Below are 60,948 nucleotides of genomic sequence, written 5' to 3'. Positions count from 1 at the left end.
TGATTTCCATACTCAGACATGGAAGCAAAGGCAGTGTTGACTGCTCCTGTTTGAAGGTTGCTGGGGTTTCACTCTACTTCTAAGCAGCCATGGGGCTATCCTTGGCAGTGGGCAAGTGCCCAGTTATGGCAGAACAAAGAGCTTCCAGGACACCAGCATCACCCATTGAGCACCTGAAAGCAAGTCACCGCATAACCATGGGTCCATTCTCATCATCGTCGCTGTGCTCCCAGGAAGGGACGCACAGTATCCTGCAGCTGCAGTGTCTTGCTTTCTGAAGCAGATCATGGCCAAGAGCATCCTTCGGGCTGCCCTGCTTTCAAATGCAGACCCCAGCATCTGCATTGTTGCTGCCGTGGAACAGCACCCACAAGGCAGCCCAACAAAGAGGCCAAGGGAGCGGGAGGTGGCTGGAAGAGGTGCGTGGTGAGTACATCAAGTCAAAGCCATCACCACAGACACATCCAGTGACCTGGCAGACTGGCTGTCCATCCAACCCACCTGGACGTGAACCTCCCCAGCACATTCTCAGTTCCCCACACTCCCAGAAACTCCAGGAAGGAACAGTTTTTCCACTGGATATGTTAACAAGGCAGTGGTGCCATTTCAGTCTCACGTCCAACGCAGACTTCAGGCTGGCAAGGAAGCTGCAGCAGCCCTTGCTCAGACCACTGAGGCCAGAGCATGCAAGGATGTCACTATAGCTGTCAGCAAGGATGTGGATTCTGGGACTGTGCTGTAATGGTACCAGGTCAGAGTGGTCCTGAACCAGTCCTCACAGTGTGTGGTCCTCATGTGCTCATCTTCCTTTTGCCAGGGGAGCCATACCCAGATGCTTGCTTCCTTTCCCAATGCCAGCTGCACAGTTGGTACCACCATCATGCCAGCTATCCTGCTCCTGGGGCAGAGCAGAACTGACAGCACCAATGGCTCCAACACAAAGCCCAAGAAGACCGCCTGATAGCCTGGTAGCCATCAGCCAAGACAACAGATGTTTCACCACAGAGCATCTTCTTCTCTCTCTGCTCTCTCCAGAGGAGATCACACTGTGAAAGCTGAATCAGGGCCGAGCACAAGACTGTCTCCAGCTCCAAAGGACAACTGTGCTAGAACTGAGTGTCAGGGAGAGTACCTGCAGAGCCAACCCTAGAAAAATCCGCTTCTGACAGCAGCTTTCCCTCAAGGGAGTAGATCTGGACTCATTCTTTCCCGCCAGCACTTGAGCCTCTCTGCCCCTGCACAACCTGAACCAGCTCCATGAAATAGCATCTGGGACTTGGAGGTAAATACCAGCTTCTGAGAGCCAGCCCAGCTGCCAGCCCTGGGCAGCTTCAGGGGCTGCTAGAAGGGCAGAGGTTGGCTGCTGCTCTGGGAGGTGCGTTCCTCCCTAGACCAGGGTCACACGCTGCTGTGGAGACCATAGAAACAAACTCCCTTTCCACTTCAGAGTTCGCAAGGAGAGGAATTTTCTCAGGCGGCATGGACAGACCTGAGCCTGGGAATACTGCTGCGTTCCCATTCCTCACCCACACCACACCAGATGTTGCATCAAAGGCACTAAAGTCTTTTGCACAGCATCAGCAGAGAGACGTGGAGACTGTTACTGAACCCTTTCTCTTCTGGGACGGGGCTTCCCCTATGTTCAACCCCAGCAAAATGCCAGTGTGTCCCAGCAGCATTGCTTCCGTTGCTTCTGAGCACATCGAGCAGTCAGCGAGTTCCCTGCGCCGTGCAGCTGTGACTGTCCTGTGTACTGGCCCTGTGCAGACAGCATCCTGTGTGCCTAGGTTGGAGGAGCCAAGAAGAGCCGGGCAGCCACGGAGATCAGACAAGGTCCCAGCAGAAGAGTGCCAGAGGAGTCAGGCCCGTTGCCCAGAGGGCACAGGGTTCCCTGCCCATGCCTCCCTCCAGGTGCAGGGTCACCACGGCCGATGAGGTTCGTTAGCTCCTCTTCAAGGCTCCACAGGCAGCTCTCGCTGCTCTGCTTCGGGTCCTGCAACGTCACCGACATTTTCTCACAAAAGAGCATCAGAGAAAGGTGTCAGTATTTCGTACCATGAAATGCACTCTTCTCCCCATTAGAGCCCCGGAGACAGATAACGATCTCTAAATCCCTAAAAGCTCTCAAATTTATTGACCCCAAACCTAACCCAGCCTTTCCTTTTCCTGCCAGGGTCATCCCCTCCTACAAGTCAGGTATCGCAGCCCATAGCCTCACACCGGGCGCTCCGCGGCGGGGCCGGGCGCAGGCAGGGTCAGGCTGCCGCCGGCCTCCCGGAGGGTGCGCAGGAGCCGATCCACCATGCAGGTCAGAGCCGCCGTCTCTCACCCTCGCGTCTCCGCTCCAGCGCCGCAGGCTAATGCTGCCAGTGCGTTTCCTGGAGAAATAACCAGGTCAAAACCCGGGCGCACCCCTCCCGGGACCGCGACCCCCTCCCTGCCCCGGGGACTCCCGCGGAGGGGCCGCCCCGGCCGCGCTCGGTCCCCGCCACCGCAGCCCGGGCGCGGCGGAGCAGGCGTGACCGTGTCCGTGCCGGTGCCCGTGCCGGTCCCTGCTGCCCGGTCGCTGTCCGGCGCGGCGAGACGGGGGGCGGCCGGCGGCACGTCTGCGCGGCGGCCGGGCGGCTGCGGCTCATCCGTGCGTGCGGCGGGGCGGGGAGGCGCCCGGTTCCTCCAGCCCGCCCCGGCGCGGCGCGGGGGAGGCGGCGGCTGCCTCCATGCTGCAGCGAGCGGCGCGGCTGCCCGAGGCCGGGCAGCGGGCAGCGGCGCGGAGGATGGGCGCAGCAGTCGCGGCGGAGGGGCGAGCCGCGGGCGCCGAGCACCCCGCCCTGCCCCGCAGCAGCGCCCGGCTCCGCGGCTGCTCCGCCTGAGCGCGCCCGGCGCGGAGCGGCGCGGAGCCCGCATGGCCCTGCCGCCGGCCGCTCCTGCGCGCTGCGCGGCCGCTCCGCTGTAGCTACCCCTCGGGAGAGGCGCCGGCCCGGCGGCGGGGCTGGCCGCGGCCGCGCTCCTCGCCACCCCGGCCCCGTCCGTCTGTCCGCCCGCCCGTCCCTCCCTCCGTCCAGCGGCAGCGCCCAGGATTACGCAGCGGGGCGCGGAGCGGGAGCGCTTGGCGAGGATCAACCTGGCGCAGGTACACGGCAAGGTCACCGGCCGGCGGGCGCGGAGCGGGGCTGCCCGCGGCGGGGCGATGCAAGCGGGCTCGGCGGGCTGCGCCGCTGCGTGCCCCGCGCCGTCCCTCCGCCTCCCGCCCGCCGCCCGTGCGTGTGTGCATGTGCGCTGCCCGCCGCCGCCCGCCGCCGGAGCCGCGCCGCCGCGCCGCATGGGGCCGTCCGCGCGGGCTGCCCTGCCCGCCCCGGCCGCGGGCCGCCGCGAAGCCGCTCTAGGATGCGGCTGGTGAGCGCCGGCACAGGGCGGAGAGGCGGCCGGCCTGCCTGCCGCCAGACCCCGGAGCCCGCCGGAGCCCGGCCGCACCTGCAGGGGAAGCGCTCCGGACGCCGTCCTTCCCCGGGAGGCGCCAGGTAATCGCGGCGGGCGGCCGTGCCGGCTCCATCTGCATTGCAGCCCGCGGTGCTTATTCACGGGGGACGGGGAGAGGGGAGGTGGGGGGGGGGGGGTGGCGGCCGCGGCGGGGTCCCGGGCCGGGCAGGGCGAGCCCCGCAGCGCGGCGGGCGGCACCGGCACCGGGACGGGGCCGGGCAGGGTGGTGGCGGCGGGACGCTCCTCCCGGGAGGGCGGTGGCCGCCGGGCGCGGAGCGGCGCGGAGGCTGCGCCGAGGCTGCGCGGCGGGGCTGGCGCCCCGCGGACGGGCCGCGCTGCCGCCGCTGCCCGCGGGACGGCGCCGGCGGCCAAGGGTGCTGCGGGGCCGCCTATGCCGCGCGGCCGCCGCCCGCTCCGCGCCGCTGCGCGCTGCTGCCGCCGCCCGGGGAGCGCCGGTGCAGCCGGGCCGGGGAGGGAGCGCCTGTAGCCGCGGGCGCGCAGCCTCCGCCCGCGCGGTGCCGCGGGAGCGCTGCGGCGGGGCGAGGTGCGGCGGGCGCTGCCCGTACTTGGGCGGAGGCGCCGCGGGGCCGCCGCCGTGCGCGGAGCCACCCTTGGGCGCTGCCGCCAGCGCCGAAGTCGCGGCCGGCTCGGCGCCTTCGGCCCCTGGGAGTGCGGATCCCCCCGGGGGGAGCGGCAGGTCCGCTGGTCCCCGCCGTCCTCCTCGCAACGGTCGCTGCCCTCTCGAGGGCCGCCCGGTCCTGCAGCCCTCGCCCCGCACACACCTCTCTCCTTGCTGCTCTCTCCTGGGGGGCTGCCGCTGGTTCCCAGCATCGGGGGATAGGTGTGCGCTGTTTCCCTGCTACTCCCCTCCATCCTCTGTGTAGCTAACAATTCTGATATGCAGGAAAGCAAATGTAGGACAAGATAAACCTCTTCTTTCCTGCCGGAAGGTTCCCATTAGAGGAGATGGCAGAGCAGTTGTAGAGGAGCCAGCAGAAACCTCGCAGCCATGTTGATGTCAGGAGCGTACAAAGGTCCTGGTTCTCGAAGCAGATGGGGCCAAGGAGAGGCTGGTGGAGGGGACTGTAGGTGGGCACAGGTCTGGTTTGGGGCCATCATGCCTTGGAAGGCATGACATGGCTGGGCTGGAAGCACTTACGAGAGCCCCTTCTAATGCTGCTGCCTGCCAGCACAGGCAGGGAGGCACAGGGTCTGCAGCCCTGGGATCCGCCATCAGGGTTTACGTGAGCACTGCCCTTTCCTTTCCATCTGTGGGACTGGGCAGCAGGGTTTCCCCTCCTCCACCTTTGCCTTCTCCGTCTCACCTGGTCCATCATGTCTCTGGGGCAGGGACTGTTTCTCATGGCTCTGTGTGCCTAGAGCAGAAGGATGTCATAGTCTCAGTTGTGCGTATGAACCTCACCAGTCCCCCAGCAGGGAGGGGACGCTGGTTGCCCCCAGCTAAGCCCAACCCTTTATAGCCTCCAACTGACCCTCATGGAGCTGTGCGGGCCAGGGGTCACTATGCCTGGTCATCCTGCTGTCTTTATAGCAATATCTCCCACCCTTCCCATCCATGCTTACATTTTCTTGTTCCCAAAGCAACGTGGTGTCAATTCTTTTCTTCTGAGCATCCTCGGTTGAGTGCTGGCATGTGTAGGCCAGCTTGGGTCAGTGCAGCCAGACAACAAACTGGTGCGATGAGATGGATCCATCCCAGGTCTTTAGGGCCTTTTTGGTTACTGCTGCGTGTCTGTGGGTGGCCACCTGCATGGAAGGGCCCTGGCCAGCTCTGGCAGCACCAATCCTGGCCATGGATGTGTCCAGGAGCGAGGTGTGGAGATGCCCAAATGGACTGCATGTTGTGGGACTCGTCCCACCGCAGTATGGTGGGGCTGTATCCTGCACACTTGAGCTGTCCTGGCCCTGGGTACTCGGGGCTGTGTGAGCCTTGTGCTGCCTCAGGCATGCTGGCTGGGCTCCTCACATGATGTGGGCTGTGTACAGCCTCTGCCTGGGTGTCAGCCCCAGGCTCTGCAGTGCTGCCCTGGTCTGTCCTGGTGCATGAAGGTCTGCCGCTGCTGATCCGGGAGTCAGGTTCGATTCTGCACAAAGAGCCGTACCAGAGCCTGAGTGTTCTCAGTGCCCAAACACCTTCATCATCTATGTTTCTAAATATATACTGTACTCAAGGGATTATGCATTTGTTTAAATGCATAATAAATGCGTTAAAATGCGTAAGACTGTATCAAAATGCATACCAGAGCTTGCCAGTTAAGCCTCGAGTCACAAGCCTCACTAAGAAGCTTCTCCTGGCATTATTAGCTTGCCTTTCTGCTTTCAGAAAGAGCAATTACTGGGTTTATCATGGCAACGCAGTCAGTGGAAGTAAACCCTGGGTATTTCGGGTGCCTAGTACAAGTTCAAAGCACCAGTTCACCAAAGCACATGCAGCTGCAGGAGTGGACCCCAGATTGTCCTACTCCAGAGTGGGTTGGTGGGCCAGGTTCCCTTGTCTTGCTGGTGACCAGGAGGAGGTCTGGGCCCTGGGGTGCAACACTGCTTGGGATGGTTTCCCTGGGGCTTAACTGGAACTTTTTGTGTATCTCCTGTTGTTTGGAGAGGCTCCCATTTGCCACCAAAAGTATGAATGGTGATGGGCTGTGGTCACGAGACAAGACAAGAAGGGTGAGGGGTGGCTGGTGGAGAAGCAGTGTTGGGAGAGCAGCATAGCAAGAAGGAGTTCCCCAGACAGACCTCCTGTGGACTTGTACCACTGCAGTGGTGGAGCGTGTGGTTTATCCCCTGAGCTGAGGAGAGGCAAAGGCAGGTTTGCTGGAAGGGACAGGCGAGGGCGAGCGCCTCGGAAGAATGGAGCACCCTGGGGTGCCTGAAGGGCTTGTCATCTGCTGGGGCACGTGGAGATGTTTCAGACGCTGGAGAGCTAATGGCTTTCCATTGCTGATCAATATTGCCTATGCTTTCAGATGTGGTAACAGGTTCAGTTTTAAAGAGCAATCTTTTGAATATTCTCTGAGCAAGCAATGAGGCCAGAAAATTGTTCTAATAGCTTTGTTATTAACGGGCCTGCAGAACTTGAGCCAAACAGAAAGGGCTTAGGCTTGTCTAAGTGCTATTGAAGCATTCTGGGCCAGGCATATTCCATGCATTAGGGAAGATTTGTACTCCTTTGACCAGACATCACTGAGTGTTGTCTATTTATACACGTCTAAATATATCCTCTGCAGTCTTCAGACTTTTCTAGCTAGTAGTAAAATTACTGTTCGATATCATGCTATTAAAATGTGCTTGCTGACACTATTTGATAAGTTTTATGATGAGGTGTGTGTGTCAAATAAAAACTATTCTTGATGTAATTGCCTAAAATGTAAAAGCATGTTGTCCACGTAGATGGGTAGCAGAAAGAAATGTGGTTGGACAGAGGCAATACTGGAGACATGCTCAAGCCTGTAAAGCCAAATCCAAACCAGTGTATGGTATTGTTGCTGAAGAGTGAACCATTCTTTCTAGAAATACATATCAAATAATCATGCACTTTGCAACAAAATAGAAGCATTTGCTTCTAATTAGTCAGATACACCTGGTACCCCGAAGTCTGAGGCATCGTTTTGAAAACAAAATGACAGATCTTGAAGAAGGAGTAACTTCTCATTTGCTTGGGGCATGTAGCAGGTTGGGGACCCGTAGGTGCTCCTGCTGGGTGGTCCCATCCTGTAGGAGCTCTGAGGGAAACAGGGAGGAGTTCAGAGAGAAGGGAGAGGGATACTCCTTCATGGATGAGCTCAGTGGTCCATTCCCACAGAGCTGCAGTGGCTGCAACCCAGAGTCCATGGTGCTGGGCAGCCTGAAGCATGTAGCACCTCACCATGATGGCATGGCAGGGAACTGCTGGCAGAGCTGGATCGGAGCTATGGTCTTGCTGCATGCTGGGGTGGAGAGGGATGGTGATGGCTGTCCAGGTTGTGTTCTGGAAATGGTGTTCAAGACCCAGGAGTGAAAGATGGTGCCCTAATTCCAGGCTGTTCTAAGTATTCCCACATATCCCTGCTGCAGATGGGTGAGGCTGTGTCCATGTATGCATTTCTGTGGAGATAGCGAAGCTCTTGTGGGGCTCCTGAGGAGGGATATATTCCCAAATAACAGACAGGATCGGACATTGGATTGTGGTGATGATAGTAATGGCTGTCTGACTGGCCTGCAGCCCATCATGAAATAGTAATGACAATAATTTTATTTTCTGTGACAGCTCCCACTGATGGTTCTTGGAGAGCTAAGAGAGGCTGCAGAGGAAGGGAGAGGGACTGGTATTCATGGGGAGGAGATGGGGTGAGGAGAAGGTGAAGGCAGGGCTTTCTGGAGGAGATCTTGGTCCAGAGCTCCTTAAGCCGGGTCGCTGCATGCCCAGGGTAACTTGAGGATGGGTGCTGTGCCCCTGGGCTACTGCTGGCCCCTTGGTCTGGGCTCCATGAAATGGCGTGGTGCCAGGAGCCATGCCCTGCCAAGGACCAGCGAGCATAGATCTATATGGCAGCTGCTTTAACTGCCAAATTGTCCCATTGTTTAGATGGTGGGTAGTGTCTGAAGGGCTCCTTGCCTGTGTGCCACTGTCCTGGCTTGCCCACTGTCCCCTGCTCCGGGGAGGCTGGCTGGGGTGCATGTTGGGCTTGCTGTGCCTGTGGCCTCAACTGGGCAGCAGCTCTTGTGTTCCCGTGGAATAAATAGCTCTACAAATAATATTTGCCCTGAGCAGGCTGAATAATGCAAAAGGTGATTTGTCAAATGGCTAATTCAAGTGATAATAGGAACCTTGGTAAATGCCTCCCTAATTGCATAGCATGTGGCCAATGTAACTCTGAGTGTTTGAAGGTGGTTCCTGATGCTGCAAAACCCATGTCCAACACTTTGCTTTTGAGGTTGCTCTTCTAGATGAAGTTTCTCACCAGGAACTGCCTCTTAGCAAGACATTTCTATGAGAACACATGATTAGCTAGCTTTACTTTAAAGTGGAATATCTTGTTTTTCCCTTGAAGTTTTTGTTTAGGCTTCTCTGTCAAGATCACATTGGGATTCTTTTGGGTTGGAGACAGATAAAACGCTTAAGTTTTCATTGCCTCAGCATTGTTATGTTTCCAGATACCTGATATTCCCTGGGTATTTATTTCTAATTCTTCGTGCTACCTAGCCTTTGTACTTGGCCAAGGGGGACAGAGGAGCAGGAAGGCTGAGCTTGATGCAGGAGCTCATTTCAGCCATGTGCTTCCTGGAGCAGAAGGACTGACCACCCGTTGTAATACAGAAGACGTGAGGAAAACACAGACAAGGAAGAAAAGGCATGGTAGAAGAAGTCACGCCAAGAGGAAGCTCCAAATTCTGTTTTCAGTACATTGGTGACAGCACTGTTGGTCCCAGGATTTGGGATGGGATTTCTTTAACACTGAGAAGTAACGCAGAGATGTTCTGCTGCACGTGGGTGAGGTGTGGATTAACCTTCTTTGGGTTTTAGCCAGAGTTAAGAGTTTACCCGTTATGTGCAGTCTCTGCCCCAGCAAAGGAAGGCACATGCAGGTGGCAGCGCTGCTGGTGCGCTGGTAGCTGCATTGTTTTTGTTTGCACCAATGCACTTTTAAAATAGTTTATGTAAAGACTCCCTGATAGGGCTCCGTGGGAGCAGGTCTGAGTAAGGCGAGCAGGATTTGTCGCCTTGTCAGCTGTGACTCAGTGGTTCTGCCGGGTACGTGGTGTTTCACCAGAGAGCCTTCTATTCGGGACTGTGATTCAGCTCTGTATGGAGCTGTTTTTGCTGTGCTGTGGGCAGATTTGCTGTGCACGGGGCTCCTCCTGACACGTCAGTGTTGCATCCCAGCTCCGCTGGAGCCTGGCTGCAGCGATGCTGCTCTTGTGGGTCGAGACCAGGCTCCAAGCTGCAGCTCCAGAGCAGTGACCGCTGCTCGCCTCCTGCCAGCCAAGCCTCAGCCCTGGCCATCGCTGGTTTTGGGGGCAGCTTGCTGTTCTGCAGGTGTACTGGAAGAGGTCTGCAGACCAATGGCACCCTGGTCAGGAGAGCGGTGGGGCCCTGAATGCCGTGACTGAACTTGGGTGAGCTGACACAGAAAATTGAGCATCTTCTACCACTATGGTGTAAAGAGACGAGACGAGAAAAGTGCAAGCCCCAGTGCAGGCTCCAGTGGTGTTTGCCAGTGCACAACAGCAGGGTTGTGCTGCAGGTAGATCTGGATGGCAGCCTTTGCTCATAGTGTCACTTGTGGGTCTGGCAGCTCTTGGGCCCCATAGGTTACAGCTTGGATCCCAGGGAGGTTTTCTTGCACATCCCAGCTCCATGCTGCACCTCCATGACTTCTGTGAGTTTAAGCTCTACTGATGTGCCCTGCTGCTGGGGAAAATGGTGGAAAGGGAGCTGGTCCACAGGCTGGGAAGAGCTAGGGACCAGGACTATGGGGTGTTCATGGAGAGGACTCGACCTCCAGCTACTGTGATGCTGCAGAGGCTCTGCCCAGTATTATCAAGCATGGTGCCCACACAGAGACTCCTCCTTCAGATGCTCATCCCTTGGTGACCTGGCCTTAGCAGCAGTGGATTGGGCTGCTTGAACAGATGTGTCCTTGTCCCCAAGCATGAGGCAAGGATTTCACTTAGTGACCCGTTTTGAGGGTGCAGTCTTCTTTCCAGTACTCCCTGTTCCCTTGTGTGGAGCTTCCCTCTTACTGCAGTTGGGCACCACAGATGCCCCACTTGTGCTTCCCCTCTCTGCATCTCCATGTTAGCAGGCAGTGAGGAGCTATCCCGTTGGGGTCTAGTGTGGGCTGGAAATATGCATGGGGACGTGGTTAGTGCTCTACGGCATCTCTTCTGTTGTCCACGATGAGGAGGTTTGGTCCTGTTCCAGACAGAAAGAGGATATTTCAGCACATGGTTTGGTAAAATACAAGAATGAGAATAAGAAGAACATGGGCCTGCTCGAGTAGGTCCAAGAAGGCCATGAAGATTCAAGGGCTGGAGCACCTCTCCTATAGAGACACGCTGAGAGAGATGAGGTTGTTCAGCCTGGAGAAAAGAAGACTCTGGGGAGACCTTAGAACAGCCTTCCAGTACCTAAAGGGGCCAACAAGAAACCTGGAGAGGGACTTTTGGCAAGGACATGGAGGAACAGAAAAGGGATGATGGCTTTAAACTGGCAGAGAGGAGATTTAGATTACATTTTAGGAAGACGTTTTTCCTTATGAGGATGGTGAGACCCTGGCACAGGGTGCCTGGAGAAGCTGTGGTTGCCCCATCCCTGGCAGTGTTCAAGGCCAGGTTGGACGGGGCTTGGAGCAACCTGGTCTAGTGGAAGGTGTCCCTGCCCGTGGCAGGGGGGTTGGAACTAGATGATCTTAAGGTCCTTTCCAACCCAAACCAATCTGTGATTCTATGACGTGATGCCCAGCCTGGCAGTGTGGTGTGATGCCCTGGTGCATACCCTGAGCGGTGTGGCCAGCCCTGCTGGTGGGTGCTTGTGGTTGGTGCCTGTCAGGGTCTGCCCCATGCTGGGGCTGTGTTCACCTGCCACCACAGCCCTGGGGGTGCATAGAGGGGCCCGCGGGTGCCACTGGCCCGGGAAACCCTGGGATGTGGGTGTCAGAGGGGGAACGGCCGGAGCCTCGAGAGCAGAGCTGGCCGCTGCTCACTTCCTGCTTCCTCCATGCTGGAGTGCCTCCAGACCCGGCTGCGGGACATTGGGTCACCTCCAGAGTTCACCCCGAGGCCTTGCTACAGATGTGGGGTCTTGGGGTGTCCCCTCTGGCCTGCAGCAAAGCGTTGGGCACCAGGGAAGCCCTGGGGTCAGAGGATGCCCTTGCCGAGGCCCTGTTGGCTGCACAGGCACAGTGGGTGTCACGGTGTGGGGACAGCAGCAGTTAACATGGCGTGGGGTCTGTCTCTCCTGCCATCCCGTACAGAGACTCTGTTTGCTTGCTGTAAATAGCAAGCAGAGTGTGCTCCAGCTTGCTGCTCCTTTTGGAGCAGCCTAGCCTATAGACATTTTGATGTGGTGCTGGAAATGGGAGGTTACTTCCCCCAGGGCTCACATATCTGTTGTATTCATTATTGCCCATTACTGCTCCAGGTCAGACACTCTGCTGCTTACTCGTTTTATTTAGGAAGCATTCTGTAAACAAACACCTTGTGTGGATTGAAGCAATGCCCATGTCCTTCCCTGTTCATACAAAGAAAAGATGATAAATACCGTGGTAAAAGATGCAGTAGGTCAGGATGGATAGTTACAGCTGCCTCCAGTTCCAAATGAAGATTGTATTAATTTCTAAGGGAACAAATTGGGAAAACAGTTTTTAAATGAGCTTTGCTATCATAGCATTGTGCAGTATATATAAATGAGTAAAAGATAAACTGCTTAGGTAAATGCCTTTTCCTTGCTTGCATTGCTCAGCCATGTGACCCGCAGTAGCTCTGTTCGAGCATCGCAGCCCCTTGCTGCTCACATATGGGCTGTGTTACTGTTTTCCACGGTTTCACTGAAGGGTACAAAGAGCTGAACTGAATAAGCTTAATTTCTTCTAAGAAACATTAAAGAATCCTATGTACAGACCACGTGACTGTATTTAAATTGCATCTGAAAAGTTAAAATAAAAACAAATAACAATAATAAGTGAAATTGTGGCCAGCAGGATGTGAGACTCAGAATGCCGTGAAGAGGCTAGATTTGTTCAACGCCAGCTGAAATTGAGGCCATACATGAAATCGGATACCCAAATGGTTCCCCGATGGTCAGTAATGCTTCCTTGATTTATATTGAGAATGTGAAGAGAGGTGAAGGATAAAAGAGGAGAGTGTAGGGCAACAGCATTGCAATTGCCACGTGAATTATGAGAATCACTCACACTCCAAGGGCACTGTGTGTTTCTCCTGTAGTGCTGGACACGGACAGTCTAAACCAAACATCTCTGGAGCAGCGCACGTGTCCTCCTGTGAGTGGGCAGCACCCTATGCAGCATGGCATGGTGCAGCGGGGAGGGCAGCTGGTGTCCAGGAGCGCAGGGTTCCAGCCATAGCCACGTTGCCCCATCCTCCCGTCAGCTCTGGTTTGGCTTTGGAAGTACTGCTGAGTATGAAGATGCGAAAGCAGGTTTTTTACACAAAAGGTTTAATGCTGAACTGACATTTGCATGCATGGGGCATCATGGAGCAGGACATCTGAGTTCTGCTGAGTGTGGTTTCCTTCTGCCAAGGCACTGCTGCCTTTGCAAAGCATCCTATGTTTCATGGACGTAGTCTTGGTTTACGTCTGCATTAGCAAGTTGTGTGGCACAACAGAAGAGGATTTCTAGGGTGAGATGATAGGTGATGAGGACTTGAGGTACCCATGATGTGTGTGTGTTGGGGAGTGAGCGAGTGGCTGCATGATTCTGAGTTATGGGCTGGGCTTAAACCCCGACAGGCGTTAGGCAGGAGTTGTGTTGGTAAGATCTGGTGGACTGAATGCATATGAGGGGCTGGTGTGTGCCCGGGAGGTTGCAGCACTCACCTGCCCCTTGCATTTTGCCTGGAAGGGGCCCCATGTTCCTGCTCTGAGATCACAGAATCACAGAATGATTAGGGTTGGAAGGGAGCTTCGGAGATCATCTAGTCCAACCCCCTGCCAAGGCAGGGCCGCCTAGAGCGAGTTACACAGGAGCACATCCGGGTGGGTTTTGAATGTCTCCAGAGAGGGACACTCCACAACCCCCTGGGCAGCCTGTTCCAGTGCTCTGCCACCCTCACTGTAAAGAAGTTCTTCCTCGTGTTGAGGTGAAACTTCTTGTGTTTTAGTTTATGGCCATTGCTCCTCATCCGGTCGCTGAGCACCACTGGAAAGAGCCTGGCACCATCCTACTGGCATCCGCCTTTGAGATGTTTATGTGCATTAATGAGATTGCCTCTCAGTCTGCTCTTCTCTAGACTAAACAGGCCCAGCTTCTGCAATCTCTCCTCATCAGAAAGATGCTCCAAACCCCTGATCATCCTTGTGGCCTCCGCTGGACCCTCCCCAGCAGCTCCTTGTCTTTCTTGTACTGAGGAGCCTAGAACTGGACGCAGTACTCCAGATGTGGCCTCACCAGGGTCGAGTAGAGGGGGAGGATCACCTCTCCCAACCTGCTGGCCACACTCCTTCTGATGCACCCCAGGATACTATTGGCCCTCCTGGCCACCAGGGCACACTGCTGGCTCATAATCAACTTATGATCCACCAATACTTCCAGGTCCTTCTCAGAAGAGCTATTCTCTAGTAGGTCAGCCCCCAACCTGTACTGGTAATTGGGGTAGTGCAGTATGCTACACTTGAACCTCAACAAGGGATGGCTCTGCGGTGTGTGCCACTGGGGTCACCCCCTGGCACAGTGGGGTGGGCAAGCAGCCAGTGATGGAGGGTGCTTCCATGGGCAGGGTGCTGTGCTGGGGGAACAGGATCAGACTCGCCTGCTCCTGCTGCAGTGGCTGCTCCACAGCCCGCAGGAGCAGTGGTGTGGTGTGGAGCAGAGCAGAGTGCTGGCTCAGGTCCCTTCCTGGCTCAGCCCAGAGCTGAACACCAGCATATGACACTCCTTATCTTTGCAGCTCAGAAATACAGTGCTCAGGGCATCCTGATGGATTTGTGACACTCCTCGTGGGACTCTGCGCTCATAAACCAATTAAAGGATTACACTGTTCTAATGTGGAGAGTATTCTTTGTTTATTAAGTAATGCAGGTATAATTCAATTAGCGACAGGTTGACCTGCTGATGTCAAGATGTGGATGCCAGCCAGGTCAGAGTCTTGAGCTCTGCTTTCCAGCATGGTGGCTTGCTTGTGTCTGCCTTCCGAGCCAGAACAGCCAGAGCTGGGGGAAGCAGATGCCTCTCTGGTAGCTCCCCCTGCCCGGCGCAGAGCTGGGAGGAAGACAGGTCAAGGGGATTCAGCCAGATGCTGGCTCTGCTATGCCCTCTCCCTAATGTCTGCCATCGACTGCACCAGCTCCTAGCAGGAGGTGAGCCTGGATGAAGCTTTGTCTGTTTCCCTTTCCCCTGCACTCGTGCTTGCCCACTGCCTTCCCAGGGGAGGCCCTGGCTTCAGGGCATGGAGGCAGCAGTGATACCCACCGTGATCACATCTCATCCCACCATGTCAGCCTGCTGCAGCCTCTGCTGCTGCCTGCTAGGGAGGTGAAACCCAGGTGCTGCCCAGCAGCTCCTTCAGGCACAGGCCGTGGATGCATGGAATGGTAACAGGGAAAGCAGGACCTGGCTTGCCTGGGCTTCCAGAGCACATGGCTTTGGTGGAATAGCTGCCCAGCTTACTGCTGAGCATTTGTAAAAAGGGGATTTTGTTTAGGCTTTTCCTCCATGCTCCTTTATGAAGTGTTTTCAAGCTAGGCTGGGTATTTAATGTCCAGCATGGGTGAGAAAACACTGTTTCACCAGATGGTGTCCAAAACTTGTTCTGTCAGCAGGCATGGTGTGTGCCCTCTGTACCCTCTCCTGGGTGACCGCGGGTGACCAGACTCCCCTCCTGTCCCCAGCTCAGGCTCTACTGCTGGTGCTGCACCATGTTTCCAGCAGCCTGTGGCACCACGGCAGGGGCTTGGGAACCCCTGCTCGAGTGCCACGATGTGGATGGAGATGGAGATGGGGGCTAAAATATCTGAGTCCTGTACACAGGGCAATCCTTCTGGTCTGGGCCATGTGGTTGCAGCCCAGAAGTCTGGGGGAGGCAGAGGACTGTGGGTGTTTTCTGTAGTGATTGCATGGCCCTGCTCTGAGAAAGGAGCTCAAGGGTGTTTGTGACTTGAGGTGCCTTGGTGTTAGAGCAATAGAGAGGCTGGGCATACCTCATCCAGCAAAGAGTGGGAAAGGATTAGAAATGTAAACAACCCTTTACATTAGTAAGGCTGCACAGGAGTAACTCAAGAGTAGAATATAGCTAATTCACTGGATCTGGAGATTAAAGTTTAAACCTCGGTGAGAGGTGATCTGCTCCCAGGTGAGAGACATACGTGAAACTTCGCCTTTGTGGCTCCAGCAGGTATCTTGGACGAGGTGGGTGCAAAAGGGGTTTCCAGACTACCACAACTTTCCAGAAAGATCAAAAGGTTTCACTGTCCAAAATAATGAATTCTGGTCAGAAGCATGCTCAGGTTTTCCATGCAATCCCATGACAAAAGTACACTTAGTTTGCAGCGCAGGTCGGGCAGTGGCTCCCTCCTTACATGCTGAATTCAGATACAATGTGAAAAAAGGGGAAAATGGAGTATCTACACATGTGTGTGCAGATACAGACGGAAAAGCAGCTCATGGAGCCTGGCAGTGATGTAGTAATAGAAGTGCCTGACAGCAGAAGAGAATTATCTCTGAGGACCAAGGACTGACTTGTAAACCCTGGAATAAATTGCTCTTATTTTGTAGTACTTACTTTCTCAGTTGCACTTTGCAGGGAGTTTGCTTGTCTGCCAGTTACTGTTCGTCAGAAGGAAAATCCCAAACTGCCAGTAGTCTGGCAGCTGTCTGTACAGTAAACTAGGCGCTGAAGGTAAAACAAATAAGGCCTTGGCAGTAAACTGTTTCCCCTGCCAAAAAAAGCAAAAGGCAGAGAAGGGCAGCTCTGGGCTGCTGGTGTGGAGGGAGCAGAGCAGAGAGGGTGGGGATGCTGCAGAGGAGCTGCTGCCCTGGCCTCCCATTGCCTCCTGTTCCTCCTGCTGCCTTGGCCCCTCATTTGCTCCCCATTACCCCCCACTGCCCCCTGCTGCCCTGGCTCCCCATTGCCCCCCAAGGCCTTTCCAGAGGAATAAAGGCATTGTTTGCATGCTGACAGTTCGTGAGACACAAGATGGTAACCTCCTGCCTCTCCCTGGGGAGCACCCATTGCAGGAGAGGAACATGCACTTTTTAGGGCGCAGGGGAAAATTAATGCTGGTTTTCTGTGAGGCTATTCTGCGGTAACCGTGGCAACTGGGTCTCAAAGACCAAGGGTTAACACACAGGTTTCCCAACTTTGGTATCTGCAGAGGACGGTCCTTTGGATGCCTGTTCCCAGGAGGATGGGTGTCTGGGTGGAACACAGGGCCTTTGCTGCTCCCGGGGTGGCAGGCACCAGCAGCACATCTGGTTCTCCTGGGACTGACGCCTTCCTCTACAACACTTGTAATCTTTTAAACCTCCCAGGTGCTGCTTCTCTCCATGAAGATCAAGCAGCTTCTTCAAGTCCTTCCCAAAATTAACAAGAGTGGAGGCTGTTTCCTTGGAGGGCAAAAGCAACAGCTTGGGATCCCTGAGATTAGTCACAGCCTATCAGCTCTCCCGTGATGCTTGGTGTGAGTTCCTGTGTGCTGGCAGTGGTCAGCTTTCCTGATGTTTTTCATTTTCTCATCCTTGCGTGATGCAATGTCTTATTTTCTATTTACCTCTGCCCTGCTGCTTCTTCTAAAATGTAGAATCATAGAATCAACCAAGTTGGAAAAGACCTTTAGATCATCAAGTCCAACCTTTACCCCAGGACTGCCAAGTCCACCATTAAACCATATCACTAAGGGCCTCATCTACATGGTTTTTGAACACTTCCAGGGATGGTGATTCCACCACTGCCCTGGGCAGCCTGTTCCAATGCCTAACCACCCTTTTGGTGAAGAAATTTTTCCTAATAGCCAATCTAAACCTCCCCTGGCACAGTTTGGGGCCGTTAACCTCTTGTCCTATTGCTTGTTAGGAGAGACAATGGTCTCTTGGGAGAAGAGACCGACCCCCACCTCACTACAACCTCTTTTCATGTAGTTGTAGGGAGCGAGAAGGTCTCCCCTGAGCCTTCTCTTCTTCAGACTAAACAACCCCAAACATGCCGTTGGTTAAGGTTGTAACTTTGACATGGCATTCCTTCCGATAAAGAAGTTTGTACCCTAATATGGTACAGTCGTGTTGCAGTAGGACAGTGTCTAAATACTTCTGATCGTTAGTTCGTGTTCATGCATGAATGCTGTTTCATCATGAAATTAATTGCAAATACACCACCTCTGGGCTTCCAGGAATGACAGTCTGCAATGCTCCCAATTACCAGCTGACACTCGTGCAGCCAAGATAATGGTGTATGAATGAGTTAATGGCAGTTGGAGGGGCTGAGAGCAGGAGGATACCCGTTACCAGTTAATGAAGGGGAAAAAGACAATGGAGGGAAGTCAGTTCACCAGCAGATGAGGACAGGAATGGAAAGGACAACCTGCCTGCATCTCTGGCTTGGTTTAAAGTTGATGTTACCATCCTTGCAAAAGTTAGCTTCCTCTCTGTGCTGTCAGAGCAGTGGTCCCAGCTGTGTACTGGCAGCAGCTCCTTGTCCGGATGTGCTCGATAGCCGTGCCCCAGTCCCTGGCCCCTCGCTGCCTGGCCCACCACACTGAGCCTGACCTTTGGGGCTGGGGGGCTTCTGTGTGGCCACACGTTTTGGGTTGGTGAGCCAATTCCTAGGGCAGTCCCACCAGGCCCCTTGCTGCAGCCCCGTGTCTGCTGCAGCAAAGGCCATGGTCCAGCCTGTGGGGTTTGGCTGGCAGCATCCAGTGCACCCCTCCCAATGGCTTAACATGGTCAGGAGAGGGCAAGTGAAATCCCAGCTGGGGTGGCAGGGGTTGGCCAAGGCTTGGGCTGCCTCTTGTGTAGCACCCATGCTGGCAGCCTGGGAGGTGGATGCAGCTTCTTGAGCAGCAGTGACATGTGCCTGCAGCAACAAACCAGGGTCTGAGCCCAGGACGCCCCGAACCCTGCTGTGTGATGTTTCACTCTGTGCAGTTGGCTGACTGCCTACGCCTCACCAGAGCTGTCCTATGGAGGGATGATGGACATTTGCATCAACACGTGCCCCAGTGTGTGGCAGTGCCAGAGAGGGTAATGCACTCCCATGTCCCTGTCATGCCAGTGTAGGTGACTAGGTGGCAAGGTACATCCTTGGGCAGGAAACCTGTCAAGCTGTGATGTCTCCGTGCTGCTGCTGAGGTGATGATGCTTGTGTCCCACGTAGTGCCCATTTTTCACATCGTATCAGTGTATTCACATGTGTTATCACAGAGAACAGAGCTGATGCCTGAACCCTTGCACCGTGTGGGCTGCACAGCTATTTCATTAGACTTAGTTACTGAGGGGCACCAGGCTTCAAAATGGAACCACTTTGCTTTGCAAAAAGTCTTTTCCAGTGTGTTTCCAGCCATGCTGGTGGTGGGTGCCTGTGCTGAGTGTCAATGTATCAGAAGGAAATTGCACATAAAGACAGCTCTTTATGCCAAGAAGATACAGTAAGGACAGTCAGATCTCATTCAGGGATTGTGTGAAAGAAAGGCTGCCATGGTATCACTGGGAAATATTGCTCAGTGCTTTGGGGATTTGTTTGTTTGTTTTTCTGTGTGCATATGTAAATGAGAGCTTAACTGATTGCAAATAGCAAAGTAGCACATTCCCCTAATTTAAATGGGTAGAGCAGAGTGAAGCATTGCAATATTCCTTTCTCATGGTGTGAGCTGTCTTACGCTGTTGCCCTGCTGCACTGCTGGGTGAGAAACCCATTTCCCCTGTGTCATCTCTAAATGCCAAAGCCTGGTGGATAAGGCTTTGCTTGTGCTGCTTGCTACCAATTCATATCTTCTGCAGCCTGTTTCCCTGGTTCTGCTGTGCTGGGGTGCAGCCACTGTGTCCTGGGGGGCTGGGTTGGCACCTAATGCAGTCTGGCCAGGGGAGCCTCAGCCAGAGCTGGGAGAGCCTCCCTGGGCAGGGCAGAAGGTGGTTCCCCGGGGGTGGCTCTGGCACCGAGGCACATTGCTGGAGCGGAGGATCCAAAAGATTGGAGACATCCACTTCCTTCCACTCCTTCAGTGCAAAGAGAGCAATTTCATGCCTTGAGGGCATCGCTCCTGAGAACAAAAGGATTCATATTTTCCTGGGCAATGTTCCTGGCAGCTCTCCTCCCTGCTGTTTCTAGCACAGCCTGTTCGTGGCTGCTTTTCTCCTAACAGCTCTTGGGTGGTAACGGTGTTGGTTGAGCAGCGATGGACCTGTCACTGATGCCTCCAGATCACAGTTGTGAGCATGCCAGGGTGACGATGGACTGCTGCTGCTACGCAGGTTGGTCCGTGGCCTGTCACTGTCCAGGGTGCTGGTGCCGGAGCAGGGACATTCCTGCCTCGTCGGTGTCCACGTGTCACCCATGAGGTGACTGAGGTGCTGCTGCTTCTGACAGGGTCCTGGGAGCACTGTGACTGCCTCCAGTGATGGTCAGGAGATGGTAGTCTGCTGCTACTCGGTATTCACGTGTCTCCATGATCTGTCATGGTATTTTTCATAGAATTATAGCTTGGTTTGGGTTAGAAAGACCTTAAGATTATCCAGTTCCAACCCCCCTGCCGTGGGCAGGGACACCTCACACTAGACCAGGTTGCTTAAAGCCCTGTCTAACCTGGCCTTGAACACATGACAGGGATGGGGCATGCACAGCTTCCTTGGGCAACCTGTGCCAGTGCCTCACCACTCTCACAGTAAAGAACTTCTTCCTTATATCTAACCTAAATCTCCCCTGTTTAAGTTTGAACCCACTACCCCTTGTGCTACCACTACAGTCCCTAATGAAGAGTCCCTCCCCAGCATCCTTATAGGCCCCCTTCAGATACTGGAAGGCTGCCATGAGGTCTCCATGCAGCCTTCTCTTCTCCAGGCTGAACAGCCCCAACTTTCTCAGTGACTAGATAAAAGCAAACTGGAGGGTCAATTCCTGCCCTGTTGTGTTTCCAGAGCAGTGTTTCTCAGCCTGGGCAATTCTGTCCTTACAGCAGATCTCAGCTTGGGGGAAGCTCAGCACCCATCCCTGTGCAGGACTGGAAGTTGCCTCCACAGAGGTGACAGTCATCAGCAGTGAGAGACAGGGGCCCTATCTGGCTACAGCTCTTCTTGCCTATGGACCTTTTATTGACTGCTCCTTTCTTGCCATACACAACTACCTCTTCTTTTTTTTCTTTTCATCTTTATCTCTCCATGCTTCTTGTCCCGGGTTGTGAAATATAGGGAACAAGAGGATGGAGATTACTGCCTCCATCTGCCAGAGCAACAGCACTGTGGCTATATTTTGAAAATAACAATTGTAGAATCATAGAATCATGGGATCCCAGAACGGTTCGGGTTGGAAGGGATCATAAAGATCACCTAGTTCCAACCCCTCTGCCATGGGCAGGACACCTTCCAGTAGAACAGGTCATAGGCACCTGCTGCAAATGAATGTGACAGGGACCTAAGGAAGCTCACTGGCACACTACCTGCAGCCCCCCAGTTACTCTCATGGTGACATGTGCATCACTGCTGATCACCTGCAGCCTGCACCCACTTTGGCTGGGGATGCAGCTGGTAGCAATAACAGTTATTGTTACCTGTGTTATTACTTCTTTTTTTTTGGTATTTTTTTCTCAAACACTTAAAGGAAGTGTTTTCTGGAAAGCTTCTAATTAGCCGGTGCTGCTGGAGGTTGGGGGAAGGGTGCTGGTGGAACCCTGGCGCTGGAGGAGGTGAGATGCTGATTCAGCATCACAAGCTGGGGAAAGGATTGGGCACTGAGAAGAGGTGGGGTAGGCAGCTGGGCTGCAGGAGAAGGAGAGGCATTTCAGGGGTCTGCTACTGGTGAGCTGGGGGCATGGTGAGGGGACTGCATGAGAGACATCGTGTCACAGAGTTGTCCGAACCAGGCAGAGAACTGTTGCTGGCAGAGACAGTGATCTGCAAGTGCTGGGCACCCACTGGGTGCTCAGGCAAACGAGGTTTGGTCCTGGCATCCGGGTGACTGTGGTACACAGTGCTCCTCGTGCCCAGGGGAGCTGGTGGTGGGCTTCATACCGCTTGCAGATAATGGGCTTACAGGCTGTGCCTCTGCCCAAAACGAGTGGAGGCTGCAGGTTACCAGCAAATAATGCATGTGTAGCTGTCACAGCAGGGGGCTGCAGCTGCCAGCGAGCTTCTCTGGGTCCTCGCCTAGTTCATTTGCTGTGGGGGTCTGTGCAGGAATAGGGGTGGCACAGCAAGAGTTATTTTCTGGCAGAGATTTAGCAGGCATGTGTGTTGTTGCAGCTCCTCTGTGCTGCTCTGAGCACATGTGCCTGGGCACATGGCCGGCATAGCTCTCCCCTCCCTGGAGGACCACCTGATGCTGGGGGAGATTCCCAGGACTTCTGGCCTCTCTCCCCTGAAATGGTGGTTTCTGATGGATCCTGATATGATAGTCTCATCTGTAGTGCCAGGCCAGTGTCAGTCGTTGTCTCCATCCAGTTCCAATAATAACATCCAGCTCATTGATCTCTGGGGCGAGAGGCAAAGGAGGTGTGGTGCTGCTGCTGGAGGGGATGGGGAGGGATGACTTTCCCTTTGCCCTCAAGCCAACACTTGGATGGTGAAGTGTGCTGGAGCACAGAGGTGTTGTTTGAGGAGAGGAGGCAATGCAGAGCAGTGTGCGGGCAAGAGAAGCCCCCTCCCACCCGAGAGCAATGGAGAGGGAGGCAGAGTGGGGAGCAGCAGCCCGAGATGGGTGCAGCAGACCCTGCAGACAGACCGACCTCCTCAGGTTTTTCAGGTGTGTGACACAGCTTACGCAATGCTGTGCCAGGGCCTGGGACCTGCCTTTGCCCTCTCTGTACCAGGAGCTGGCGTGGATGGATGCTCAGTCCCCCGTGTACTGCACACACAAGTGTGCTCTGAAGGGCTTGCAGCCTGGGAGGTAAAACTGACAGGGGAGGGATTTTTAAGTAGGAACTGAGCTCTGAAGCAGTTCAGTGACTTGCAAGGCATTTCAGAGGTGTCTGTGGTAGCCAGGGATGAAGAACCAGCTGGAAAGGCTTATCCCAGCCAGGGAGGAAGGTGATCTTCCCCCCTACTTCATGTGTGAGACAAATAGAGTGGCAGTGTTACCACAGAAAAGTCCCTTTGATGAGTAAAATGTGCAATCTTGACAATGAAGCATGAGTGCAATATGTAGAAGGCATGTATCTTTCAGTGGACTTACAAGTCCTGTTTCTGTGAGAGAGAGAACATTACTGTGCTCACAAAATCAGTGGTACTTGAGCTGCTGAGTGGCAAACTAAGGGGAAAATGATCTTCAGCCCTGTGAGCAATGAAAGTGCAGCACACAGCATTGCTCTGCTTTCATCTGTTCCCATGCTGGAAAACAGAAGTACTTTATTTTTCTCCACTCCCCTTTTTAATTACAAAATTAAACGAGGGGACCAGAAAGCAAAAGAGATAGAAGAACTACTTTGATACCAAAGCTGGGGGAAAAAAAAAAAGGTTTGGATTCCTTAAAATACAATTTTATTTTCAGTAAAAGGCTTTCTTATTAAAAGAAATTCAATTAGCATCAGTCCTTTGCAGCAGAAATTTAGCACATGAAAAAGTATTTGCATATCTCAAAGCCTTCAGTGCAATGGGAAGAGTAAGTTGGTTTTGCTTTTCCAATTGCTTTCTTTTGTATATAAAGCATTAAAAAGCAGCAGTCAGCACCAGAAGTTGAAATGTTGGCAAATGATTGTGGTACATCTCCGGTAGCTGTGGAAAGAGCTGCATTCGCAGGATTTCCAGAGCAGAGGTTTGTGTCCGTACCACAGAGGAGCTAGTGGCTCTCACCCATGTTGCAGAGGGGTTGCGGAAACCTCCTGGTTTATTCAAGGTGATTTGAAATCCTTGGCTTTCTAGGATCTCTTCCCTGAGTGATCCTGGCCCCAGGTGGTGCTGGGGCTGTGGCAGCAGCAGGTGGCACATGGCTGGTGTCAGACAGGGTGCTCTGCTGCTGCAGCAAGTCACTGCTGGTGCCCCAAAACCTGCTCGTGTGGCTAGGTGGGAGCCAGCTCCAGCTTCTGCTGAGCAACCTGCCCTGTCCATCCTTTGGTGGGCACAGCTGTAACCCACTGCACCGGGACCTGCCCTGCTGTCCCTCCGCTGCACTGGGACCTGTCCTGCTGTCTCCATCCCTAGGGCCACAGGATTCATGTCTTAGTTGCATTTGAGCATCTGGGTGTTTCCTGCAGTTGTTGCAGATAATGGGCAGCTTCTGTGTCATGAAATGCCTCAGAAGTTTTCAGATTAAAATTATCTGCTAAAAAATGCCTTTTTTTTGATTACAAAAATGCTCCGCTCAAAATGTTTGAAGTTTGATGACTTTGCCTTACATGTAGGACAGGTTTCGGGATGACCTGCCCCAGGATTACAGGTTTTGTGGGGACCTGGAGTGTGGTGCTGTTGCAGAGGTCCCAAGCCTACGCAAAGCCAAGAGGGCCTGAGGTCACAGACTGAGGTGTTCAGGCTCCCCAGTAATAATTTTGAAGAAAAAAGGATTGATTCTTGTTCAGTTCAGAGTGGAATAAAAGTTAAAGAACTCCTTGCAAAATCCCCTGTTATCTCTGGCTCAGCCGTGCTGGTTTGCAAGTGGGGGCTCACTTTTTTCGCTATAGCAGACGAACATGAAAAACTACAAAAAAAACGTTGCCACATCTCCATAAGCATGTGCTGTCCCTCACCTCCCTCAATCCCCTGCAACAGCAAAGGTACTGAAAGGCTCCTTTCCCCTTGCACACCGTGCAGAGGGTCCCTCTGGGCAGGGTCGTCCCCACCACAACCACACTGAGGCATCAGGCGCTGTGCATGTTGCACAGGAGGAGCAGCCTGTTTGGGTTTGTCTCTCACTTTCTCTCACTTCCCTGTGTAACCATAAGGAATGAAGTGTGGGAGACCTGGAGTCAGCGGGAGTCGCATCCAGGCACTGCTTCCAGCACTGGCGACACTCAGAGATGTCCAGCCTGCTTTCCTGGGCACCCTCCTCTTCCTCCCTCTTGTAAGCATCTTTCTGCCATACCTGCTGGGGTCTGTGAGTGGGATGTGCTATGAACCACATCACAGAGAAATTCATTTCTGTGCCTAGAAGCCTAGAAATGAGGGAAAGTAATGCATTTTTAAAGAGGACATTCTGGAGAGAGCAGAGTACCTCCTTTGATTTCTGTGCATAATTTAAGGATAACTCAATTAGCTTCAGTGAAGTCATGCTAATTTACCTGAGGTATCTTGTTTCTACAAGCATTTTCCTGCATAATGCTACTCTTTCTCCTTTTGTGAAAATGGAACTGTGTAATTTTCCTGATATTAATTAAGATAAGAGAGAATTATACCTAAATGTATTCAATTGAACATAAATAAGTTTAAAACATGCCTGAACTCCAGATTATAATCACTGGCCTGGTCACAGGTTGAACCCAGACAGTGGGGTTTCTGTGGTGAACTGATGTGGTGACAGAGTCAGGGGTGCTGCTTCACCATGGTGGTGGGGGTCTCGGCGAGCCCATGTGATGGAACAGGCAGTGCCCAAGGACGCTCCATGTGTTGCATTCCTTTCTGCATATTCCATGCGTTGCGTTCCACTCTGCAAATCAGCGAAGGACTTTGTTCTTCTGAGCTGGCAAGCTGCAGATTGCAGTGCAATTCCAGCTAGTTTTGTTCACACCTGATGTAACGCGAGAGATTAGCCTTTTACCATCAGTCTGGAGTAAGCAATGGAAATGGTTTGGGTGGGAAGACATGGGAAAAGATCATCAAGATCACCCAAGATCTCTGTCTTCTACAAGCCACTATTGAAAGTGGTGATGGAATGCAAGCTGGAGGAACCCACTGCATGGCTGCAGGGCATGCAGTGCGATGGTCAGAGCCTTGCATGGTCCCTGCTGTGCAGGCTCCTGCACAGCTGGGCACAGCTGAATTATGAATTATAATATGAAATTAATAATATTCATATTATTACGCAGCCCTCGCGGGGCATTGCTGGTGACTCAAGCTAGGGTTAGTCTCAACTCGCTGTGCAGATGGATTTGGGGTTGTAGGTGTCCATCTATCAGTGTTCCGTTTCACGAGTTCAACAGAAATCTTGCAGCAGCAGCAGGGTTGATCAATTTTTGAAGCAGCAATTAAAATCTAAACTTCTTTGCCAAAGCCTTAAGTACGTTTCTTATCTAAAATGCTCAGACACATTGCTGAGTTAAGAACATTAGGACCAAGAGACCCATTAAATTAGCTGGCACAGAAGAGATAGCTATAAAACCTGCAAACTGACTTGATCTCGCACTGCAGATTTGATGGTATCTTCTTTATACACTAAGATGTAGAAAAGGAGGGAAAAGACCTTTCAGAGTAATTCTTCTGGGCTGGAAGTTTTGAAAGCTGCTAAGGATTTATTTTTCCAAAAATCCATGTAAAATATTTTTGATCATATCCCACTGAAGGGAAGCCCACTTTATTTGCTTATTTTACTTTTTCTGTCCTATAAGATGTTTGTCCATCATATTTGAAAAATCGTGGCAATCAGGTGAAGTTCCCGACGACTGAAAAAAGGGAAATATAACCCCTATTTTCAAGAAGGGGAAAATGGAAGACCCAGGGAACTATGGACCAGTCAGTCTCACCTCTGGGCCTGGCAAAATCTTGGAGCAGATTCTCCTGGGAAGCATACTAAGGCACATGAAAAACAACGAGGTGGTTGGTGACAGCCAACATGGCTTCACTAAGGGGAAATCCTCTGACCAATTTGGTGGTCTTTTCTGATGGGGCTATGGAACTGATGGACAGGGGCAGAGCAGTTGACATCATCTACCTGGACTTGTGCAAAGCGTTCGACACTGTCCTGCATGACATCCTTGCCTCTAAATTGGAGAGACGTCAATTTGATAGATGGACCACTCGGTGGATAAAGAATTGGCTGGATGGCCTCACGCAAAGAGTTGTGGTCAGCGGCTCCATGTCCAGTTGGAAAACAGTAACGAGTGGTGTCCATCAGGGATCGGTGTTGGGACTTGTCTTGTTCAACATCTTTGTCAGCGATATGGACAGTGGGGTTGAGTGCACCCTCAGCAAGTTTGCCGACGACACCAAGCCGTGTGGTTCAGTTGATACGCTGGGGGGAAGGGATGCCATCCAGAGGGACCTTGACACGCTTGTGAGGTGGGCCAATGCCAACCTTATGAAGTTTAACCAAGCCAAGCGTAAGGTCCTACACCTGGGTCGGGGCAATCCCAGGCACACTACAGGTTGGGTGGAGAAGAGATCCAGAGCAGCCCTGCAGAGAAAGACTTGGGGGTTTTAGTTGATGAAGAACTTAACATGAGCTGGCAGTGTGCTCTCTCAGCCCAGAAAGCCAACTGTATCCTGGGCTGTATCAAAAGGAGTGTGACCAGCAGGTCGAAGGAGGTGATCCTGCCCCTCTACTCTGCTCTTGTGAGACCTCACTTGGAGTATTGTGTACAGTTCTGGTGTCCTCAACATAAAAAGGACATGGAGCTGTTGGAGCAAGTCCAGAGGGGGCCACGAGGATGATGGGGGGGCTGGAGCACCTCTCGTATGAAGACAGGCTGAGAAAGTTGGGGCTGTTCAGCCTGGAGAAGAGAAGGCTGCGTGGAGACCTCATAGCAGCCTTCCAGTATCTGAAGGGGGTCTACAAGGATGCTGGAGAGGGACTCTTCATCAGGGACTGTAGTGATAGGACAAGGGGTAATGGGTTCAAACTTAAACAGGGGAAGTTTAGATTAGATATAAGGAAGAAGTTCTTTACAGTGAGGGTGGTGAAGCACTGGAATGGGTTGCCCAGGGAAGTTGTGAATGCTCCATCCCTGGTGGTGTTCAAGGTCAGGTTGGACAGAGCCTTGGGTGACATGGTTTGGTGTGTGGTGTCCCTGCCCATGGCAGGGGGGTTGGAACTAGATGATCTTAAGGTCCTTTCCAACCCTAACTATTCTATGATTCTATGATACTATGATTCTGTGATCTGTCTTTTGGAAAAAGACAAAAAGATACAGGACTGTTCTGTCAGCCCTTCCCCGATTAATTAAAATGATCTCTGATAATTAGATTCAGAAACTGTTCAAAACTAACTCAGAAATGAGGTAAAGTTGTGAAAATAATCACTGTACAGCTTCTTCACGTTTCAGTGGTGCTGTTCATCCGTAATCCAGTGTATTTGCAAGTTCTGAGTTGTGGTTTGTTAAAAGAAAGAGCCTCCTGTCAAGTTGTAGGCTGTATTTATTAGCCAAAGCTTGGTGCTTAATTACCAGTAAACACTCATGTGTCGACACTGCCCCAAGTAGCCCACACAATGTGGTGTATAAATGTGGAGCAATGGAAGGTGGAAAACTGGCCAATTAACATGTGAAATAATGATGCATTTGCTTACGCGATGACTTGTTTAAAACTGCAGGCCTAGAGCAGCTGCCTGGGAGCTGGGGTGGTTTCAGGGTGTAGAGGAGCTGAGGTGGGTTTGGAGTGTTGGAGGAGCTGGGTGGTTATGGGATGCAGAGGAGGCATGGTGGTTTTGGGGTGTTGGAGGAGCTGGGTGGTTATGGGATGCAGAGGAGCCACAGTGGTTTTGGGGTGTTGGAGGAGCTGGGTGGTTATGGGATGCAGAGGAGCCACGGTGGTTTTGGGGTGTTGGAGGAGCTGGGTAGTTATGGGATGCAGAGCAGCCACGGTGGTTTTGGGGTGCCACAGGAGCTGTGGTGGTTGTGGGGACCTATCCCTCAGGCGTGCGCAGGGCTGGTGGGCACAGGCTGTCCTTAGAGTGAAGGGCAGCAGTTGCTGCTGGAGCTGCCCTTCTTGCCATCCTTTTGTGAGCCATGTTTCTTCCAGACCACAGTTTTAATTCTTGGTCCTGCTCCCCAGTAAAATTTCTGCATGGCGAGGGTCTTTTTTTGTGCCTGAATATCTGTCTTCTGAGATCAGCAGAAGTTTTCTAATTAAAATGTTAAATATCCTTGGGTCAGGTACCCAGTGCAGAAGGAAAATTACATTTTAGATACAAATAGAAACCTGTCATAGTACTGGACCTAACTGTAAGAAAAGAGAGAAATACTGTTAAGGGTGATGCAGAAGAGAAAAAAGTTTTCAGTGATTATTTCTGTTAGCCATTTTCAAAGAAGCAGAAAAATGCAAACTCATAGAGACAGTGAGGTATTTTCTACTTCTACATGAACTAAGTAAAAGGTTAAAAAGTGACAGTTTAAGTAAAGCATTTTAAAAGTGTCAGAACTGGATAACTGATACCCAGGAGTATTAAAATAATTGGCCAAGGAGCTCCCTAAGATAGTAATGGTTTATTTTTAACAGTGTGGACGAACCACAGGAATAGGAAAAGGCCACTGAAAATTATAAGAGAAATTAAATATGATTGGGTCCAGGGAGAATTGTGCTGTCAGCTCCACCTGAGACAGATGCCTATCCTTTCCCTGCCAGCCTCCCACTGGCTTTGCTCTCCTCTCACTCAGATACCCTCATGATTTCCACCACTGGCTCTTCCCGTAGACCTAGTGATGCAAAGCAGTGGGATCTCCTACCCTTCCCTCTCCTGGAAAGCTGTCTGTTAGGATACACTGCCGGGATGGCGCTGGCCATGCTCAGCCCCCTGTCCCGTGCCCCGTACTGACAGCTGGTCCTGCCTGGACACTCGGTCCTGCCTGGACACTGGTGTTGCCGGGATGCTTTGCTTCCTCTGTTTCCTCGACCCTGCTTCTCCTCTGCTGGTGACTCAGTGGTGGCTGTGGGATTTCTGGGCTACTCTGGTCCTTGCTTTCCCCAAGGCACCCTTGTGGCAGCCATAGCCCATGGAGCCATTTGGGATGCATGCTCAGAATGCATCCCCACCATGGGGCAGCAGTTCTCTGTTGGCCCTGCTTCCCATCTTGGCTGTGCCAGTGGAGTGGGGGGAGCAAGATGCTGGCAGTGGCCCCCCTCAGCAGAGGATTGGTGTGAGGCACCCTCACACTGGTGAGCCATTCCCTCTGGGTCGCTGTGCTGATAGTGACAGATGCTGGCTGGAGTGCAGGGTGCCCACGAGCAGGAGCGGTGCTGTATGGTGTGTGCAGTGCCCAGCACTCTGAATCATAGAATCATAGAATGGTTGGAGTTGGAAAGGATCTTAAGATCACGCAATTCCAACCCCCCTGCCATGAGCAGGGATGCCTCACACTAGACGATGTTGACCAAGGCTCTGTCCAACCCGGCCTTGAACGTGGAGTTGCAGACACCAGCCAGCCCCTCAGCCCAGGACCCCTCTCCAGCCTCGACAGGTCAAACTGGTGTGTTTTGCTGGAGCTCTGCTCTTCCAGGGCGAGCGCCTGCTCCTTTTGTGGATGTCACTGGCACGTAGGGATGCTCTCAAGGTGCTCTGTGTTTTGCAGTGCTGTTTCAGGAGCATTTCTAGTCTTACAGGGGCTCAGGGTCTCTCACTGTCCAGCCCAGCTCCTGTTTCCTCTCTGGGGTTATCCCTGACACTTCAGCCCCACAGCTTCCCTTTCCACATCAGAAACAGGAGTTGAACTGTCTCCTCTCCCATCTTGTTCCAAAGCTTGTCTCTCAGCAGTCTGGTGTCCCAAACCTGGTGATTGCTGGTGGGGCACCTGTTTGACAGTACCATTTGATGCTGCAATTGCAGGTACCGACCTGGCGCAACAACGAACCCTTGTCCCTAAGCATGAATATGTCCAAGGCTGGTTCAGTGGTTCCTGTGTGCCTGATCCCTGCTCACAGACCTTCATTCGAGAGCAAGGCTTTGCATTTCACAGGCTTCTGCAGGTTCTCCTGTCTCCATCCTGCCCTGTGCAGCTTTCCTTACACATTTCTTTACACCCAGGGACCTGATGTAGTCTCCAAAGTATACCAGGTTTTTAAGAGCTTTGGCATCATTATTCTGTTCCCTCTAAATAGTAAAGCTAGCAATTGTGGAAAGAACCGATGTGCACTGATAGTACAGACTTCTCATATAATTTCCTGACTGTGCTAGAGAGATAGGCTTAATGACTTTCTGCAGTGTGTTATCTTCTGCTGTGTCCTTCGCAAATTCACTTTTCACTCTTTCCAGGAGGGTCAACTCCCTCACTCTGCCACCGATCCCCAATTTACTGTCTATCTGGCTTCCAGAGCTCTGCTAACGTTTCGTGCAACTTATCATTACTTTCCTCTGTTGTTTTTCCTCTATATCAGGAAACCATAAATATGTATTTTAAAGCTGTCAGTTTCTGCAGCAGCAGATTTTGAGCCAAAGGGAAGATTGCAAAAATAGTTTCTCCCTTATGGCACATTGAAAGTTTCTCTTTTAGGCGAAATTGTCCAACCCTGACAAATGTATCTGAAGTTTTAAAAAATATGGGTCCCAGTATTTCTCTGAAACTGCCATCCTTGGTAGGGGAAGGGAAATACTCCTTTTAGTATGCCATTGATTTCCTTTGGATCTAGATACAGACCAGGATCCATCGGTTGCCTGCCGCAGCTGCGTATGTGTGGTCAGTAAGCTCTTGTGTTCGTGTTTTGAGTGGAGCTGTTTCAGGCTTATTTCCATGGCTGAGCTCCACTTTTGAGTTTCTGTGCATAGCCAGAGGGATTGCTGTGAGCTCTGTCTCATCGCTGGCTGGGTAAGCCTGTGAAGAGATCTAGGCATTATCCTCTGTGTTGTGGTTCTGAGCCTTCAGTGCATGCACTCTGAAACAGCATGGGTCACGGCAGGGTTTTCTTCTTGGTGCTGACTTTTTGTTGGAGACAACATCTCTGGCAGCGTTCAAGGCCAAGTTGGATGGGGCTTGGAGCAACCTGGTCTAGTGGGAGGTGTCCCTGCCCGTGGCAGGGGGTTGGAAGTAAATGATCTCTAAGGTCCCTTCCACGCAAAGCATTCTGTGATTCTGTGATTCTATGATGATCACTTCCATTTCTTCCCTGACTTCAGCTGAGGGGAAGCAGCCACCACTCCCAGCCTCGCCCCATGTTCCCATCAAGCAGGGGTGCTGGGATGGGATGTGCACTGCCTCTCATGATCTGGCTGCCTTGCCAGTGCGTGGGAACCTGTCCTGAGGACAGGGCTGGCCCGGCACTGCCCTGTGGGTGCTAAACACAAGCAGTGATGGTGCCATGTCTGGTTGTCACTGGATTTTCAGATGCTGGGTGTTTGCTGAGTTGTGGGGTGCTTCCACATCCCAGGAGTTTACCGCTGGAAGTGCTCAGAATTTACTCCGGGGTTCTGCCAGGCACTCACCTGCTGGGGCAGTGTCCCCTCAGACCTTCCCCTTGGGGAGTGTCCTACCCTGGGGTATGCAGTGCTCAAACTGCAGCATCATGGCTTGGGACAACCACTGGCTGAAGAAGTGGCAGCGTTGGGGCTTCAGTTCCCAGGGAAGCATGTCCCTGCTGAGGCTCTTCTTCCCACTGGAGTCTGGCCCTCACACAGAGGGGCCCAGTGGGATCAGGAGCATCAGCTCCAATGCTGTAGCTCCTGTCCCCACCATCCCTTTTCTTGGGCTTCATTCATATGATCACACAGTTCCTCCTGACTCTTGGTACTGTCCATCCAGATGGTCCGGCTCATCGCTCCCCCAAGAGGAGGCCCTTGGCCGAGACCTGGATGACAAGCTCACGGTGTCTTGAGTATGCACTGTGCTCCTTGAGGGAGGCTGGGGATGGCTGTGGTGGGGCTGACAGCCCCACATGCTGCCTGCCCGGGTGCAGCCCACGAGCACCAGCACTGCTGCCCCACTTTGTCATGCTCTTTCTGAATCATGGCTTGGGCAGATTGGGCAAAGCCCGGTCATCTCTCAACTCAGGGGTTGTGTGGTCATCTCAGACTGTGCTGCAGATCCCCTAAGCATCTGGGGGGTCTCAGGCAGCCCTGGTCACCTTAGCGTTCCAAAGCACTTTCTCTCTGCATCGACCTGCGCCCAGTGGACCCTCAACTTTGGTCTGCTTTTGGGTTGATTTTGCCTCCAGGGCAGTGAGGAGTGGGCTGTGCCAGGAACCGGGGCCATGGCAATCAGTCCCCTTCCTGCAAAGGGGAATTTGCCAATTGCCAAAATTCCAGGCAAGATAACATGGTGGATTGATTAGATAGTTAAGTGCTAATAGCAGTTGAGAAGAGACGTACTTGCTGTATGTCCCTAAGTTTGAATTTATTAAAACTCCTTTCTGTATGGCCTATTAATTTTTGATGACTTTAGATAAATTGCATTCAGCCTGAAATAAATTAAAATAAGTGCATATAAATCATTTACTATTCTTGGCTTCTGCAAAACAAATTTCCATTTCAGCTCTTGTTGTCCTTCATTACATGTATTCTGCTGGAGCGCATCATTCTTTATTGTGATGAAAATGTTTTATCTCCTTGAGATTCCCTGGTTTTGCCTTTGAAAGTGTTGAGACATGGCGTGTCTTATAGCTGAAATGTAGCTAATTTGACCACATCTGTTTTGATTTACCAGGTAACTGGCCAGACCTAAATACTAAGTAGATATTCTTTCACAAGAGAGATCTACGATTTGTACCCAGTATTACTTGACATTAAGTTAAACTTCAGGACTTAAATCCAGTTTATGTTTTATGATTCGCATCGATAAGTGATGTTCATGCAAGTGTAGAGGCAACCCTAATAAATGCCCGTCTGGTTTTAGATTGTTTAATTTACTATATATTTATGTAAGAGTACAGTGACTGAGAAATGAATTGGCACCAGTTAATCCTGCAACGTTTACAAGATATTATTACTAGGATAATAAATGTCCATATGGAGTAAATCATTGTTAGCTTACTTTTTGTTTAATTTTATAGACTGTGCAGAAGTGGGGCAGCGCTTGATAATTCCTAGACTGTTTAGGCTTGGATATTTACTTATGATTAAGCCTTCCAGTATTACTTTAATATGTTGTACTGATGGTCTGCCTCTCTGATAGTGCTGTTCCCTCTGCTTTTGATTTCTCCTGCTAAACTGCAAAAGGATTTGGCAGGCACGTTGGGTTTGGCTATATTGCCCTGTACCTGGGTCCCCCTTTGTGCTCATCCCCTTTCGGGCTCCAGGCTGGTGCCTGCAGGTGTCAGTGCATGAAAAAACATGGTGTTTGTTTGGTAAAGGAAACCTTAGGAATAATTTTATTACATTTTTATCACAGCAGTAAGTTAGAAATTCCCAACATTGAGCATCCTGTACTGACATACAGTGGCAGTCAGGAATGGATGGTTCCAGAGACTTCAAGGAGGGTATGTGGCAAGCTCTGCAAGGCAGATTATACATCCATCTGCCTGTCCTGGGACCCATTTGCTCACCATTTCTGGAGCGGCTGGAGGTTATGCATCCGTCTGTCTGTCCTGGGACCCATTTGCTCACCATTTCTGGAGTAACTGGAGGCTATACATCCGTCTGTGTGTCCTGGGACCCATTTGCTCACCACTTCTGGAGTGCCTCACTTTCTTGTGTATACCCTATTGCTCCCCTCTGCAGCATGGTAGTTGTCACTTAGCTTCTCCAGGGAGCTGGTTTAGCCACACAGATGGGTTCAGATGCAATTAGCTGTTTTGAAAATCCCCTTGGGTGTCTTCCTCTCTTCTGTAATAAACAATCCCACTTGCAAAGCTGATCCTAAGGACAGAAGCAGAGTTTGTGCCAGACCTGAGGTTTGAATCTGCGACTCAGTGCCTTCATGTGAACTTGTGCTGTCACCATAGGGTACTTAATGGTCAGGCGTTCAGCCGGTGCTGCGATGGAGCTCTGTTGGCATCCTCCTGTCCTTCAAGATAGCAGCAAGTGGCAGAAGTGGGTCCCTTCCCAAGCATGGGCATTGGGATGGTCCTCAGAGGAAGGATGAAGGATTGAGTCCTGGGGCAAGGATAATGCTCGTAATTGTTGTGGATGACGCGCTGCATTTAAACTTAGGAGTATGCAGACGTTTTTGAAAATGTAGCCTGTTTATTAAAGAGCAATCCCCTGAATTTAAGGGAAGGGCACAGAGTCGTTGTGGAGCTGACCGGGAAGGCAGACCGGGAGTTTTACAGCATCGAGTTGATCTGTGTGCTGGGGCAGCTGGAGCAGTTCCTATTGATGCCCTGTTTAAAACACAAGGGGCCCCTGGGTGCCCCTGGGCACGTGGAAGTCTTGGCTGCGGGTAAATCTGAGCTTTCCCTGCTCCGAAAGCCTTCATGTGACACAACCCTGAATAAAGGAACGCTTTCTCCATCCCTTATGTTCTTTGCAGTTTCCAGCAGTGAGCCAGAGTTTCTGAGGTGGATCCAAAGCTTGGTGGAGGTGTTTGCTTTGCTGTTTTCAGGCGAGGTTCTCCACAGCTGGAGTGCTTAGCTGGGGATGCAGAGCCTGCTGCAGCACCATGGCGTGCATTCACTTTCTTTCTTGCCATGGCTTTGTTTCAAACAGCAGTGTCCAGGCTGGTGGGCAGTTGGTGCGGTCCCTGCGTCCAGGTGTATGGGATGTGTCCTCCTTCTTCTCTGGGACCCTATTGCCAAGAGCCTCTGGTACTGGTAGATGTTGCTCTGGCTTTGCTGATTGCACCGTCTCTTCTCTGTACCTGCTTGTGGCAATGTGTGCCAGGGTTTGGCACGGTGTGTTCCAGGTTTCAGCATGCAGTGGTGCCCACCTTTTGTCAGGATCCGATCACAGATGGAATAATCCTTCTAGATGATTTTCATGCTGAGGCTCCTCCTCATCCATGTGTGGAGGGAAGAAAGGACATTCTGGTGTCCCTGTTTTGGGGATATATAGTTTTTATGATCCTTTTTGCTACCCCAGGTCCATGTGGGTACCTGAATAAAATAGCTCTCCTGACTCCTGGGAAGATAAATGATCAGATCCCTGTGTGTGTTCATGTGCTGTCTGGGTTTCCCCACCTCACTCATTGGCTATGGCACTGCGACATGCAGTGGGGACAGGAGCAAGAGCCTCTGAGTCAGACACGGGGACTGGGCTGCAGCCTCCAAAACACGGGTGGGGAGGAAGATAAACCTGGGCCTGAGGCCCAATCCACCAGCATGTTGGGGTGCTGAGCATTGCACAGGGGCATGCTGAATTGGCTGGAACTGGGAGATATGAGGCATTTTCTTACCCTCTGTTCGATTTAATATAATATATAATTTCAAAATTATCTATGTTAAATTACAAGACACGTTGTTCTGAACTTTTCAGATCTCTGCCTGAGCCTCTGTCCTGTAGAGCAGTTTGTGCTGCTGCATTTGTTCCCGCCCCGAGGTGACCAGGAGACGTAGACGTTGACACTTGGTGGTGGGGTGGATGTGGCTGCTCTGCCTGTGCATCAGCCATGTGCAGCACCGGGAGCAGCCCTGTCAGATGGGGAGGCCACTGGGACAGGAGCCTGGAACAGAGCCCTGGGAGCAGGAATGGGTGTAAGGTCACAACCAGGATGCAGTCGGGGGGTTGTTTGGCCTCGCTGGACTGCTGGGCTTTACCAGCCCCACTGCTTACCCCTCTCCCTGGAGCTGAGCTCCCACGAAGGGGCTGCAGGGTGGGTGCTGTCCCCTCAGTCGCTGCCTGGGCTCCGGAAGGAGCGTGCCCAGCCCTGTGCTGGCTGCGGCTCTCTGAGGGTGGATGGAGGCACCGGGACCCTGCCTGGTGTTTTCTCAGACAGGTGAGAACACTGGGATCATTCAGCAATGGGAAATATCCTGATTAGCATCCAAACAAGCTGGAGAAGAGCGCCTTGTTTTGGTTCTCTGAATGGCAAATCAATTTTTTTGATAGAAACAATTTGATTTTCCTCGTGGGAAAATTGAATCTGGGAAATGCCATTTGCTGACAAAAGCTGTTGGGGTGGAAACCACCCAGCCAGCCATGGCACTTGTAAAGGCACCGTGCTGCCATGTGCAGCCATGGTGGTGGCCAAGGGCACAAGAGGTGGTGGCACACCATGGCAGGTGGTACCCCAGGGGCACTCCATGGGGCTCCCTCCAGGGCTTCATTAGAGGCTGCTGCTGAGAAAACAAAATTGGAGTGATTGATTTTGTTGGGGTTTTTTTGGTTTTTTGGTTTTTGATTGGGTTTTTTTTGGTTAAATTATTTGTGTAATTTTGTAATCTGAGATTAAAACTCCAGCAAAGCAGCTCTACAGCTCTGGCAGAAGTCTGCTTTCTCAAGAATAGTTCTGACATTTTGATTTCATAAACTGCTCATGTTGAGGAAGAATCTCGTGACTGTGCTTATTAGTGGGGCTGTTGGACTTTTCCATATCTTATCCTTATTTTCAGTAGATTGTAACAATGTTGTACATGAAGTGTTCATGCTGCGTTTGGGCTGAAGCAGTGGGTATCGATTGCCTACCTCCAGCTGCGGTCTGGCTTATTGGATATGTAGAATCACAGAATGGTTTGGGTTGGAAGGGACCTCTGAAGAGCATCTCATCATCTGATAGAGTGCATTTCAGCAGTTTCTGAGATTAATTTATTTTGAAGTAGAGAACAGACCAGTGACTTATTCTGGGGAGGGCTTGCCATCTTCCTTGCTTGATACCCAGTAAAAATCTGTGTCAGGACTTTGCCAGGAGGAAAAGCATCACTAATATTGCATGTACTGTGAACCTTACCATCCCACATTGCCAGGGCTTGGGTGAGGGGTGCCCTTTTGAGGGCTGACCCTACCTCCTCCTGTGGCACCAGAAGGTGCCCGTGCCTCTCTTCCCAATGGCTGGGATACAGAGAGCCAGGGCATGAGTCTGTAGGGGGCAAGAGCAGAAGGCGGCGGAGTGCTGCGACTCTGTGATTCCAAATCCTACGTGTGAAATGGGGATGGCATTGCCTTCCCCCTCAGGGAACTGAGAAAACAGGCGAATGTTGTTGGACATCTTTCAGAAAAGCCAAAGGAGAATATAACAACTCTCTTCTGAGAAGGCTTGAAAAGTGAGCAGAAAATAAATCCTGATGCCGTGAGTGAACAATCCAGATAAAACAAAATTATTTAGTGGTTAATTATCAGGTGGGCACCATCCATCCTTATCCCTTGACAGGACAGGATCCTTTGGCAAGTAGCACGTGTACACATAGTGGTGTGTGAGCAGGGGAAGAGCTGAGTGGCACCAGCTCAGCTTTGCATTCCCAGGATTGGTTCATCTGTCCCGTGCTTTCTGGGCTTCGGTGTTTGGGCAGACATTTCTGAAACAACTGCTTTGTGCTGAGTTTTCAAACCTACATTTCCTTTAAAACTAAAGTAAAGAGAAAAAGGGAAGGCTGAAAGTGCCTATTTTGGGATCATCCTAGGATTTGTGTGGGGAGGTGATGTTGGGGCACCCCTTCCCGCACCCAGCCATGACAGTGCCAGCCAAGCAGCCTGCGCAGGAGATGTGGCTGTGTGAGTTGCATGTTTTACTGGAAGAGTAGCTGCTGGTTGGCCAGACGTCCTAGGCTGTGTCAGTCTCCCTTCTCTTTGGCTTCCTGCCAGTCAGAAGTGCTCTGTGTGCATTCTTTTGAGTACATTCCCCAAGAATGGGTCCTCAGGATGCTCATGTATGTGACTGTGCCAGGGAGTATCAGGGTGCTGGTGGCCCCAAAAAGCCTCTCCCTGCGGCATCAGGCCTTGCCACTTGCCCTCCATGCACAGCCCTGCCTGCTGCGAGTGCCCGCGGGGAGTGCGCTGGCCGCAGAGCGCAGGGCGGATTCTGCGGGACAAGCACAGCAGCTGGGGAACATGCTGCTTTGGCAAACTTGGTGACAGAGAAGTGTCAAAGCAAATCCCTTCACGTTTGTGTTCTGTTTTGATGTTGCAAAAAACACTTAGTTTTGAAAATGCCATGATCTTCCAATTCAATAAAAATGTTTTGATAAGTTAAAAGCTGTTTTGTTTAAACAATTATTCAGTTTATTCAGTTAGGCTTGCTTGCATTTTTAAGCTGTACAATTGACGCTGCTATTAGAGTCAGCATTTAGCATATTTGTACAGTATTCTGTACGGCAATGCCTCGGGAGTTGGAAAACGCAATAGCTTGGTGTTCCTGACTTTAAAACTCAGTGCTTGTTTGCTGCCATACTTGAGATGGATGGGTTTTGGCGAGATCCCTTGCTGTGGGGCTCTGCCACAGCAGCAGCTCCTGTGCTGCACGGGGGGTGCTGGGCGTGTGCAGGGTGATGGGTGCTGGGGTCAGGCCAGCCCAGGGCTGGGTGCAGGACAGGGATGTGCTCATCCACAGCACTGTCCTGTCTGCACTGCGGGACCGAGAGCTCTGGGACCAGAAGGAGTGAGGCAATGGGAGGTCACAAGAGCGATTGTGCTGCCTTTCCTGCATTGCACACAGCTGCGTTACTCAGCTCTGCGGCCCCCAACATAAGAAGGACATGGACCTGTTGGAGAGAGTCCAGAGGAGGCCATGAAAATGCTCCAAGGGCTGGAGCACCTCTTCTGTGGAGAGAGGCTGAGAGAGCTGGGCTTGTTCAGCCTGGAGAAGAGAAGGGTCTAGGGAGACCTTGGGGCAGCTTCCAGTGCCTAAAGGGACCAACAAGAAACCTGGAGAGGGGCTTTTGGCAAGGGCCTGTGGGGATAGGACAAGGGGAAATACCTTTAAACTGACAGAGGGGAGATTTAGATTAAATATTAGGAAGAAGTTCTTCCCTGTGAGGGTGCTGAGGCACTGGCACAGGTTGCCCAGAGAAGTGTGGCTGCCGCATCCCTGGCACTGTTCAAGGCCAGGTTGGACAGGGCTTGGAGCAGCCTGGTCCAGTGGAAGGTGTCCCTGCCCATGGCAGGGGGTTGGAACTAGATGATCTTAAGGTCCTTTTCAACCCAAACCATTCTGTGATTCTATGATTCTATGAGTAATTAATGGGTAACTGAGAGAAAGAAAAGGAACTCATAATGCACATATTTCATAGAGGCTCCCACAGCCCGCCCATGGCCACAGAACATTTCTTACCATTCTCCACAGGCAGTGTTTTTTCCACAATGTTTTTAACCAGGGCTTTTCTCAGAAGGCATTCTTGTTAGAGTACCCACCTCCCCAAGCCATGGCAGACCCAGGGAGAGGTACCACTCCAAGCCCTGTGGATCAGGGCCGCTGCGGATCGCCCATCTCGTTTTTCTCACAGCACAGCTATTAATAACTTCGAGAACTGCAGTCGTGTTCCTGCGCTGCCGTGTTGAGTCATCCCGTGTATCACTCTCGGCTCCTTGTCTGTGATACAAATGCCTAATGAGCTGCCTTCGCCGCAGCGCTGCGTGTCAGACCAGCCTTCCTCATGACTTGTTCAGCATTTAGTTCATTGTATTTCACACGCATTTGTTTTAGCCGAGCAGTGCTATGTGTAGCTCTTGTGAGTGGCTGTGGGCTCAGGGCCATGCCAGCAGCAGGCATGCTGGAAACGTGCTGCCATCATATCAGCCCAGTGCAGGGGACTCACCATGTGGTGAGGGTGCTGGTCTGGGTGTGTTCAGAATGGCCTCCTGGAACACATGTATGCAAGAGGGACAGTCAGTGTGGGAAGTAGCAGGGAGCAGAACAAAAAGGGAAATCAAACCAAATTCCTAAAAATCCCTGCATCCCTGATGCATTAGCAGCGCTCACCTGGTGTCATGGGGTGCATACTGCTGGCATGGCACATGTTCCACGTAAGCTGGCTGCTGAAGGCAAGGGGCTCGCTGGATGGGTGGTGAGTGTTGGCAGTGCCTGTAGGCATGGGGGACTTCAGGCTTGGGATCCTGAACCTCTCCACACATCCCAGAAAGGCTTCAGCTCTCCTGTGGAAATTCAGGACACAAAGAGCTGGGTCAGCAGAAGGGAGGGAGCTGAGTGCCTGGAGTGTGTCTGTGTTCCCTGGCTCCTGCTGGAAACCCTTCAGCTGTGACTCTGGAGCCACGCTCCATTTGCACTGGCACAGGGAACCCAGCACCATTTTTACCTTTTTGAGGACTTGGCATTTTTGAGAGTTGTCTGCTCCACATAATATGAAACAATTCTAAGATAAAGTGCGGTAAAAGTAAATAAAGCATAATTACCCTATTTTTCTCCTCAATTTCTGAGTTTTTTGGGCATGTTTTTAGGCTGTACTCTGCAAAGGCAAGAGCTGAAACATTTTGTTGCATAGAAGATGTGGGAGAGCACAAATCCAGACACAGAGCTTTTGAGGAGGAAACATACACCATGCAAGGAGAGGCAGCATCCCTGTGTGAACTTGCAGTGCTGCCCCTGGGCCCTTGCTTTGGGCCTGGGTCTCACCTTATGCCCACCCTAGCAAGGCTCAGGGTGCTACGAGATGCCTGGTGTCTGAGGTGCCGCTTCAGCCCACCCTGCCTGAGCTGGAGTAGGGTGGACAAGGTGGTCTCTGAGGTCCCGTTACCCTCAACGGTTCTGTCTGCTGCTGGGAGGTCTGCCTTCAGCTGATGGAATTCCCTTTACATCGTTTCCCCTTTATTTCCTAAATAAGCTGGTCAGCTGTGATGGCACAAGGGAGGATTTTTACCCAGGATGCAGAACTGTGATACAGTATATGTGAAGGTCCTTTTTTGAGGTCAATGACCAAACAGGGTGGGGGAATTGAGGCAGGATGTGTAATTCTGACATCATTAGTGGCACTGCAGGCGGAGATAATCGCATCCCAGGTAGCAGGGCATGCATGGGAAGGCTAAAAGCATGCAGGAGGTGTGGGTCTGTCCCAGGGAGGGTTGTGCTATTTGCTCCGGGCTGCCTTCTGGAAGTGGGTGAGGATCAGCTGCTTCCAGCACCAGGGATCAGGTTGAGATGTACCAGTGATTGTGTAGCAAATCCTGCATTCCCCATTAGCGATGCTGGTGCTCACCAAGTGACTTTGCAGCCACCGAACTCCAAACCACCAGTGTCCTGTCCCCCGCCAGCCCCTGGTGCTCCACCAAAGCCAGGTCGGAGGCAGTGAGAGAGGCTGGGGTGGTCGATGCTTAGGCTCTGGAATGATCACAGAAAGACATGGAGCAGCTGGATTCTCAGAGATCTGCGGGCACAGTGGATTACAGGCCAGGGCACCCGGAATTTGCAATGGCGTTGGTGCCCCTGATGCATCATCGATCTGTTTTACACTGATGAGACTTTGAAATAAAGTGGTAGGTCAAAACACTTTGATTTTATGGGTTATGATAAAACCAGTACCAAAAAAAAAAAAAAAAAAGTGCAAGTAGCAACGTTGAAGATTACAAGCAATTGAAGGCAATAGAGTCACTCATGGAACAGACGAACCATGGGATATAAAAAGCCAAACTGTTGCAGCGCCTCAGTTTTCTTCTGGCACTTGACAGTTGCTTCCTGCTTGGCTGTCTCCAGGGCAGATGGACAACTGAGGAATGTGTAAAATTAACAGTAATAGTGAGCGTAGTATCCTTTTACTGCAGTTCAAGACACAGCCTCTCTCCTACTGGAGCAAACCCTCAAGGCTGCTTTGGGTTGTTGGGCGTTTCTCTGCATACCAAGAAGCTGTATCCCCGAAACAGCCAGTGCTTCCCCTTGTGCCAGACCCCTTGTCTGCATGGGTGCTCATGGCTCACGTCCTTCTGGTGGTCTTCAGCAGAGGTGTTAAAACCTCTCTGTGAGAGGTTTAGGCCCTCAGCCTAAGCTTTAAAATGTGGTATGAGGTATTGTCTGACCCATGTGCCAGACTCGGGTATCAGGATACCCCCAGCTATCCCACCTCACCTACATGCCAAAACACTGGTGGGATGCTATTGCCCATCAGCACACAGCAGGGGAAAATTCAGATGCATTACAAAATGCGACCAGGCTGAAGACGAGGTGTGGAGCCCTGCAAGGGTGGCACAAGGGAGCAGTGCTGGGCCCAGGGCTGTGCCGGCTCCGTGGGGCTGGCATCCATTGGTAGTAGCAGTGGCAGTGTGACAGTTGCAGTTGTGCCTGTTGTTTCCATTAGTCCCACATGAGCTGCGAGTCGGTTCCTGGCCATAGGTTGCACCCCTGACTTTAAAGGATGCGTCTGTCATGCCCAGTGGCTGGCACCTGGCTCTCACATCCCTCCCCGAGCTCCTCATTCCAGTTTGCTTGCATTTCTCACTGTTTGCTCTATGTCACCTCTGGCTCGGGCCCTTCCCCTGGGAACAGTGTTTTCCTGGGGTACAGTTCAGTCTGGTTGTGGTTCTCCCTGTGCCGGACAAACCACCTCAGTGCTCATGTGCTGTATCATCAACTGTTTTCGGCGCTGCCTGTGTATAACCAGACACAGGCAAATGTTCTCAAGATACAGGTTTCTCTTACAAAGTGTCTTTAGTGACATTGGTACCGCTTGAGTGAAGGACTCCCTGATAGTTTGCATAATCACTCCTTCCTTCAGGAAAAGGCTTACTGTGCACAGGAGAATACAAAACCAGTGTGTTGTGAATCAAAGCATTAATCACTTGGAGATTGTTGGGGTTTCATGGATTTGTTTCAGTGTATGCTACTATGTAGTAGTTTCATGCTACTCTCTGTACCCAGTACCCTGCATAATGTAATTATTTTTAATGTTGTCACGCCTAGCATTTCCTACTGCAGACCTTTCCTCTGCATATCTATGGGAGTGAGTCCAGGGGCAGGGGAGGTGGAGGTTCCCCACAATACCAGAACACCCCGTGCAGCACTTGGGGGGTCCTGGTAGCACATCCTGTCCTTGTTACTGTGCAGCAGCCAGTATTTTTTCTAGCAGTTTAATATTTGCACTTTTCTTCAGAAACTAAACTGTGCCAATTTAGTAAATGGTTAATTAATTAATAAAGGAATTAAGAAGTTAATATACTGTTACGGTGGGCATTTTGTCCTACTATAAAGTAATGACTGTTCCATTATCGCAGCTGTTTGGCTTGTGCCCTCCCATTCTGCACACCCTGGGGAAGGGGTGCAGACCCCCACGAGCTCTTGGGCAGCAGCTGCCTCAGCCTTTATTTTCAGCACCATTGCCCTGTCACAACTAGGAAAACGGTGAAAGCTTTGCTCTTAGGTAGCCAGGCAGGCACGTGGCACGGTCTAGGGCTTACTGATACCGGTTCTGCTTTCTCTGGAAATCTCTTTAATTAAAATAATTGTTATTGTTCACTTTAATCTTGCCTCATTACGGGGAGAAGAATTGCCTCCCAGAATACGCTGCTTTGCACATGTGTTGTTTGCGGCTTTAAGACTGGAGGAAAATGAGAGCAGCTATGTGAAACAGCTCATTAGCCAGCCAGCCTCCAGCTCTGTTCCTCAGTATTTACGGGGGGCCATAATCTCGGAGCACACCTGACCACCTCTGCTGCAGCATCAGGCATGCCAAAGGAGGCCCTGGGGCAAGCAGGATTTGGTGTCCTCTAGTTGGTAAAATTCCCAGTGGTTAGATGGGGTGCAGTTGTATTCGTTGCAGTGTTTGAAGCCCTTTAGCAAAGACTGGGTTACACTATTTCCTTCATAGCATGTCTCCACGTGGTGATTCCCCTGCTCAGTCCTGCAGCAAGTGTTGCAAGTGTCAGAGCACCAAAGCAGCATGTCCTCCCTACAATGCTAATAGGCAGGCTGGACATCAGAAGAAGCTGCCTTGCAGCTGCGGGCTCCTGGCTGCCTGTTTCAGAAGATGTTGCCCCTCACCAGCGTGTGAGGGCTTTGCAGCTTTTGGAGCACTTAGTGCATGCCGCTGGGGTGAAAGACCATGGTCCTGGCCTGTGATCGTGGCCCCTGGTCGTGGTCAATGCAGCAGCTGAAACCAGCAGAGCCCCGGGGGAAACCTCTGTGGGAGGTTCTTTGATCTGAGTGTTTCTGTTTTCTTAAGTACTGTGTTTCCAGTTCAGCGAAACACTCAGGCGTGTTTACAAACCATTGACCTTTGTGAAATTGAAGCTCCTTCTTCTCTCCTTAAGTAGTTTTAGCAGCTGGCATACCATATATCACAGCATCTTCATTTCTATGCACCTGTTTTAGCATGGCAGCAGGATGCCTTTGGTGACTGGTACCAGCTATTTCCCCATCCTTCATCCTCAGCAGGTGAACATCATCAACTTCTAGACCTTTTTTTTTTTTTTCCCACTGCAAAATTGCATTTGCAAAGACCTTAACATCACCACTTCTGCTGAGGCCTGGAGGGTTAGGAAAGATAGTCAATAGCTTCTGTCATGACCTCAGTGATGACAGATTATGTCTGAGCCAGGCACTGTATTAGCAGCTGGCTCTGAACAGCTACTGGAGTGCTGTGTTGGGTTTACCCGGCACACTGACTCTGTGTAGCACCTACCATCTAAACTGGATCGGATGCAATGGAAATCGTTTGCTAATTAATTACCGTCTCCTGGATCCTGCTGCTTCCGTATGTTATGTACTTCACAATATGTAAATTATCCTTTGTAGCACTGGACATGGCAGCAGATGCTGTACTAAGTATCAGAAAACTTATTTCTCCCGAAGACGATGGGGCAAAAAGCCCCCAGCAAGCAGCACATTAGGAAAGAGGAGCAATCTCAGCTTGGCATACATCATGACTTTTCATTCTCATGTCCCTTGGATCAATTCCAGGCAGAAATTTCAAATTCATTAGCCCTTTACATGACCTCAGTTTGATGCTAGAACCAGGGGGTGGTCATTTATTTTCCTACCCGGCTGCTGATGGGGCACCTTTGAGGTATGCACATGCACAACTGCTTGGCCGCAGACACAGTGCCCTGGGCATTGCACAGGCTTTGGCCCAGATGAGCTCAAAGTACCTCCTCCGTGCTGGGATGGCTGGTTTACAGCCAAAGGGACTTAGGGCATCTGGAGACCAAAGTCCACTCTGGGAGCATGGCTGAGGTGGGAATGGGGCTGACAGGAAAGAAGACGAGTCCTGCTCTGCTGAACCGCTGTCAGACCCGCTATGTAGCTGTGAAAAATGAATAAGGGGAAGGACTTCCTCCGCTTTGGAACAGGAACTGCAGTCTGGGGACAGTGCCCTAGCTTAGCCATTTCAGGTCGGTAAGAGAGCAGGCAGGCCTTACTCCTGAAGGCAGTGTGCATCAGCAGCTGATGGGGTCCTTTGCTCTTCAGAGATACAATTTTCCCATCTGTATGGTAATGAGCCATGCAGCCCACTGTGATTTGTAGTTAGTTTTTATAGACAGATTGAATAACTCAAATTATTAAATGTAGCAACAAAATTGATTTAAAATTGGTACATGAGAGCTTTTTTTGTGTGAATCACAAATGCCACCATTAGGAGCTTGACTATCCCTATCTTTTTGCAGACACCAAGTAGTAAATGAAAGCAATGTGCACCTTCCTAGGAAACTAGCATATCTTTGTTTGGTTTATAGTAATAATATGCTTTCTTTTTCTTCCTTTTTTAATTTTTAAGTAATGAGAATAAGATAATAGTTCGCTTTGTCAAACAAGTGTTTTCTACAATGAGCTGTAAGCTGTGTCAGTGCTGCTGTCACTGCAAGTTATCTGTGTGCACGACAATGCGTGCTGGGACAGGAGAGGGCGCATGGCCTGGCTGACTTTCAAAAGTTGTGTCTTCTTATGGCAGCTGTTCCAAGCCACTAGATCCTGCAGTTCCTGCTGTCTTCTGGAATATCTCAGTTGTGGGCCATAGCCATGAGACTGTACTACACCGAGCATACCCGCAGGCAAATACTCTGCATTCTTTCATCAAGGTGGTGAAGTGTTTCTGCTACCCCTGTGGTGAGGGGTGACATCCAGCCTGGGGAGGAAGGGCTATCCCTGTCCCTACATGGTAGGGGCCCACAGGCTGGGGCACTGGCCCAGTCGTTGACATCCATGTGTGGTTTTGCTGTTTCTATCAGTTGAAGTGTCCAGTACTGTTCTTCAGCTGCAAATGTCAGTACATCTTTGCATGACATACACTTCTTGGAGCCCTTGTGAGCATTCGTGCAAACACACAACTTTTTTTAAGCTTTGCTCACAGTTCTTATCACCATGTTCCAATATTTAAAGTGCGGCTACAAAGAAGACGGAAACTCCCCTTTCACAAGGAGTCAAGTGGGAAAGCTGAGGGATGATGGGTACAGGTTACTCCTGGGGACATTCTGACTGGGCACAAGAGGAAAATTTTTCCCAATGCTAACAATCAGCCATTGGAATAATCTCCCCAGGGAAGTGGAGGGTTCCCCAATGTTGGACACTTTCAAGATTCAGCTGGACAGGGTGCTGGGACATCTAGTCTAGGTTGGACCAGATGATTCGACAACTTATGTGACACTTAAAAGAAACCCTGATAAGGGTGGTTAAGGAACTATTTACCAGGAACAGCTGGACGCTGGGCAGCAGTGGGAGCCCACAGGCACCTCTGGCTTTGGTTAAGACAGCTCAATGTGGAGACCATCTCCCATGCAGGGCTTGTACATGGTCCAAGAGAAATGTTGTGCCTGCTTTTCTCTGCCCTCCTCATTTCCTGCCCAGCAGTTTCCCAAGCCGCAGTATGAGAGAGCTGACGGACCTGGTGGGATTTTAAAACAGTCGTGTGGGTGCTGGCACAGTCCTGTCCCTGTGGCATGGGGTCAGTCCTCCCTCCCCAGGTCAGGTTGCTGAGAGGCCCAGCATTGGTGCCAGCAGCCACTGGCAGATGTGCAGGAGGGCTGAGATATACTGGCAGACAGATCAGGTCCCAGGTGATGAATCCCCCAATTACAGCTGATAGGGCTGGGGGGTGCCAGTGCTCTGATCCACCAAGACCTCTCCACAAGCACCCGTGAGGAACTCTTCTTAATTTAGTGTCATTGGCAGGGTTATGTGCTGTGTGCTCACCTCCCTATCCAGGTCAACGGTACAAATACTGGATAGGACTGGCCCTAAACCTAAACATGAGTCCTGGGGACATAGCCAGTGACTGGCCACCAGCAGGGTCTCACCCCATTTGCTACAACCCTTAAAGCCCAACCCTTCAGCCCAATGTTCACCCATTGCATTGTGTCCAGCTCTTGCCATGTGCTGGGCGTTTAGTGCAGAGGATACTGTCAGAGACAATATCAAAAGCTCTCCTAAAATCCAAAACCCCCACGCCCACTGGTGGGTAACTTTGTCATAACCTTGTCATTCCAGCTGTTTAAGGCTGCGTCTCCTTACACCTCTGGTTCATCTTGTAACAGTATTTCCAAACTGTAAATGCACCTTGCTGATTTGGTTTTAATCTTCTATAGTTCTTCAGATGAACTTGAATCCAAGCACATTACTTTAATCACAGCTACAAATCTAAATTAGCATTATTGAGTTAGCAAATCTAAATGAGGATGGTGTCCCTAGCCAAGGCTGTCTGGGGACCCTGGCAGTCATGCTGTGGATGCCCTGAGGTGCTGAGTCCACATGAATCTCAGCATCACCATTCTTCTCCAAGTCCATTTCACCTGTAGGACCACCCTGACCTGCAGTGCTGCCACAGGCTGGACAAAACTGAACCCACAAAACAGTTTTCTGCCAGAATTAATGGTAGGAGTAACTGTAATGGTCATGGTAACGGTTCCCAGAGCTGCAGTAGTGGTAGGCCATGCTGCAGGAGCATACTCAGTTGAAGAGTGCAGTAGAATACTTGGGGTTTTTTTCCAGTGGCTGCTCAAGAATTGAAGCCAGTAATCATGAAAACCAGCAGTCTCCAGAAGTATCAGGAAAAAAATAGATAGACCTGCTAAAGAGCAGGGTTTAGAGGCTAGTATTTTCACTCATCCTTTTTGCAACTTGTTGGATCCTCTTAGTTTGCATGGCACTGCTGATGGATTATGGACGGAGCAATAATAGGAGCAGTAATTGCTGTTCTGACTTTAAATGTCTTTAGATTTCCATGACGATTCAAGACTCTTGCTGATGGCTAGTTGTGAAAGTTAATTTTATTTTAGATGAGCTTCATTAGTACATTTCTGGGTTGATAATGCATCTGAGTAATCCGATCTGTACGTGTATAATTTTATGAGTCCTGAAGGGAGCTTCATCTTCCAATGTGAATCCCTCTGTGCTCCGTTGCTTACGACTGCACAAGTTTCCTCTCAGACGTGTCGGTCTCCCTTCCTCCGCAGGACCATGGTCCCTCCAGCCCTCCTGTTCTGTGGAGGAGTGGACGCCTTCCCCCTGCCTGCCTGTGCCGTGGGGGATGCTGATGGAGGGTGGTGCAGAAACCAGCACCGCTGCGCTCGCCGAGCTTTTGGCATAGTCATGATGGATGATTTCATTTAGCTGGTGTGGGCACTGTTATCTTCCTTGTTTCCATACTCTGAGGATCCTGGATCTGGCAATGTACGAAATAAGGCTAATTGAACTGTCAGGTTTTCTGGGAGAAGAGTGCAGCGCTGCTGGTTGTGGCAGCCGGGAAAACAGCGATGATCTAAAATTAGTTCATGTTCCATTTTTATTTAGATCCTTGTTGTTGTAGGGGCTTTTCTTGTTTTGGGTGGGGTTTTTTTTTTCTTTCCTTTTTTTTTTTTAATTGTTTTATTTGCATTTTTGGGTGTTGAATGACACAAAATTAGCTCCTTCCAAGTTTATTCTGAAAATAGCATTAAGAGCTTAAGTGTTTGGTGGAGATGGCTATAAACCCATTGAATTGTCATGATTTAGAGGCCACTGAGAGTTTTAGCCTAGCAAGTGAAGTGCACATGAAAAACCTCTCATTTTTAATACATAAATGGCATTATGGCAAAGTAACTCCAGTCAGCGAGGTTGGAAGCCTCTGTCAGAAAGTGGAGTGCCTGGCATGGAGGTACGTTGAATGACAGAGTTGAGCTCTAGCAGCAGGACCCCAAAGGGCCCTGCTGACACCATTTGTATATAGGTGTCTGGGTGTCTGTGGGTATATATGTGTGCATGCAAAGATACCTGTCTCTCAGTGTTCTTCTGGAAGGTAGTATAGCAGTTTTTGTGTCAGGATATGGAGAATGATAAAGACATCGGGTAACAAGATGAGGATGATGCGCCATTACATGAACCTCAGCTTCATGATTTAACCAGACAGTTTGTCTTTGCTTTTTTATTATGTCATTTGCTCATCTTGCAGAGACTAACAGACATTTGCTTTCCCTTACAGGCTCTTGAACCTGATCTACAATGGAAAAACTGCTTTTGTTTCTGCTGTTCATTGGCATAGCAGTGAGAGCTCAGATCTGCCCAAAGCGCTGTGTCTGTCAGATTTTGTCTCCGAACCTTGCCACCCTTTGTGCCAAGAAAGGGCTCTTATTTGTTCCTCCCAACATTGACAGGAGGACTGTGGAGTTACGGCTGGCAGACAACTTTGTTACAAACATTAAAAGGAAAGACTTTGCCAATATGACCAGCCTGGTGGACCTGACGCTGTCCAGGAATACAATCAGTTTTATTACACCTCACGCATTTGCTGACTTGCGCAATTTGCGGGCTTTGCATTTGAACAGCAACCGATTGACTAAGATCACAAATGACATGTTCAGTGGACTGTCCAATCTTCACCACTTGATACTTAACAACAACCAGCTGACTTTAATTTCTTCTACAGCTTTCGATGATGTTTTAGCTCTCGAGGAATTGGATTTGTCTTACAACAACCTGGAAACCATCCCCTGGGATGCTGTGGAGAAGATGGTTAGTTTGCACACTCTCAGTTTAGACCATAACATGATTGACCATATTCCCAAGGGGACCTTCTCCCACCTCCACAAGATGACCAGGTTGGATGTCACGTCTAATAAACTGCAGAAGCTACCGCCTGATCCTCTCTTCCAGCGAGCTCAGGTACTAGCAACCTCAGGAATTATCAGCCCCTCGACTTTTGCATTGAGCTTTGGTGGGAACCCTTTGCATTGCAACTGTGAGCTTTTGTGGCTGAGGCGTCTTTCGAGGGAGGACGACCTGGAGACTTGTGCTTCTCCCACGCTCTTGTCCGGCCGGTACTTCTGGTCAATCCCTGAGGAGGAGTTCCTGTGTGAGCCTCCTCTCATCACCCGGCACACCCATGAGCTGCGGGTGCTGGAGGGCCAGCGGGCAGCACTACGGTGTAAGGCCCGGGGGGACCCCGAACCAGCAATTCATTGGATTTCACCTGAGGGCAAACTGATTTCAAACGCAACGAGGTCCGTGGTGTATGACAACGGGACACTTGACATCCTGATAACGACGGTGAAGGATACAGGCTCCTTCACCTGCATTGCTTCCAATCCAGCTGGGGAGGCCACGCAGACAGTGGACCTGCACATAATCAAGCTCCCTCACTTGCTGAACAGCACGAACCACATCCACGAGCCTGACCCTGGCTCCTCGGATATCTCTACTTCCACCAAGTCAGGCTCCAATGTGAGCAGTAGCAATGGGGATACTAAAGTCAGCCAAGATAAGAAGGTGGTTATTGCGGAAGCAACATCTTCTACTGCTCTGCTGAAATTCAATTTTCAGAGGAATATACCTGGGATACGTATGTTCCAAATCCAGTACAATGGTACTTATGATGACTCCCTTGTTTACAGGTAAGGCAGCCCCAGCCATCCTGGGCTGGGCCCTACCAGGCTGTTCAGCGCTGATGTGCTGCCCCTGGCTCCAGGCAGCTCCTCCACTGGAGCAGCAGGTTCCCACGCAGAGCCCTGCCCGTGGAGCAGATGGTGGGAGCTGCGGGAAAGACTCATCCCGTTTTCTACTCACAAATAGGGAAATTACCTTGAACAGTGTTATTTTTAGATAATGCAAATGGATCTCTAGTCCTCTGAACTAATCTGATTGGCAGAAAAGTTGTGAAGTTTAGATGAGTTAAATGGATCATAATGCTCTCAGCTTTATGAAAACACGGGGAGAAAGGTGTCTGTAAATGCATTCCTCATAGTGTTTTCTGGCGGTGTTCGTGCTGGCGTGTTAGCTGAGCACAGAGGGGCTCTGTGCTGCCGGGTGTCACAGTCACACTGTTCAAAACTGTCTTTGCTTGGCAATTTCTTCTACGTTTTTGACGTGGTCACTCTCTTGGCGGGGGGCTTGGTGGTGCTCATCGCTGCCAGGGAGTGCGGCACACAGCGGGGAGGTGCCTGTGGGTTTTCCGGGTTCATTCACGCTGGTTTCCTTCTCCCCCAGAATGATACCTCCCACAAGCAAAACCTTCCTGGTCAACAACCTGGCTGCTGGGACTGTGTATGACCTGTGCGTCCTGGCGATCTATGACGACGGGATCACCTCGCTCACCGCCACCAGGGTGGTGGGCTGCACGCAGTTCACCACTGAGCAGGATTATGTGCGCTGCCACTTCATGCAGTCCCAGTTTCTGGGTGGGACCATGATTATCATCATTGGTGGGATCATTGTGGCCTCCGTGCTCGTGTTCATCATCATCCTCATGATCCGCTACAAGGTGTGTAACAACAACGGGCAGCAGAAGGCCACCAAGGTCAGCAACGTGTACTCGCAGACGAACGGGGCTCAGATCCAGGGCTGCAGCGGGGTGCTGTCGCAGTCGATGTCCAAGCAGGCTGTCGGGCATGAAGAGGGCATCCAGTGCTGCAAGGCTGCCAGCGACGGCGTGACGCAGTCACCAGAGACTGGCTCCAGCCAGGACTCGGCCACCACTACCTCCGCTTTGCCTCCCGCCTGGACTTCCAGCACTTCTGTCTCCCAGAAGCAGAAGCGAAAGTCGGGGCCAAAGCCAAGCAGCGAGCCGCAGAGTGAAGCTGTCAGCAGTATCGAGTCCCAAAATACTAACAGAAATAACTCCACTGCCCTGCAGTTAGCTAGCCGTCCCCCCGACTCTGTCAAAGGGGCCCCCACGTACAAAAGAGCACAATCAAAGCCAAGTAAGTTCCTCACTTTGCCAGCTGACGCATCCCGAGCCAAGCGCAGGCTCTCCCTGGGAGGCGAGCTGATGGAGTCCCGCTGCCCCGGCAGCGCCTGGGGCGCAGGCGGACTGCGGTCCAAAAGGAGCATGTCCATGAACGGGATGCTAGTCCAGTCGGACGGCTCTGATGTGGATAGTGGAAAAGCAACTTTCTCCAGTTCTGAGTGGATATTGGAAAGCACTGTGTGACCTGCTTTTTTTTTCTTTATTTCTCTTTTTTTATTTTTATTTTAATGAAAAAATGCCAAACGTTGTGTGAATCTCCCTCTCCCAGGGAATTGGATTTGGAAGTCCACTGCTGTCTCGGTGATTAATGGCTTGTTCATGCGGGGTTCTGTATAAGCCACCCAGTGCACACAGGGTTTTATTTAGTTTTCATTTGGTTTTATTTAATATCAAAACCGAAGGCAACATTCAGAGGTAAAAAATATTGAAAAAAAAAAAAGGAAAAAAAAGATTAAGGGGTGAAAGAAAAGCATGAAACAGCACCAGTGCCTTCCCTACTCTAGGACTGGCTTCCTGGTTCTGCAGTAGCAGAAAACAAAAGAGAGAGTTTTCACAGAAAAAGCCTTTTATAAAGGAAATGAAATTTCCTCCAAGTTAACAAATAACCACTTCTGGATCAATCAGTAAAATGATATTTTTTAAAATGGTCAGACTGTATATTTCTTTTCCGTGACAATGGTGTTGCCTTTGTTTTTAGGCAGATGCTGTACAGGAACAACAACGCTGTGTTGTTATGTTGTGTAAAATAAACTATTCACTCCGTACACCAGCCAGCCTCGCGGTAACTGCCACCCCGGAGCCGTGCTGGGGCCCACGGGTGCCTCTCAGTGTGTCCCACTGTGGGGCCAGGAGGAGCAGGAGGAGGGTGCTGGGGTCCCTCTCCTCCTGCCGGGGTCTGGCTTGCTGGGGCTGGGTGCTGGTGGAGCAGCAGGTCTCTGCCACTGGACCTCCCCAAGAGTGTGCCGGACCTGTGGACCCCGAGCACCCTCATCCTGCAGTGCTGGGTCCGGCAGTGGTGACCAACTGCTCAATGCGCGCCCTCCTCAGCCCCATCCAGGAGCCTGGTCCTGCTGCAGCGATGGATTTGCTTAGTGCCAATGCTGGAAAAATAGATTGTGTTTAGCACCAGGGATGCTGTGCCCAACTTGCAGAGGACTTGGTTTGCTGCTGTGTTTTCAGACTCGGTCCCTCCTCCGGCAGTCAGTGCAGTGAAGGTTGTCCCTTCCCATCAGCACCGGGCATGAGGCATGAAACATGGGCCAGAGGAGCCTGCGGGAAGTGTGGGAGCAGCCCTGCAGCATGGGCACCGCAGCAGTCCCACAGGACTCCTCTGGGACAGGGAGGTGTGATGGGGGGCAACAGGCAGAGTGTGGGACAGGGAGCCGAGCAGGGGCAGCAAGGAGGGCTGGTGGGTCACCCCAGAGCTGCAGGGCAGGGCTGCAGCAGACGGGTTTGTAGCTGTTCAGCGACTCACAAGTGATGACTGATCGGGATGATAATGGTCATCTCTGTCTTTCCTAGACTTCTGGAGCATATTTCTTGTAAACTCTATGGTTTGTTTCAGTTCTCTTTAATCCCTGTGCACAATGAAGGGACTGGAAGATGGTCTCATCTTCAACATGCTGTTTGATTGCAGTGCCTGTGGGATAGACATAAACATATGGCAGTAGGTGATAGCAATTGAAAACCCCCATGTGTGAGGGGTTCTGCTGCTCTGCTTGTTCTGAAGAAAAGTCTACCATTCATATTAATTAAACTGATATGGTCATCATGTTTAAATTAGAGACAGCTTAACTCTGCAATGTTAGTGCATTCTCAAATGCCAAATAATAGGTTTGATTGGGGCATTGTGGCCATTAAAGTGATAGAATAGTTACATTTTACACCCTGTGTGCTTGTTCTTGAGGGCAGTGTAACCCAAGCAGATGCCTGAAGATGCCCTGGCTCTAACCTGGGCAGAGGACCAGCCCAGAGCAGTTGTGGCTGGGGATGTCTTGTGGCCGGGGATGTCTTGTGGCCAGGGATGTCTCCTGGCAGCCCCCTGGTCTCTGAGGCCCTGCAGCCCAGGGCTGATGCGCAGGCAATGTGACCCTTCTTCCTCTCAGCCATCGTGGGTTGCTCTCTGTGATTTTACTGCCTGGTGTGGAAAAACAGAGTCTGGCTGGGAGTGGTGCAAAGGACATAAAAAGAAGAGGCTGTTTCTTTTTTAGAAAGCCCTTTTACTTCCCTTGAGAAATGCAGAGACCAAAAAGGAAATGAAGCCCCAAAATTAGCATGCCCACTTCCTACTGCAAAAGTAACGAAAAAACCCAACCACCCCAAAAAAATCCTCCTTAGATTTCTCTGGAAGACCACGTTCTTCTCAAGGGGCTGTATGCACAGAAACTAGCTATTAAAATATATACACTGTCAGAGGCAGTGAGTATTTGTCCGACCTCCAGTAGTCTGATGCCAAAGGCACTGTCAAGCATGGGAAAGGCAAGTGCTCTCATGCCCCACGAGGAGCTGCTCTCTGCAGACAGTACCAGCACTTGGGTGTGGAGATAGCTTCAAAGGTCTTCTGCTGAGGTATTTGTTTTAATCACACATTTTAAAAACACCCAATGAAAATGCTTTATATGTTGTCTAAAATTGGACGTGTGTCTAATGTTTTGTGAAAGTGCTAAAATATTAATAGCTTCTTGTGGTTTAGGGAGGTTTATTTTTATATTTTTAATTTTTTACTCTAATCATTTTCTAAACACTGAAGCTGAGTGTTTTGTCCACAGTGCATATGTATAAGCAGCTTAGAAGGACCATATGTCCCTGCGTTTGATCTAATTCTCTTCTAATAGTGTCGGAATGGTTAGACCTGGGTAGCTGGGGGTTCATCTCATGCAGCTTTCACTCTTTGGCAGAGAGGAGTGTCCCTTGGGAATGCACTGGGTGTGAAATCTGCCGTTTCCACTGGAGTAACTGTGCAGCAGGATGTTTCGTTTTATTCAAAGTGTGGAAAAGCCTTCTGACGGAGGAAATTCTCTATCCTTTCTGTTCTGCAAAACCAGAGGTTGCCAACAGTTTGAGGCAGAAAAAGTGCTGATACTCCTTGATCAGAGTAACATTGGTACATTTTTTGTCAGAATGCAGTACTGCAACATTTTCTAATGCTTCAGTAAACCCCAACAGGGTGTTCCTCGTTGCAGATCATGGGGGTGCTGACATGTAGGGCAGTTCTGGGGTGCTGGGGGGTGCTAGCTCAGTGCTGCAACCCTGACTTCACCCCAGGCAGCAGACTTGATCCAGCAGATGAAAACCTGCCCCTGGAGCATCACCCACCTGCGGGTCTGCTCCTTGAGAGGCTTCTCAAGAATAGAGAAACCCCGTTTTTAGCCATGAGACGGTGTCTTTTTGGACAAGTACTGGAGGAGGAGAAACGACTTCAGAAATTTGTTTACTCTTGTTAAATTTGCTGGCACATGCTTCCTCTTACACCTTTTCCTAATCCTTTTCTCAGAGCATACGTGTTGTGTTAAAGAGGGCGGTACAAGCAATGTCTGGTTGGAGAAGCAGGGCTTTGTTGAGTGAAAAGTTTGCTGTGTTAGTTGTTTTCTGTGCTGCCTTTCAGCTTGTGTTCTGGGCATGTTCTTTACAGTGAATATATGGTACTGCTCCGCTCTGGGTGCCAATGTGGCTTTATTTCTGCCAGCGTGTTCCCGTGTGTTTGATGGCCCTCCCCATGCACCCGGGCAGCCCTGCTGTAAGGAAGAGTGAACTGGAAAGCAACAGCCATGTGTCCGGTACCTGGGAGAGGGGACACAGCACCTGGGGACGGGCAGCCCGGGCTGGGAAGGGCCTCGTAAGCCCCATGGGGTGGCTGCTGCCAGGCACGCTGCCTGCCCAAGAGGTCCTGCCGAGGTTGTCTTATCCCTGCAAAGCTGCTGGAGGCTGGCGGCTTACTGCCAGTAGCACCGGGATGCTCCTGCCTCCTGGAGACCGTGAAAGCCCTGCTGCTGGTCACTGCTTTGGAACCACACAAAGCATCTTGTGGTAACTCCTTAGCATGGTTGCTGAGCCAGGCGGATGCCCGGCGTTGGGCATCCCATGCCGGTGGAATGAGCCCTGACAGCCGACAGTTGTGCCACAGCCAGCGCTTGCTGTGCATGTGCCCTCAAGAAGGTGCAGCGCAGCCCTCCCTGTGCCACTGCAAAACTGTACCCAGCGCTACAGCAGGCACCCTGCATGGAGAGGGAGTGTGCTGCTTCCCCCAGTAATTGGGGGAACCAGAAGAAGTAATGGTCACAGCTGCTATTAGTTACTATTGCTTCTCTTCCTGTTAATGCGGAGGAACTGGAGTCTTGGAGGTACTGCTTGCAAAGTGGCATCATCTGTCAGCACTGCAATAGCTTAAGAACATTTACTATCCTGTTCTAAGGTGCTGCTTGCAACCAAGGATTTGCTAGTGCTCTCCTAAAGCAGCAGTAACAGCCATGAAATCACACAGTGCCTTTTGCCTGGTAACATGGTAATTTTAATGTTGGTCAGAGTTCTGGTTTAAAAGAAGCAAACCCTGGCAAGGTCAATAGGCTGCTGCTTACAGAAAACATGTATCCCATATTTTCCCTTTGCAAATGTGTTTCTGTGTGCCTTGCTGTGTGTTGGGGTGTCTGGACTTGATGCCAGAGCCTGTGCTGCCGCATCTGGCCCATGCTGGGTAAGTTAATGCATCGCAGCACCTCTGGCCAACCGGGGCTTCCAGGAGCAAGGTGCCCATTCCTTCTGCACAAGAGTCCTTCTGTAGTGCTACACCCCTGGTGCCGTCGTCCACCTCGGAGCTGAATTGTCCCTTTTGGCATCAGGCACCCGCCAAGGGTCCAGCTAGACCTGGCCCACCCCACATGGGCAGCAGTGCTGCCCTCCTTTCCGTGCAGGCTGCAGGCAGGTACCTCGCATTAGGCATTGAGTATCAGATTAAATCAGCTCTCTAAATGAGAATACACATGTCCTACACTGACTTTTACTGTTTGAATGGGGCTGTAGTTGTGCTTTCACACCAGTACAGATGTCCATGAATAAAAGTGCACAGGTTAGTGGTGCTGAAGGGTTAAGGCACTAGTGCCCTGTCATCAGTAATACAATACCAAGAAAAGGCAAATTGTACTAGTCTTGCTGACTGTAGACTTTTAATATAATTGATTTATTCACAAAAGCCGGGCGTGAAGGCTGCTGCTGTAGAAAGAAGGAAGCTTAGCTGGGACGGAAGGAAACTAAAAAGGGAAAAAGCAAACACGGCACATCGCTGCCTGCTGAGAGGTCCCACGTTGGAAACTGTATGAAAATGAACAGAATAAGCTCCTGGTTTTGTTGTTCTGGAACAAGCTGCGTCACCTCAGAAAGCATTCTTGTCATAAATCTGGAAGTAGAGACCAAGTTGGTGCTCCTAGCTTGGGGCTGATCTGCTTTTCCTCCTGGGCTGCCGGTTTTATGTGTGAGTGCCAGACTGCTTCTCTGGAGGTGCCCGCCGTGTTTTGTGTGCCAGCTGTGCAGTCTCCTTTGCACAGGACACTTCCACTGGGAGGGGCAGATGAGGAAAACCGTTAAGGGCTGTGGTCCCGGGTCTTGGGGGATGGCAGAGGGCAGCACCATGATGTGGTCACACAGGGAACCCCACCAGAGCTGGCCTTGGCTTCATGCGGCTGGTCTGTAGGCAGCTGGGAGCTGCAACCCACAGCAAGCCAAGGATGAATTTAGAACGTGGTATTTAGTTTGCATTAATGTACTGCAACTGCAGTTTTGCATTCGCTAAGGTAAGTGAAGTGGTGCCGGGGTGGCAGGGAGCGAGGCCAGGCATGGTGGGACCATGCTCCTCATGCGTCAGTCTGCTGTCCGCACTGCCATGGGTTGATGCGAATGATGTGGGAACTCAGGGCAGGACCATGAAACATCTGCACATTCTCAACACAGTGACCTTTTCTCTCACATGTAAACCTTATGAAGTCAAGTGCTGGATTCATGCCCAGCCACTGCTCCGTGCTGGTGTTTTCACTTCTGTGCAAATCTCTGAGAACACACAAAAAGTTGAAATCCCTGCTGTGGAAAAAAGGTTGGCCTCAATGAAGGCAGAAGCAAATCTAGAAACTAGAAATTTCTCTTAATTCTGGAACAATGAGCTTCACCAATTCTGTTTTGGGCTTTGGGGAAGTTTTTTTGTTAGTTTGGTTTTCCTTTGAGTAGCAGCACCAAGATGTCCAGCTGGTGTGGAAGCTGGTGGTGGCTGGCTGAGCCGGGCTGGGGATGCTGGGTGCCATTAACCCTTTCTCTTGTTAGCTGCCATGCTCTGCCTGCCGTGCCCCAGTCCCACGGTGCTGCTGGCACCCAAGGAGTGGGTGCAGGGCTGAGGGCGGGCTCTGCTGCCTGCTTCCTGCCTGTTGCTGTTGATGCAGTGCTGTGCTCAGGCTGGCCCTGCCGAGTGCCTCTCCATGGCAGGTCGGCTTTGGCTGCAGCAAAGGGCTGGATCCTGCTCCTTGTCCCCTCACTGTCTCTGTTTTGTCTCTTTGCACAGAAGCCGGGGCTGATCCGCAGGATGCCTGCCCTCCTCCGCTCCCTGAAAACATTGCAACTGATGTTCTTACTCGGCAGAAAACAATACGATTCCAACTCACCGAAGATTAATGTGTTGCACCGCGCTCACCCTACCGAAACCTTTACTTGAAGCTGCAGCCAAAGCCAAGAGGCCGTCGAGGTTGGCTGCGTCCGATAAACTGTCTTCCCCCTTTCACAGATTGCCCATCTTCCATCTGCCACATTAAGTCTAAATACCTTTTTTTCTGGTGTCCAAGGTTTTTATAAAACTTAAAAATTATGATGAAAAATCTGGTGGCAACAGCTGCAGTCCCGAGTCATGTTAAATGTCGCCAGTGGTGAGTTCACAAATTGTAAACATGGTAGCTTATATCACCTGAACAAATAAATGTTTTACTACGATGGCATGGGCATGTTGGTTGATCTGGAGGGTTTTGCCCAGCAGCAGGTATGCCCGTCTGTGCACAGTGTTGCTTCTCTGCACAGACAGGCCCTGTGCTGCCTGTGTCCTGCACACCCAGCAGCACTGAGTGGGGTCGGGCTGGGCACTGCGGCAGTGGATTACCTGCACCTCTGCAGTGCGGGTCTCTGCTCTGCTCAGCGAGCAGCACCGAGCTGTGCTGGCCACAGCCCACAGCCGCCAGTGCTGCCTGCCCAGGGTAACTGGCTGGGTCAGGCACTGATGCCACAGGAATGCCGCCCGGCTTTGACCTGTGGTGCTGGGTGACAGCTTTGAGCAGAAAGGGAGCACCCCATCTGCCACTGCCTCTGGTGGGGAGAGCCGGGGGGCTGCTGGCCCCACAGAACCCCCTCCCTTGCAGGCAGGCTGCCCCTCTCCATGCCAGGCAGGCAACCTGGGGTATGACACCATGGGCTCCTGCAGCACTGGCTGCCAGGAGTGGCACGAAACAGGCAAAGCATGGAGCACAGCGTGCCACAAGTTCTTGTGCAATGTCAACCCTAACACAGGAAAGCTGGGCAGGGGACAGCTGGGTCCGGCTGGGGCTGCACCCCTAATGTGGCCTTTGGCCATGCTGCCAGTGCAGCATGACCGCAGGTCTGCCCGTCACACCTTGCTTCTCAGACAAGAGCAGGGATTTTTTGTGGGTTTTTTCTTTTCTTTGTCAAGAATCCCATATGGCTTACAGATTTAATTATAGCTTCCATGAAACCCACAGTGAATCAACCAGCTTTAATACAACTTCTCAGGAACAGATTACAGATAGTATAAACATTTATTGTCGGTGGGACTGGCTTCATGTTGGCTGCGCGAAGGGCAGGAGATGGAGCTGCCTGACGTGGCTCCCCTGGCCCAGCTGCTCCCCATGGGGGGACCTGGTCCCACGGGTGGCTTCTGTCACAGTGTGCAGGTGATGGACCTCAACCTGGGCAGCTGGCTGAGCATGATTTCCCATACCAGCAGAGACAGCAGCATCTCCACGGTACAAGGCAGCCCATGGGAGGAGACTCTGAGCTAAGCCAGGAGCCTCACCCTTGGGTTTCCTCATATGCTTTCGCCTTTGATGGCTGCACATATGGCAGCAGGGTTCACTCAAGGCATTGGTAACAAGGACCCTGAGCTCACCAGTGGGGCCCGACACCCTAGAGCTTTCGCATGTGCAGAAAGCTTGGTGCTGGTCTGGCCCCACAGACGATGGGAATGAGCAGTCTGTGTTTCATACAGTGCACAAGAATGCCATGTCCAGGGGAGACTTCAAGGGATAAAAACATCGATTTTGATAAGGAGCTGGACTCATTGCTCTTATTCTCACAAAGTATGGGAAAGGGTCTTTCTGGTGCTGCATATTTGATGTGGATTATCGTAACAGCACATCTTGCTTTTTCCTTTCCTACTGTGTAGTGTAGTTGGGGTTTGACTTCTGGAAAAGGATGAGCCCAAAATAAACTAATTTTCAATAAAATGTTTAGTGGAAATTGAGTCCACAAGCTCATCACCTCTCTTACTGCAGAACGAAGTGACTTCCCTGGTGAAGTTACAGGACAACTGACCTTTGCTAGAGCAAGCAGATGACACTTAGGTCTACAAAACAGCCAGGCAGAGTGAATCTGTGACTCAGAAGTGTGAGTTACAAGAATTGAGAGGCTGCTGCTTCCTTTTGACATCCCACATTAGGCTGTGCAGCTGCTGAAACCCTTATTAAACCCACAAGCTCCAAACTCACTGCATAGACCGTATCAGCTCTCAGCATTTCATTTCACATTAATATCATGTTATTACCCTCATTCAGTGGCTCCAATTTCAAGCTTTCATGCACATAGCAGAGCTTCTTTTCCCTTGCTGATTCCCTTCTACATTCTTTTAATTAATTGTCAAGGTAAGTTCCACCTGTCAGCTCAA

The 60,948-nt window shown here is 51.3% G+C and overlaps 1 protein-coding gene across 5 annotated transcripts; it reads left to right on the top strand.

Annotated features, from left to right (window-relative positions):
- The first annotated feature begins 2,240 nt into the window (after nt 1-2,240).
- Nucleotides 2,241-59,000, top strand: LRFN5 (leucine rich repeat and fibronectin type III domain containing 5). Of its 5 annotated transcripts, none has more exons than XR_003991133.1 (4): nt 2,241-2,308; nt 49,272-50,679; nt 51,272-54,599; nt 58,570-59,000. XR_003991133.1 is itself a non-coding variant. In XM_030484137.1 (4 exons), the coding sequence occupies exons 2-4, from the start codon at nt 49,292-49,294 to the stop codon at nt 58,677-58,679; spliced, it is 2,211 nt and encodes a 736-aa protein (XP_030339997.1). In that variant the 5' UTR covers nt 2,677-3,518; nt 49,272-49,291; the 3' UTR covers nt 58,680-58,991. The 5 variants fall into 5 exon arrangements, 2 of the variants coding, with proteins under 2 accessions (XP_030339997.1, XP_030339998.1); XR_003991131.1 differs by lacking the exon at nt 2,241-2,308 and adding an exon at nt 2,677-3,518; XM_030484137.1 differs by lacking the exon at nt 2,241-2,308 and adding an exon at nt 2,677-3,518 and having other exon boundaries at nt 51,272-51,984; nt 58,570-58,991.
- The last annotated feature ends 1,948 nt before the right edge of the window (nt 59,001-60,948 follow it).

Source organism: Strigops habroptila, chromosome 4, assembly GCF_004027225.2.
Source record: "Strigops habroptila isolate Jane chromosome 4, bStrHab1.2.pri, whole genome shotgun sequence".
In the NCBI taxonomy this organism is placed as follows: Eukaryota; Metazoa; Chordata; class Aves; order Psittaciformes; family Psittacidae; genus Strigops; species Strigops habroptila.
Note: the sequence above shows the minus strand (reverse complement) of the source record. Positions and strands in the feature narration are given on the sequence as shown.

Coding starts and splice junctions, on each gene's coding strand:
- LRFN5 (XM_030484137.1), top strand. CDS start 49,292: ATGGAAAAACTGCTTTTGTTTCTGCTGTTCATTGGCATAGCAGTGAGA. Junction 50,680..51,271: donor GATGACTCCCTTGTTTACAG/GTAAGGCAGCCC, acceptor CTTCTCCCCCAG/AATGATACCTCCCACAAGCA. Junction 51,985..58,569: donor AAGAGCACAATCAAAGCCAA/GTAAGTTCCTCA, acceptor CTCTTTGCACAG/AAGCCGGGGCTGATCCGCAG.